The sequence below is a fragment of the Copadichromis virginalis genome, linkage group LG11 (assembly GCF_057382275.1).
Source record: "Copadichromis virginalis isolate Kocher_CV1m ecotype Utaka linkage group LG11, C_Virginalis_male_GT1.1, whole genome shotgun sequence".
Classification (NCBI taxonomy): domain Eukaryota; kingdom Metazoa; phylum Chordata; class Actinopteri; order Cichliformes; family Cichlidae; genus Copadichromis; species Copadichromis virginalis.
In genome coordinates, this window is record NC_140628.1 from 29,210,547 (window position 1) to 29,280,666 (window position 70,120).

The 70,120-nt window shown below is 38.9% G+C and overlaps 3 protein-coding genes across 6 annotated transcripts; 1 reads left to right on the forward strand and 2 right to left on the reverse strand.

The window, feature by feature from the left end:
* The first annotated feature begins 1,528 nt into the window (after window positions 1–1,528).
* Window positions 1,529–13,516, forward strand: eva1ba (eva-1 homolog Ba (C. elegans)). Of its 2 annotated transcripts, XM_085471899.1 has the most exons (5): window positions 1,529–1,775; window positions 1,887–1,964; window positions 11,290–11,443; window positions 12,568–12,660; window positions 12,744–13,516. In XM_085471899.1, the coding sequence occupies exons 4-5, from the start codon at window positions 12,594–12,596 to the stop codon at window positions 13,169–13,171; spliced, it is 495 nt and encodes a 164-aa protein (XP_085328025.1). In that variant the 5' UTR covers window positions 1,529–1,775; window positions 1,887–1,964; window positions 11,290–11,443; window positions 12,568–12,593; the 3' UTR covers window positions 13,172–13,516. The 2 variants fall into 2 exon arrangements, with proteins under 2 accessions (XP_085328025.1, XP_085328026.1); XM_085471900.1 differs by lacking the exons at window positions 1,529–1,775; window positions 1,887–1,964 and adding an exon at window positions 10,395–10,567.
* A 3,657-nt stretch (window positions 13,517–17,173) lies between these two features.
* On the reverse strand, window positions 17,174–30,227 carry mnmip1 (manchette microtubule inner protein 1). Of its 2 annotated transcripts, none has more exons than XM_085471890.1 (17): window positions 30,025–30,227; window positions 29,260–29,417; window positions 29,091–29,148; window positions 28,033–28,139; window positions 26,370–26,460; window positions 26,228–26,289; window positions 26,107–26,146; window positions 25,603–25,697; window positions 25,168–25,269; window positions 24,783–24,834; window positions 22,671–22,724; window positions 22,463–22,580; window positions 21,493–21,658; window positions 20,084–20,137; window positions 19,768–19,964; window positions 18,144–18,207; window positions 17,174–17,998 (listed from the first exon to the last, which is right to left on the reverse strand). In XM_085471890.1, the coding sequence occupies exons 1-17, from the start codon at window positions 30,026–30,028 to the stop codon at window positions 17,966–17,968; spliced, it is 1,455 nt and encodes a 484-aa protein (XP_085328016.1). In that variant the 5' UTR covers window positions 30,029–30,227; the 3' UTR covers window positions 17,174–17,965. The 2 variants fall into 2 exon arrangements, with proteins under 2 accessions (XP_085328016.1, XP_085328015.1); XM_085471889.1 differs by having other exon boundaries at window positions 20,084–20,152.
* Window positions 30,228–31,647: 1,420 nt separating this feature from the next.
* On the reverse strand, window positions 31,648–47,230 carry thrap3a (thyroid hormone receptor associated protein 3a). Of its 2 annotated transcripts, XM_085471881.1 has the most exons (11): window positions 47,080–47,230; window positions 42,017–42,161; window positions 38,666–39,577; window positions 37,375–38,046; window positions 37,104–37,276; window positions 36,801–36,912; window positions 36,434–36,518; window positions 35,076–35,257; window positions 34,778–34,967; window positions 34,503–34,646; window positions 31,648–33,087 (listed from the first exon to the last, which is right to left on the reverse strand). In XM_085471881.1, the coding sequence occupies exons 2-11, from the start codon at window positions 42,136–42,138 to the stop codon at window positions 32,848–32,850; spliced, it is 2,832 nt and encodes a 943-aa protein (XP_085328007.1). In that variant the 5' UTR covers window positions 42,139–42,161; window positions 47,080–47,230; the 3' UTR covers window positions 31,648–32,847. The 2 variants fall into 2 exon arrangements, with proteins under 2 accessions (XP_085328007.1, XP_085328008.1); XM_085471882.1 differs by lacking the exons at window positions 42,017–42,161; window positions 47,080–47,230 and adding an exon at window positions 40,608–40,684.
* Window positions 47,231–70,120: the final 22,890 nt, after the last annotated feature.

Consider the following 70,120-nt stretch of genomic DNA (forward strand, 5'->3'; position numbering starts at 1 on the left):
TTAAAAATGCTGGTAGTTAAACTGCTTGCAAAATATGACAAACAAAGGTCGGTGCATGCTGAGAATACAAAAATACTGTTCATGATATGCAGCAATCAAACATGAGAAAAACATTATTATTACCAGTGTTAACTCAGTGGTGCGGTCAATTCCTGATGCAAGATACTTTTTCATGTATCTTGCAGCTGTTCTCAATTAGTATGTCAACTCCTTCAGCGTAGCAGTTGACATATTATTGGGATTACATGTTTACTATGTTTTGTGTGAGGCTGCTTTTACCAGTGCTGTTACCAGTCGCACTATCTCGTAACACGACTCCTTTAAGTTACAAATACTCATCAAAAACACACATTTTGAATTATAAATCAACATTAAGCTTTGTCATTGCATCGTAAGTACACTGAGCCACATCAGTTTTTGTCAAAATAAAGCCAATGGAAGCTTTAGCTTACTTTACTTTTTTTTTTTTTTTTTTTTAAGTAAGCTGGTACATGCAGCTTACTTTACTTAAGCTGCATGTACCAGCCCTACAAGCCTGGGATAGAATTAATGTAAAGTTATTTAAAACTTTATTTTCAAAGTAGATTTTAACATTCTGAAAGATGCACTTACTTTCTATTTAGTATAGAAGATCAAGGGCATTCGCATATATGCATTAAATATAATTAAGCTACAGGTTATATGAGCATAAACAAGGGGAATTAGGAATCCTGGGTCTGTCTGCTAACATCTCTAAAGGTTACTAATTAACATGTTTTATTTAATATGTGCAAAAATTAGAGCACAAAAATTGCATGTTGTGTATTCTTGGTTATTCTCTTGAGATTGAGAGGCATACACTGAGAACTAGAATTCACCGCAACAAACAATTTCAGCATGTATTCTCTCCATAGCAATGCAACTTGACATTTTCAAATGTCAGTTATTAAGCAGATTACTCAGACGTGACAGATCCAGGTAGCTGCTGTTCCCTTACAGTCTTTAAACTACACAAAACAAACCGGCGGCCTGCACAAAGTTTTCTATCAACACACTTGAGAGCAGAACTGATCTCATTCCTCATAAAAGAAAATGTTCTTTTAAAGAAATAGCTTGGAGGGAAAGAAGACTAGGATTTGTAATCCAGCATTTTCCTGAAGCTATTCACAACACCCATTAAACGTTTAGATGCGTGGGTGAAAAAGTGCAAAGCCACAAAACAGCAGTTCTTACACCATGTAACATATTGTTTCGTTTCTTGTCAAACTGCATGGAAAAACTTGGGCTAATATTCCTGGAGTTGCGTTTTGCCTGTTTTCTCAACAACAGAGGGAACCCCCGCTCTCCAGTGCTCCTACACACCCTCACCACACTACACACACCACAGCTTTCCTCCCTCCCCTCTTCTTGGAGCTTGCCCTTTTTTGGCTGTTCCTCTTTCTTTCTTTCTTTCTTTTTTTCATCTTTTTTTTTTTTTTTTTTCTCTGAAAGAGGGATAGTGTGACAGCTTTTCCTGCTTGTAGATTGGAACCGGGAGAGAGAGAACTCTGTTACTCGCTCCGTCTCCAACTTTCAGAGGAAGTTACCACCTCTTCCCCAGACCCTGTACACATACTCAGGCAAACACACGCTCCCTTCAGGACTTGACCACAGCAGCAACAGAGCAACAGTCAAGGCTGCTTTTAATGCCGTGCTCTTTTTTTCCTTTTCTCTAATTCAAAATTTGGAGGGAAGGAAGATTAAGATTTGCAGTTTGCTTTCTGCGAGGACTGAACAGCTTCTCTCAAGAGTGACGGGTGAGTTTAACATTCATATCATAGAAACTCCTGTGAATCACGAACACTATTTTTTTTTTTAAATTAACTCTTTCCTGTATTAGAGAGAGTCTGAGATTTAATTTGTTTTAGTTTAGAGAGATGCTTGGTCTTGGGAAAACCTTCCTGTGCTACAAAGTCTGATATCTGGTCTTCATCACAGCGAGTCTGGTAAGTTTTTACAAGAAAAAGCAGCTTATCTGCAGTTGTTTCTGTTTTGATTAACTGTGTTCAAAGGTTTAGAGAAGCTTGAGTGAAGTGACTGAGTTTTAGTAACAGCAGTGTGAATACATTCTTCAAACCTTTTAAGCACCTGGCATCTTTTTTACATAAAAACACGTTGTTCTACTACAATCTACTGTCTCGAACTAAGCTGGATCCTCATCTGCCGTGTCAGTGCATCAGAGCTGAGTTAAAGTGTTTTTAGCTTGTAACAGATCTAAGAAGAGCTGGTGCAGCACCAGTTCAGACAGGACAGAAGAGCTGGATTTCCTGTGCCTCTGCACATCATTTCTAAACTTAAAGCCACTAGATAGTTGTCTAATAAAAGGTTCAATATAAGCAAACATCCTGTTGCTGTTTTGTTGTGTTTTTAAGGCCACAAAAGAGCAGATTCTTACAGTAAAATAAGAGAGGTGAGAGAATTTTAAAAGCAGGGCACACATGGTGCGTATGGCTCTATTCATCTGTCAGTTTTTCTTTTCCTTTTTTTTTTTTTGCATAAGCACTAAGAGAAGATCATGGTCAACAGCAGCTGACCATATGCCTCATTTCCATTAGTTCTAGCTTTCTGCTGGATGATTGTGGTTAGCACCTCTTATCAGAGAGAAGAGCGCTGATGGGTGGAGGCTGGAGCTGCTCTCCAGTGTCTTTTTATTCACACTATCTGAGTGGACTGCTTGCACTGTAGCCTCCCACATTCAATCAGATAATCTCCCATAGGAAGAGCATGTAACAGGGTTAAATGACCCCTTGGAGCCTGATTATCAAGACTTGACTTCTGCATGACCTCTCCAAGCTATTCATACTAGCAGACTTTTCTTTTTCCAAAACCCAGTTGACTCACTTGTCAGTTGGCCTGTCTTATCTGTCCTGAGGATGGTTGGTAACTCTCTCCATTTACTCAGAGGTGAAAGGTCAGATTCTGACTTGATTTGCTTGTCTAAAGTCCCATGGTACCAATCTGTTTGCAGAAAGTTTCAATCCACACAAAGCCAGGATAAGTCAAAAGAACTTAGCCCAATGGATAGCATTCATAAACAAACCCAGTGCAAGAGAAGGGCTAATATAGGCAGCTAGATATATTATCGTTACTCTTTGTAATTTATGTTTACACATGAACAAATAGCCTGTAATGATGTAATGCTATTGAAGCCCTGCAGAGGTATAGTGTGTACATACATTTGGCTGATTTAGCAGGACTCAAAATTGGGCAACAGTGCTGTTTTATCAAATGTGAACAATGCATTGTTATCACAAAAGCATCCCAGTAAACATTCTCAAAGTCCCATGTGTAGACCACCGCATCAAACTTCATGTTTCCAGTTCTTGGCTTTGGGAGAGAACAATTGTACTAAAAATTGAAGTAAGAGCAATGAGGTAATTTTCCATCAGTGCATGAATTAAGCGAATTAGATCTTAATGCATATGCATTTAGTGTGCCTCTTATGTCCCTTGGACATAACTTGGACAGATGGAAAAATGCTGAATCAGGAGTTCACTGTTGGTTGCTCAGTATTGCAAATTGTCCCAAACAAAAGTTACAAAAGATGGGAATGTCAAAGAAAGTAAATGAAAAAATGTCAGCCAACACCAATGAACCACTTTACCTACATTTATTCCTTGGAGTATTTTCAGCTTGTTCCAACTTTAACATTCCATGCAATGGAAATACGGTAGTTGTCTTGTGCATCACTTTTTAATTTCACATTGATTGTCGCTGACATCTTTTTAGGTGAGTTGGGTTTAAAGTTAAACTTGCAGTGGTTTGTTTCATATCTGGATGTATAGCATATGTTTGTCCTAAGGTCAGAGTGCCTTTGATAACCACTGCATGGGGAAAAAAATGCTTTGCCAAAAAATGGTTTATTTACAGTGAAGATGCTGTGATAATGGTTTCATGGGGCATATTTAAGCTAGGATATGAAGTCATGCAGGATCAGATGATCATCAGCAGATCTCTCTGAACAACACCCAGCCCCAAAACAAAGTGCTCCATTTAAACAGCAGGCCTTCTCCTTTTAACTGTTAGTGCTGGTGGTTTTATTATAGCCGCTAACTGTTGTTACCAGGGTTGAAAATGTGGGAAAAATGGTGAGTGTTTATCACTTGTCTAGTTTTTCATCAGGTAAAAACACAGCTCCAAAATCATGTCATTCATCAAGCAGCAGCTGGTTTCACCTTAACGCCCTTTTAACACACTCATATATGTATACAGATTTAATTACTGCACTTTTAACAGCGGTTTTGTTTAACAGTTATATGGCCTTGGTCAAAAGGTGATAGCTAACACATAAAAAATATATATATTTTAGGTCACTGACAAATATGAGTTTGATAAATGAGGTGTCTCCAAAACTATGTTTAGCAAAGCTTCAACTAGCCGGTGATGCCTTCCAGGACTCAGGGCTTATTGTCTTCTAGCGGGAGCCCCACTGGCCTAGACAGTCTGGTCTTTAGATTTCAGTGGATGGTTGACATGTTAAGTCCAGTGGGTTTACCTAAGCTTACACTCCTATCTTGGATACATGTATGCTGAGACATATTTGCAGCTGGACACACACATACTGGAAGAAGAGGGGCATGCAGGAAAAGACACACGTTGAAAAAATGTGCTTGAGCATGCATAAATGTGTGGTGGGCATATTTTTGCTTAGGCTGCAATATTTAGTACATTTGCTGTTTGAAACAATGACAAGAGCTGAATGAATGTTATTTAGGCCCAAACTCAAGGCATTATTCCGCAGATATAACAATCAACAATAACTTGGCTATTATGTTAAGTAATATTTGCACCCTACAAGAACACATAAAATTAGCTCAAGTGACAACAAAAGCACTGTCAGCAAAAGCCATGTCACATTTTTATTTTTGTCTTGCTGTAAATAAACCCAGAAAATTGAAAGGATTAGTTTTAGAGCACCATGCCATCTTATAAACTATCATTTTTAAGCTATGCTATGATCTGTGCTCTAAGCACCTCCTCACATCTCTATTGTAAAAATATGACACTATCATGATCTAAGAGTTAACCATAACAGATGACAGCGCTGTTTTTCTAATTGCTACTGGTTACTAAAAGAAGTCAGTAGGAGCCACTACCTCAACAGCCCCTAAAATAGTCATACAAGCAGCCTTCACTTTCACTACACAAACTCAGTCCTGCCAGAGCAACACTTCGAAACTCCCCAAATCTACTGGAACTGCAACATATTTGTGGATAGCCTACAGCGAGCTGTATGGGCCCAATCATGGAAAGGGCAAACACGTGTTTTGTGTCACAGAGTAATCCGTAGGGTCCATGTAATTGATACAGTATGTGGTGCTGGCTTGCTTGCTGGATGATGGCCAAGATCAATGAAAACGATGAGATCATGTCTCTATTTTTGGAGATTTCAATTTGTGCTGATCTAAAGCCCAAAGTAATTTAGGGAATTGTAGAGGAACGCTCAAATGAATCGATCTAAACATCCAGGAATTACTCAAACAACCTATAAGAAAAAACTGTACACACACGAATATATAAATAAACCTTTTCAGCACAACACACAATGGTTGTCATAAATTGGATTCCCTACTGCCATCAGCTATTTGACTTATACCTTGATGACGTCAGTATTAAGAAGGAGCATGGGAAATCTCTCCCTGATTTACATAGCAAAGCATTCTCTCTCTCCCTCATATCAGGAACACATCTGGGTGCTATTAACCACTTGCTCTAACCCCAAGCTCAGTCCTGCATCTCTATTACCCTCCCATTACCTGCCATAACCCACAAAACATATTCTCCACAGGGCGAGCAGTACACTGAGGTTCACTTCTTCATGACATGAAGATGGAAAGGAATTAATCAGGGCAAGAGATGCTTTGCCCTGAGTCTACCACTGCCATCACGTTGGACAGTGAATTCCTAACCTAACTGTTGTTGAAAGCTAAATATCTGTTGTAAAATAATTGGCTGACAATACTGCCGGGAGTTTGTGTTCACTCCTGGAAAAGGGTTTGTCCTTGAAAGAAAAGCTGTTGTTCATTAGGCTTATGTAAAATACAGTACCCAGTGCCCAGAGCCATCAACGCATAAAAACCAAAGGTCTTTTTCAGCATCATATCCAACACTAAAAGATATTCAAGACATTCAAGACTCTCTAAGAGTCTCAAGAGGAAACTTGATAAAAGCTGGGCATGTCCTGACTTTTAAATTTGCTATGCTGTTTGTCTTTGCAGCTGGCTGTAGCTAGGGTGAGTAGTTCAGAATGGGGTCAAATATGATTGAAATTCTGTTTGTTTTTACCAACCGTGAATGTTACATGGGTAATTTTTTTTTCTCGATGATTTAATCATGTTCTGTCAAACTACTGGGAGTGGTTGGGTTCTTGTAGTAGTTCTTGAAAACTGAAAGTCTTCATGTTCATATTGGCAAAACAATCTTCAGTCATCAGCAGACAAAGCTTTCACTGTGCTCATCAACCTTTTCTTGAGCTGAGGCTGGAAATAAATGCTGACCTTGGAAACTTGAGGTAATGAGACAACCTGCACTCGAGGACCTCTCATTCGCTTTGGACGATGCTCATACTCTTCACCTGCAAATGTGGTTTGAAGCCCCACAGGCACTTAAATTCATGGGAAGTTTGAAATCCTGCTGGTCTGTGATAACAGCGAAAACTTCATCTGCTTTTGTAATCAGTGTGATTCTAAATGGGCAAAAGAGCCAGGACAAGACAGCAGGTATACTTTATATTTTCAACTCTCATTTCCACTGTCAGCCCCAAAAAGCTTTTTTTTAAAATCTTATTTGCATGTTAAAGCTCTTCCTAAAACACATCTTTTTCTGAGAAGTTACGTTAACCACTCTCTGTTTAAATAAATGGTGGAAAGAAACATATCATTAATTTTAAAAAAAATACTTGATTTAGTTATTAACTGTTTGATCATTTTTCTAACCGTTTGGCTTTTAAGAAGCATTTTAAGAGCAGTGGTTCAGATCTGCTGGCCAGCTACACCCCTCTGTGTGGAGTGCACCTTCCCTCAGTATTCCAGCTTCCTTCTACAGTTCAAAGACAAGCTTGTTAAGTTAACTGGTTATACTAAATTGGTGTGACTGTGAGCATTACTGATTGTCCGTCTTTGGATGTTAGCCCCGTGATAGTTTGGCAGTTTGTACCTTGTCGCTTGCCCCATGACAGCTAGGCTAGGTTCCAGCCCTCCCACAACCCTCAGGTGGATTAATGGTTAAAGAATACCATATCTCTGTCCTTTCAATATTTTTCTAAAAGTTATCTAGCATAAAAATTTGGCTTTATTTGATTGTTTTTTGCTGATAAATACTACGCCTGATCAAACACTCTCAAACTCTCCAAGCTGTGTCTGCTCATGTTCAGCCTGGGTTTCTGCATCTTTCCTGATGTTACCCTTATGAATTTTTTGTTTCCAAATGGAACAACCTTCCTGTCAAGCTTTCACAACGGGGTAGCAGAACTGACAGAAATCATAGCTTGAAATCCAAGATGTTGGTGTCAAGAGTAACTTGGAAGAAATGTACTTTTACTTTCTCCAGAAATGCAGCTCTGTGCAACCCTCCGCCGTCTGAAGAAAACTTACAGGCACTTCCAGAAGAAATTACCCTTCACCCTGTGGACATCCATGAATGCTTTCACAGACACAGTTGACAGAGATCTTGGTTTGGACAATGTTTCTATTTACCAAGTGGAAAGTAATCTACTGCACTTCTGCTGTTTTGCGGAGAACTTGAAATTCCATTATGTTTGAGTGCTTGGAGACGGTTCACTGGCTTGATTACAGGTGTCTGATAAATGGTGTGCACATACATCCAGCAGATATTTTTGTGATACAGTTTCACATTCTTTGGCATGTGAGCCAAAACGAAGCTATGATTCAGTAAATCTTTTTTTTTCTTTTTACAGGAACTTGCACGGTTTCAGAATGAGATCTGAAAGCTGGAAATAATGCGTTTGTTTGATGTTGTGAATCATTTAGAGTTTTTTTTTTCTATCAGCAGCTACAGAATAAGAGCATAATTAAGACCAAAAAAAGATGCTATAAATCCTACACAGCAAAATCTCCAGTGTTAAATTAACACTGGAGAGTGTCTATATGGGTCCACACCTCTGAGTGTTAAATACAACACTGTTGAGTGTTAAATTAACACTTTTGACAGTGTTATATGTTTAAACGTAACCTGGTCAGTTTTGAAGATTAACAAAGACTAACACTGAGCAGTGCTGATTTTCTAACACTGGAATATTTCTAACATTTTGAGTTATTTTCCAGTGTTAGAAAATCAGCACTGCTCAGTGCTAGTCTTTGTTAATCTTCAAAACTGACTAGGTTACTTTTAAACATATAACACTGTCAAAAGTGTTAATTTAACACTGGAGACTTTGCTGTGTAACAGCACCTTTTGTGATCTTGGCTACTAGAGAGAGTCTGTGTGTGCATGTAGATCTGGGCATTTTCATTTTGTGAAGTTTCATCCCAGGCAAACCACAGACACACTGTCTGTTGTGCTAGGAATCATTGCAGCTGCAAAGAAATTGGAGGTATTAAAAATATTTATTTTCTTCTGTGGTTCAGTGTGTGTGTCATTACAATGCGGAAATAACACAGACAGGCTTCCTTGTGTAATCTGACCTTTTCATGTTCTGTGTATAAATCAAATGTGGCTTGACTCTTCGCGTAAATTCCACTGAAGAGTTACAACTTTGACTTTTTCATTGTGGAAAAGGAGCAATATGGTTGGATGGTTTATGAAACTACTGTAACTGGTGAACTATCCAAGGGGAAAAGTGCGTCTATTCTGTGACAGACCTTTGCCTTGGAAAGCTGCCCATCTAAGGAGCCACCTGATAAACTGCTCAGCTGACATCTGTGTACAGTAAACAGCCCAGTCTATTCTGTCTCAACCTACTTATCTAAGACAATGAAGCAGAGGAAAGGCTTTGCCCTGGATGTTGCCTCTGTGGAAAGGGATAAACCTTGTGGGAAGGAAGAGCAGTTGTGGTTATCACCACAACAGCAAAAATATCACACTGCATAACATTTTGTAGCTGGTCCTCCACTCAGCTATTTCTTCTAAACCAAAGCAAACAATGCCGGGTCAAAAATAGCGCCTGACCTCTTCTCAGGCCACAACGTCATGATGTGTTTATCTTGGCTTCTGCAGTGATCTGACACAAACAGCTCATTGCTGAGTGACACACACACACATGCACAGAGATGAATGGTAATTTAGTTGATGCCCTTTCCATTTGTTACTGGAATAATAGCTGTTTTGATATAACAGGACATAAAATATAGACTGTGTGTTTCGCACAGAAAAAAAAGAAAATAATGTCAGGATGATGATGATTTGAGTGATTATTTAATATTCAGAGACATGAAGAAGACCTCAGACGGGGTGAGCCTAAGTCTTTGACCTGAGGGTATGAGACCCTCAGAAATTCTGCCTTTTTTGGACCTTAACAGGGCCAAAAAAGGTAGAATTTCAAAAGAAATGCCTCTTTCTGCACCTCGAACCAGATGAGTAGGGTCACAATATTTTCCAGGCTGTTAAAAATTTAACAACTGTTTAAGTAAAACATGATGGAAATAAATGATACATCAAGTCCCCAAAGCATGACTGTTTTCTTATAATGAAGGTCTCCTTTTTAAAGCTTTCGGGTTGTGCAAAACCTGCAAAAGAAAAACAGATTGGGTCACTTTGAGAACATGACTGAGAACTGAGTCATGATACAGTGCATGCTGCTGCAGAGGAACAGGTCTGTTAATAATTTCCTTGTTTGACTAAAACAAACACACAACAAAACAACAAGCCAGGATAATTAGTGTTTAAATAGGTTTTAAACAGCTCTCCAGTTATCATTAGCCACCAGTAACAGATGCCAAGATCCTAAAGCTCAGTTTTGCTGCATAGCGGTGTGAGTAGAGGTCAGTTAATGTTCTGTAGGTACCCAATCATTAGCTTTGACCTTGGCTTAAAAAGACTGTAGTCATCCGAGCCGTTTACTTTATTACCCCTGGGACAAAAACAAAATATTTCATTTAAAGTCTGTGCTTTTCTGCTCAGCTTGGATAATGATGATAGATTCCATTATGTGGATTCTATCATCGAGTGGGATTCGCCTCAGCAGGAGATCGGAAATGAATCTGTTCATTATTTGCTTATCTACTTTTTATAAAGAGTGCACGGGTCTATCACTGCATCGTGGAGCAGCTGCCTCCTGTACGGCTCAAGGTGGTCAGCCTGGAAAGCATGCTCCCACAGCGGCCGCTCTGTCACTTGCCCCCCCCCCCCCCCCCCCGAGTGCTGTTTCAGTTAGGCACTGTGTAAAGTGCATAGGATCTGCCAAGAGTCAGCAAGATCAAAATCTGCCCTGGAAAGCTCAGAGGCTCTGCTAAACCAACTGCTGCTGGCAGAGGATCTTTTTTCCTAAACAGGGGTGCAAGTCAAAAAACTCCACAGCTCAGCATTTTCACAGCGCTCAGCTCTGCACCTGGCATGTAAACCGCAAAACCCCCAGGATGTTATAGGGCTTTTAGTAAGTATAGAAAATTGATTGTTATTGTTCAAGGTGCTAGAAACAAAAAGAAAAATCTCAAGTTCGTGTCACTTGTTCAAAGTTCAAAATGTTCTGTTTTGTCATCCTTGCACAATGCTGCAATGAGAGAGCAGCATTACAGGTCCCTGAGGCTGGAGAGTGGAAACACCTCACTTGTATTTTACTATTGATGACAGCTTTACATCTAATAGGTGTTTTTTCCCTACAGAGCCAGAAGGGGACCCTATGTTTTTGGGGATTTTTTAGCTGTCAGTACTCATTTTGCTAGTATCTTTGTAATTGGATCTGATGTTGTTCCCAGCTTTCTATGCATAAAAGTCTAAATGTGGAGTATCTTCAAGTCATAGAACAAAGTCCCACTAAGTTCATATCACAAAATAATTTAGTTCCCAAGATCTAATCAAATGTATTTAAAGACATCAAAAAAAAATTTACTTTTTCTTTTAGCAAAAAAAAAAAAATAAAGTTACTTTTCATGTTGCTTTTATGACACTAATATGCACAACTTGGCCATACCTGTGTTTTTTTTTTCTGTGTTGGAACAACTTAAGCACTAAAAAATGCAAAAAGTCTGCCTCTGGTCTCCTGCTGGACCACGTAACCTGCAATAGGTCTGTCTTTGTTTGCATTGCAGACGCCTCACTGAGTTTGGCTCTAACATAGCTTGACGTGTCTGTGTGTGTATTTGCTCTTTTTTTCAGGGTGGCCAAATCAACTATTTAGCCTGAAGACCAAAGATCACAAGCCGTGATCCAACAGCAGAGAGAAAAGAGGAGCGTGATAACTTTGCATCTGTTCTCCAACTTCTCAGAACAATATGAACTGGAACTGAAGCTCCATAGTTTCATTTTTGTGGTAAGTTTTATACTTTATCTGCACTCCCCTTTCTGTTTACTTCTACTTTTACAAGAGAATGTTTGCTGTGTTTTAAAGTTCATTAGTGGGCCATATTACATATGGTTTACACATGTGTGGTTTCATGCTTGAATTTTACTAAAAGTTCCATCAACAAGTAAGCACACATGCTAAATAAATTATTGAGGTAGTCACATCATGATAGAGATCAGACATTGAGATTATCACTGGGTGCAATTTAGAGGTAAATGGAAACATAAACATGTGGTTTGTGCAATATGAACGAGTCCATATGATCTCTATAGGCACAGTGACATGTGGTTTAACTTAGAGAAGAGCGCACACAGGTTAGAGTGAGATGGTTGCAGCGCTCGTCATCATATCTCGTGAACAGAATGGTTTTTTTTCCACAGTCAGCCACAACACAAAGCACATGCTAAAGAGGGATGGTGCTAACGTGTGTATGTGTGTTATTCTGAACTGGTCTTTTTTCTGTTGTCACCAGCACTCTTTTATGTAACTTGGTGCAGCTCTATGATGCCATCCTTGGGTAGTGACAGAAGTTATGGCTGCACATAGCAGCGGAAGAAGCACAACAAAGTTCATTTGACTGACAGGATATGGGAGGATAAGGCAGCTTAAATGTCAAGGAAACAATGGCTAAACATTAGAAAAATGTCAACCGTGCACTGGCTGCTTCCTCTGAGCTTTACAAATCGATCTGACAGTCCCATCTGACACGAAGGAGCCCGTTGCGGCTACTTGGGAAATTGACTCTTGACCTCATTTATATAGGGTTGTCATGGTTCAGAGAGAATGGCTGAGGCAAAGTGCCATGTGCCAAATGCATTATGATGATCCCACATCAAGCTAGTAGTTAATAGTGACACAAAGGAGCTTTTGTTGGGGACTCGAAGGCCTCATCCCACCCACCAGGCATATGAAGAATGTTGTAGTCAGTGGGTTTGACATCCCGGCGCTGCACAGAATATAAACCTGGAGGAAAAGAAGTCTGGCAGATATTTCAAAAGCGACTTTTAGCACCTGGAAGAGAACTGATTGATTAAGTGTCTTGTATCTTATAGCAGTCAGATTAAATATTGTGTGTCAAATGTCTGCTACAGGTGTAAAAGAAGAAAACCGAGTCACCATGGATGTGAAGAAAAAGGAAATGGACCTCCTAAGTAACAGCATTGCTGCCTATGCACACATCAAAGGTAAGCCACAGTGTGAATTTGCCTCTCATTTTTTAACAACATTTAACTGTATCTAATGCAGTTTGTTTTTGTCCCTTCTTTAGCAAATCCAGAGAGTTTTGGCCTTTACTTTGTGCTTGGAGTGTGTTTTGGCTTGATACTCACACTCTGCCTACTGGTGATTCGGATCTCCTGCAAGCCACGCACTACCATTACCCCCTCCACTCCTGAGAAAAAAAACTTAAAGGACATCAACGAGGAGGATGAGGACAGTGATGACGATGATGAAGATGAAGAAGTGGACGATGTAGAGGCGACTGTTCCGTTGCCCACCACAGAAATCTCTGTTGGCAATCACACCAGCCAGTCGGATGGGACACTGAGCGTGAATGTGTTTACTTCAGCCGAAGAGCTGGAGCGTGCACAGCGACTGGAGGAGAGGGAACGCATCATCCGAGAGATCTGGAGGAACGGCCAGCCAGATATCCTGGGGACAGGAACGGGAACTATTGGAAGAGTGCATTACTACTAAGAAACATGAGGCTAAGGAAAGTGAGCCCTGAGGAAATGAGACATAGACTTTTGGGTGGGCCTGGTGTCCCTCAAGCCCGAAAGCCTGCGTTAGATACAAAGTGACTGGATATTAGTCATATTTGACATACTTAGCTCTGACAGAGCAGACTGAGATATTGCACTTCTTATGTAGCATTGATAAATCTGACTGATTAACCAAACCAATGGAGGTCTCAAGGACTGAATAATTCATATGGAAGAGATGTGGAGTGAATGTGGGGAATGATGGGACACTTGAAGTAATCAGTCTATTAAACTTGGTGCTTAATTACAGAAATGAAAAGTAGATTTGTGTATGTAATAAATGAAAGTGTCAATAAGTAAAAAAGAACTGTTTGTTTAAACAAAGACTATTTCCACTAACAATTCTCACATTATAGGATAATGAATTTGCAGGATAAATCAAAGCACTTCATGAGCATATATACGTGTATTCAACAACATCAGATACTGAAGTCCAAAGGTATATACTGATCAGCTTCAAAATGAAACTCTATCTAATTGTTGATGTTCTTCCTGCACTGCTAAAACAGCTCTGAAATGTGGAAGAATAAATACCACGTTTGTAAGGCTTACTGGGATGGGAGGAACAGGTACTGAATTTTAAAATAAAATCCAGACCTCAAAGTTTTTCAGGAAGAACATTAGTATTGCAACATGATATCCAGTGCTATTGATATATTAATGCTGTGGCTGATCAGTGTGTACAAATCTAATAGATCTAATCATGTAAAAAATAAATAAATAAATAAAATAAGCAAACATGTCAAAATGTCAGAAAAACACAACAAGAATCACTACACCTTTGGGCCATAAATATATTTTCAATAATAATAATAATAAAGATGGAGAAAGATCACTTTTGCCACTTTTATTTCTCAATATCTCCTATGTGACTTAAAAAGTTAAACAAATACAGTGTGAAAATAAAAGAATTCTGTCACAAACGATCTTGTGATGTTTGCTGCTTTTTACAGCCTGTTTTAATCTGATCTGTAAAGGGAGTGACTCAGAAAGAAAGAAAGAAAGAGCAAAGTATAATTTATAACAGGAGAAAGGTTTCTCACATTTGTGCTTGATGCACATTTGTTCTTGATACAACTATTCAGTTTGGCTCTTGGCCACTTTAACACAGTTTTCTTTCATCCGCTGACATCCGGAAACTACAAAAGCTAATGTTTCCCTCCATAAAGCTAAGTAGCCTGCTAGCTTTTTAGTCTAATACATGCTAACTCTGCTACCTGTTGCCACTGCCTTTGCAGTCGAAGCTGAAGCAGGGTTGGAGTAAGGCTCTTGGCCAGGTTCCATGAACTCTGTGGTCTACACCACAGACCTCTAGTGCTAAGATTTGTCTGACATGTTCAGCGTCTCTGGAACATGAATCTTTTCGACTTATGTGACCTGTTGGTTTTACACGTTTAACTTCAAATTATTCCATATATGTAAGATGGGCATTAGGATGTTGCGTGAACATGCTAGCTTGTTAGTGCAGCACTGAGCTGTTAGGCTGTTCACCTGCATTTTTTTTTGTTTTGTTTTTGATTGCTTATCTGTTTTTTCAGAGCTGCCTGATAATATCTGCTAAAACTGCTCCTTTTTTGGTTGATAACCTTTTATATGCTCGTGGCTAATTTCTTCTCCTGCAACCCAATCCTAATTTACTTTCTACTACAATGCTAACCTGCTAACCTCTTCTCTTATTCTGTTGACCTCATGGTTGAATTGTCTTTCTTGGTGCTTTTACTGTTTCATATGTCCATTATGATTTTTTTTTCGTGCTTTTGATTCAGATTTAGAGAAAAATAATGGCAGCGTTAATGGATGAATTAGTTTTGGATGCCTCCTGTGGTGGAGAGGGTCTCCCATAGCTCCCTCCAAGTCTGGGTCACTGCTGTAAACTTGGATGTAGTTATTAGCCAGTTATTAGTGAAAATGAAATTGAATTTAATCCAACGATGACGCTTGCAACCTTCTGCTGCACTCATTGCCCAGTTTCTCTGGACTAGGTTGTATGTTGAAGGTGTTTTGTTTAGAGCTGACCACAGAGGCCATTAGCATGGCTCATGCACACAAGGTGCTTACTTGGCAGCCTAATTCCATCTGTGGTCTCGTGCAGGGTAATGGCCCCAAACGCTTCACATAATGACTAAAGTCAGACTCTGTTTCTAATGTGGTCTTCAGAGACGTGCTATCATCACTCCCACAGCTCAGCTGCTCTGAATTTCAGAGCTTAGATGTCCAATATCAACTCTGTGTATTAGTGTAATAAATCTGTTCCATGTGAGTTTATAGCTTGGAACAATGTTTGGTTGCCAGTAAAGACTTACAGAACATTGATGAATTGTCCACACTGGTGGTGTGTTTGTGTTGAATATTATCACAAGTCACCCTTCAGCGGTTTGGTGATTTACAATAAATGTTAGCATGAATTCTTGACACATCTGTAAATCCATAGAGAGGGTTAGTATGCACTAAAATACACATCATTGTAAGGCAATAATATTCCTTTTTTTGGGCACCCTGAAGCCGGTCTGGTCCTTGTGCTGCAGGACCAGATAGGGCTCAGGTTTGCCTTCGGGTCTCCGATTTCTGATAGCATCTTCTGTGTTGAGGTCTTGGAAAAGGTTCTCCTGTGGTCAGTGGCTTAGAGAAATTAGTAGCTTTGATTGTGTGCAGTCCTTTTAAGAGTCCAAAAAATATATTTTACTAGAGTCACGACTAAATATTGTGAACAGTGTCATTTTCATTTTGCTTAGGGCAATTAGTTCCAACATATATATGTGTATTTTTTACATAGGTAAAGTTAAGTCAACATCAACATGATTGAAATCTAGTAACCAAAGCCATAACTGAACTTATTTGACTTCAAAGTTTAAACAATAAGAAAATATATCTGTATGGATACCTCATTAAAGGTGACGTCTTTAATTTACGATTAAACAATGAGGAAAAATATGATAATAGGTTTACAGTTTGGTCTTCGAGAGGGGGAGGTGGTGCTCATAAGCACTGACCTGCCCTTTACTTGGCTTCTGGAAGCTGGACACTCAGTAGGAAGTGGGCTTCTAGGGAGGACGGGATGTTTAAAGACACTTACTGGAGCTAATGTTACTGCTGTTTCAGGCGATGGCTCAACTAAGGGGCTATAGAGCAGGCATTATGAAATGACGTGCTTTTTAATTGTGCAAAGCTTCACGGTTCCAAAGTAAAAAATAGCTGAGCCGAGAATCAGAATACAATGTTCCTTTTAAGCTTAGATCACAAATCTGTACAAGCTGTACAAATCCAGATTTGTTTCAGCATCTGTCTCGCTTTCTTTGTCAACATCTTTCATTATTTCTAAATTTAACTTGGGAATTTTTTTTTGTGTGTGTGTGTGTGACCTTTGGGCTCTGATAACTTTTTCACTACTCCATTTTCAGTGCTCTCTACAGAGTTTAAATTCCACCAGTGTTACTGTACACTGTACAGAGTTCACCATCTAAGACGAAGGAATAAAGTATCTGTGCAGATATTCCACTTTATTTGTGTATCTCTGGTGTAAGAAGAACTTACCTTCTATAAACATTTAAATCACATGCAGTTCTTCACAGAGAGGACATTATTGTTTTTAGATATCCTATGAAAGGTTTCTGCACTGTCAGCAGACTCTTTGTTTTACTGTTTGTCCATAAAGGAACACATCAATAATGGGCATGATTAACAATATTTTTTTGTTTCCACGAGAGTTTCAGAGCTTGATTCCTAAATAGCTCCAGGTATTGTTCATATATGCTCTTCACAGAGACACTACCATTAGCATGTTGTGAAGACTGCATTGTCCAAAGCTGTTCCTGCGATGGGTGTAATAATTTCTCAATAATTTTCCTCCCATGTGTTCTGCATCCACTGATGAGTCACCTTTTGGTGTTTTATGAGTGAGTCAGTGTTTCTCCGACACAAACTGACCACAAACTCCTGGTGCATTAAATCACAGTTTTATTTCTTTTCTTTTCCTTTTTTCCCCCTCTTAAGGCACTACCCATTAACATGAGCCACTCGCTTAAATCTTAAATGTTAACACAGTTACTGTTTGGATGAAGAATGTATTTCTTTCTTCTATTTTTCCTTCTCCAATGTGAGGTTATTTTGCCAGGGCATTTCCATAAATCCCAGCAATCACAGAAAAACTTAACACCTTATGTAAAAAAAAAAAAAAAGTCAAAGAGGGCCCCCTAGTGGATCTTTGCAACATTACATTACATTGCATAAATTCACTAACATGGCATAGTTTGGACAGTAGTATCTCACTTGACATTCAGGTAACAAAGCCCATTATGATGATGTAAATTATCCTTTAGCTCTTTGTAAAAGACTTAACAATATTTCCTCCTATGTACAGCTGCATATATTACAAATTCTGATATTAAAAATAGCCTAACCTGTAATCCACAATAAAAGTAATAAAAAAGAAAACATGTAAAACAGTAATTTGCTTCCAGGCGTACCCAACTGAGGACCTGTATGAGATTTCTGGCATTCCAATATCAAACAGCATGTTACTTAAAAGTCTTCTGGAGGATCTGGTTCTTTTGCTCCATTATAGGAGTAGCTTGATATTAACTCCAGCTATACTGTTTAGGGAGGGTTTTTTTTGTTGTTTTTTTTTACTTTCTCAATGTCAGAAAAAAATGTTCATTTTCTGAAATTTGCAGTCCAAGAGCTCGCATGGCACAGTGTCAGACAAGCAGCTTAGTCACAGTCTGTGTTGGGATTATTGCTTCATTCTCAAACTCTGCACTTCCTCCTGTAAGAAACAACAACAAAAAGAACCCTTTTAAACAACTGATTATACTGCGCTCGTGATCTTGGAACCACAACTGCTGCTTATTTTTTCACCCATTATGCAGCAGGCAGTAAGTAATAACACTCACAGAAGTCAAGACACTGACCTGCAATGCTAGTCTTTTGTTTCTTTCATCCCTCACTTCTTCTTTCACTTCCTGCATGTCTCGCCTTATAAAAAGAGACAAAGAGAACAAAATGAGGAGGTTGGAGATGCTGGTAAGTCTAAATAGGTCAACAACACTGTGCAGTGCCAGTCAAGATAATAATACATTTAGAAAGTTACTTCTGTAGCTCTAACAGGAAAGACATTTATTTTAATAGTTTAATTTTATTGAACTATTATGGTAATATAGGTTTTTGCAGATATGCTAGGGTATTGGTGTGGGTGCAATTTATTTTTAAAAAAACAACAACACACAAACCTCAAAATCTGGTACTCAGATATGCAAATGTTTTAAAATGTTTGTTTTTGTAGATGCAGCTGTCTAAGTGAAAGTCTCTTTTTTGTCTCCCTTGGGAGAAATTGGGGTTACACTACACGAACCCATTGCAATCTTCCATACGCCACAAAAATAATGAATACATACAGGGATTGTTTAAAATGGGTAAATAAATAAATAAATAAAAACATTTATTCGCTAAAAAAACCCGCCTGTTTGATGATCCAAACTGCACAGGTTAATGACTAACTCGAGTTTTTACACACATACGTCTCAGCAATAAAGGACTTCTGTTATATTTTTACAAACTATCACTCGCTATACTTTCTGAAAACACACGGAGGTGTTAAACCTAAATCAGTTTAAGATTTCATTATAGTCAAGCTTGCAACTGCAGCCACAGCCATTCAGCAGTTTCATACTTGAAATCACCAGGTGTTATAGTCGGTGGTATGTTTGAGCTTGTGAGTCTGAGCTCAGAGCAGACAACACCTCAGATTTACAGACAGATCGCCACATGCCTTTGTAGGTCTACCATAGCAGCCAAGCAGGAAGCTGCTGGATCAAAATGTTTAGCTGCATCTATTAATAACTGTGTAGGCATTTACAGACCTATGCATGCATTATGCACACACTGAATACACAATCACAAATATCAGTTGCATTTAGAAAATCTTTTTATACGTTTAGAAAACTGATTACACAAACACGGCTTGAGATACAGTTACAGAAGTCTTCACACACATCCCATTAGGATTTGTGTATTTGCCTGTAATTAACATATACTGTCAAAGGTTTTACTGGTATAATGCAAAACGTTCAGCTACTGAGTGACTAGGGAACAACAGTAATTTGAGTTTCAAACTGATGGTTGGTGAGTTCAAAAGGCTTAAGAAGATCACTGATCAGGAAATGAAATGTCTACAGCGCTGCAGAGTGTGGCACATGTTTATCACTCAGGCTGCTATAACGTTTCAGATCAAGAGATACGAAAGAGCTGTTGAGTCAGGCTTTTTTTGTTTGGAAGGGAGGGGGGGTTTCCTATGATGGAACATGCACAGTTACATTCATTTGTATTTCTCTGCTAGGTTTGAATTACTCACTTCCTGTGTATGTTTGTGCTACAAGGCATCTTTCTTTTTTTATTGTAGAAGAGGGTTAGCTGAAATGTAATGAAGATCTTTTTTTACAAAATTGTCTTAATTTTGTAAAGTAACTTTAGGCCTGTCATAAACCTGTCATGTCTCAGGTTTCAAACATGGCTACAAAACAAGTGAGTTGTACTCACTCCTGTCGTTTCTCAAGCAGCTCCAAAGTCATCCTGAGCTCTTTGATCTCAGCCTGCAGACTTTCCACAGTTGGCTCGTCTTTAAAGGTCACAGTTTTGTTATCTACGAGAACTTTGGGTGGTGCTGGTCGAACTGGAGGTGGTGTCTTGGGTCGAAGATCGGGCTTTGGAGGGGTGGGCAGAAGATTTTCTGTTGTCTGAAATTATTTTAATTGTCAAAAATATTACTGCACATTTTCCTACATAGAACAACTTTTTGAACTCAAACTTATGTGATTTCATTCATATTTCACCCAGAACACAGAGTGTTACAAACCTTTTGCAAGCCAGCCAGTATCTCCGTTTCAAACTTTTTTGGTTCTGCATCTGTCTGGTCCGTGGCGCTCTAGCAGTACAAAGGAAGAACAGTCAAGTTTAAATGTCAATCATTGCTAATAGTCATTCTTCACAGCATGCCTTAGGATTTCTGGTTTTTCAGCTTTGCAGGATTAACAGCTAGGTGGGTTTTTTGGGCGGTCAAGTACAAGCTCGCTTTCTCTTTCTTCTAATTCTTTCATTTTTTCCAGATGAATTGTTATGACCAAGAAGTCATTACAAGTGTTCTTGGTCAGTGAGCAAGAGGGCTGTCCATAAAAACTGGTCACTTTTCTGTAAAATTGTCTTCTGACAGCGTCGGGAGAATCTGATTGGGACCATGTGTAGCATACATTAGGAGATGGTCCCTTTCAGAAACTCTCAATATGCAGAGCATGAACCAAAATACATGAATGGAATAACAGTTAGCTGCCCTAAAGTCACAACTGCACAAATCAGTGCAACCGGACACAGCATGGACTTTAAACCAGGGAGGTGGCAGAGTAAAGACTGTTTATTGTACTCTCAAATGATATCAGATATCGTTAGCATTCCCATGTACACCTCCATGGGGTACTGTCTATAAAGGTTCAGGGCTTCATGAGTGAAGATGGTCTCAAAACATAACAACAACACAAGTGTGAACTGCAGAGGCACAAAGTTAATAACATTATTATTATTATTAGTAGTAGTAGTATTATGGGCTTATGGTATATTATTGCTAAAAATGGTTCTAATCCCAACATGGACACAATATTTATAAGAATCACTAAAACTATTAAGGACTGTTTCAAACAACTGTGCTTTAACTGACTGCACAAAATTAAACAGAAAACTGATAAACCTTTGATTCATCTGCAGAAATATTGGTTAACACTGTATCAATACCCAGAAAAATACTTGATACCCAATACTATTTTTGATGCCACAGGAGCAAAAAAACCCCTCAAACCCCCAAAACAAGAATGAAGATTAGAACAAGAGCAACAATAATATCCATGTTCGGGTTGTTAAAATGGAAGCTTTTTTGACTTCTCAAAATTCCTCCAGGTGTTTATTCTTGTAGTCTTGTAAATGTCAACTGCTTCAGCTGCTGGTAAGGGGAGGGCCTGTGTGGACGCCTGCATGCAGGTACTGTGTAAAAGTTGTGTGTCGGCAGAAGGAAGCAAAGACGACGCTGTCCGCATCAATACTGTTGCAAATGAGTATCTTATCTGACAGTCGTTTTTAGTATTGAGAATGACTTGTTTTGACAACCCTATTCATGTGGGTATGCAGGTTATAATTTGAGTGTTTCTTGTGAAGCTCTTCACATCTGTGTTATACACACTGCCACACATCGATCGGTATTGGTCGCTAATGCGGACATACTTGTGCTGCTATGGGGAGTCCTGACGGTGGTCTCCTCTGTGGAGGTTTGGCTCTGTTTGCTGTGGGATGGCTCAGCTTTTCAGTCGGCAGTTCCAATCCATCAAACTCGTCAGTCTCCTTCTCCTCCGGTTGTTTCGGTGGAACAGTAGCCGCATCACCATTGGTTCTACAGAAAACAACAATATACCTTCGAATGAACACTTTTTTTAAAATTACAGACAAATAAAAAAAGAAATCTATTGATGTGAAGAAATACTGACGCAGAGGGTTGGAGAGTTTGTATGTGGTTTCTGGTTTCCTGAATAGAGTGGGCGCTGGTGCTAGTGCAGGTGCAGGTGCAGAGCATGGCAAATGAAGTCTTGAAAAATCACTATAATATTCTCTGTATTCAGAGTTACTACTTAAGTTTTATAACATTTTAAATGCTGGTTATAACTGATGTGTTTGTTGAAAAATCAGCCTGGCTGTAAAAGCCTTGTGGGATAAGCTTAGATAAACATGAAGGAGGAGTCTTAAAAACGCTGAAAAAGGCAAATTTGCACGGAAACGCTTTTCAAAAGTGTGTTCTTCTTCTCAAGACGGGCCTGTTTTTGTTTTCTCAATTTTGTGTGTGTAAGGCTGTTTGTGAGCGATTGCTCAGGAAACAGGAAATGGGCTGCTCTCGTCTGTTTCGGCCTGATCTGACTCATCCCACAATTTCCACTGAGCCACTAAATGTCAGGCATCCTGGCATTCTTCTTTAAGGAAACCATAGCAACTGGTGGTTGCAACCAAAAACCTTTAACATCTAAATGCTCCACTGTTGGTGCCAGACCAGAGAGGAGAAAGTGTTCCTGACATTTTCTGAGGGCCTATTTGCTTTAGAAAGGCTGCATATGAATAACTATTCTGGTCAGGTCTCCAGAAAGTGGTTTCACATGGAGTTACAAGTAGTGAGAAAGAACATCACAGACGCTTCTGTAAAACTCACTTTGGTAAAACCTTGTTCGGCTTGTCTTTGACTGGAGGTGGGCTCGGTTTGATGATGGGTGGAAGTTTAACTTTGGTTGGAGGATTGCTTCTTAGGTCTTTAGGCTCTGGTTTATCATCTGCAAAACAAAATCATCACATTAGTCCACAGCAGGATTTTTTTAAGATGAATTAGTACAAAAATAAAAGCATCTACCATCTCTACCTACTCGTCTTTGTTGTTGTTGGACCGACTTTCTCCATTGCTGATTCCTCTGTCTTTACTGCAAAAAAAAAAACCCATTAAATTAAATTTTACCGCTGATCACTAGTTGCATTTGTCACACAAATATAACAAGTCCTCATTTAAAATGCTCAAGGCACTTTATTTAGTATGGCCATAACAATGGCAGCACAGACAAAAGCAGTGATGTCCTACATTGTGCTTTTGTCAGGAAAAAAAGGTCTTATCAGACATTTGCAGTTTCGCTGAAAGTTCTCTTGATCAGCAGAGCATTTCCCAGATGTTTTTCTCTGTAGCAGAATGAGTGAATGAGCATGCTGTCGCTGTGCTGTGCAGGGCATGCATGCTGAGCAAACATGCCATTGTTTAAATAATACTGTATTTGCAAGTGTGGCTTCTCCTGATTTTGATTCTGATTATTCAGCCCTCAGTTCGTGATAAAAAGTGCATGACTGTTTTGCAAAGAACTATAAGACTGTCCAAAAAGCATTATGGTGTAGAAAAATGCTAATGGTGTTCAAACGTAAGGTTTACGAGTGGTGTGTTATGGAAAAGATATGCACGTAATTAGAGCAAATCAGGTAACAGCTAGATTTAGTAGCGATGCAGTTACAGTTCCCAGGTCTTAACTGGCACTCTGGGTCATCTCATATGAAACAAATACAGCCCGTAAGAGGACTTACCTTGGAGAGAGGTTAAATCATTAAAGTTATGTGACAGATCTCTGTTTGTCATGCAAGTGAAGTGATTACTCTCAAACAGATAAGATGAGCTGTGTGGTTACAGGCCTGCTGAATGAATGCAATCTAAGAAGTAAAACTGCTCCAATGCAAAGACCTCAAGAAATAGGACAAAAAAAATGTTGCTTTAGTCTTAACATCAAACTCAGACATCTATAACGGATCGGATGAAAACACAGGAAGCCTACCTTGAGTGTTATGCAACGCATTGTGCAACATTCCCCTCGTAAATAAACCATCCACAGAGCAGAAGAAGCTCAAGTGCTGCTTGTTGCTGGTAGTGGAAATCTGTGACAGAGCTCTCATCTGTCCCCCACCCCCTTGTTTCCTCCAAGACTCCTAAACTATGTCACATGACCAGTTTAACCATCCCCCATCTTACTACGGTCTGAGACTTCCTGTGAAAATCTTTCAAGTGATACTGTGTGGAAATGATGAGTACAATTTGGTACGAGGCTGCACTGTAATTCTCATAGTACTGGTGCCACTTCCTTTGGCCTTATTTTCACCTGCCTATTTAAGTTTCAGTGAGGGTGCATATTTTGAATCCTTCTAAAAAGCTGTCTGGGCAGACACTTTTGATGCTACAAAACAATTTCCACGAACCACATCCTGCTGTGTGATTCATAGATTAAATTTCTACCTCTTCGAAATTCAAAGGGTGCATTACTGGGCAGTCTCTTCAGAAAATATTAGATTTCAGACTAAACTAAAAAAGTTAAAAAGTCAATAACTGCTGTGATTGATCGCTAACGTTATCTTCTAAGGAAAAATCACACCCCCCCCCCCCCCCCCCCCCCAAAAAAAAAAAAAAATCAGGATCCAGGTTGCCAGAATTTGCTGCTCTTTTGCATTTCTTTGTGATGAGTTTTCCCTGCGTGGCCCCATTTGTGGGTTAGAGAGTTTATGCTGTGTGCTACAGGGCAGAGTGTTTAAATCTGTTTAACCTCCTTTACATGGTCACAAGATGAAAACGTTTCATATCTACTGTAAATGTTACTAGGGCGTCTGATAAATCGCTATGTGGAATGCATGTAATCTCAAGAAATGTTCAAATAGTTCCTCTGACTTCAGGGTATTTTTTTCCCGCTACGTCTTTATTTTCTCATAGATAATAATTAAAAAAAAACAAAAACTTTTATATTTTATTGAATTATTATGTAACTGTGTAAATGTTGACCTGCCAAACCCATCACAGGCCAAACAGTCAGCACACTGCCAAGCAAAACACTGCTGCAGTCAGAAATTCCGACTTGGTCGTGAACCTCTAAATGTCAAGCTCCACATCATACTTTCAAAGAGCTTCAATCACTGTGCTTCTTTATTTGATCAGGGAAACATTCATGCTGTTCTCTTACCTGAGAGTTTCTTGGAGTTGTTACGTGCAGGTGGTTGGCTTATGGTCCCCGTCTACAGGAGGAAAAAGAAATGAAAAAGTAAGTTTTCTGGTACTCCATGTGCCTTGTACTCTGCCCCATATTCTACACACTGTTTCCACAAATGGGAAATTTCAGTGAGTAACTCCAAAGCAGACGGTATTTAAAGACAGTACTGAGTCACTGAATACTGGTTGCAGACATGCTAAAATAGACATAATGTATTTTATTTTTAAAGGACATTTTAAAATGACAAAAAAGTATGCATAGCATCAATTACTCCGAAGCATGCCCATGGTTTCATTGCAGTGCAGTTAAACTCCAGTCCAACAGGGTTATGTTTGAGATTGTGTTTTTGTCCACTCACTTGCAAGCTGTTTATCGGTGAAATCACCATGACAAAGTTATCAGGAAAGAAGCCGCACCGGCCGTTTAGCTCTCCCTCCCACCAGCCTTCATCTGCTGTTTCCTTTAGATGGTGATTAAAGAGTCATTTGAGAGAGGTTAAAACAAGCTTCTGTCCTTAGGGATCTGAAATCTCTGAACCTAAGGTCATCAAAAAGTCAAGCAGATCACGACGTGTCAACACGAAGTAGCTATCTCGAATATTTTTTCCTTAGCATGTCTGGAGTGCCACATTTCTGTCCTTAAGCCTAGTCAGTCTTGAAAGTGACACAACTGGTTTCTCTGGAAGAACCATATGGTACATTTTAAGAAAGCAAATTATCCAGGAATTTATTAGTCTGTCATAAGTGTGACAGCATAGAACAGCTGATAAAAAAATAAAGAAGTGTGCTCAAACCTTGTTCAGTATCTTAACAACATCTCCTTTTTTCAGCTCCAGCTCATCCTCTGTTTTGGCCTTGTAGTCAAACATGACTTTGCAACACTCTATAGCTGAGGAGATACGGTGTTAAGAGATAACATGATTATTAACTTTGCAGAAACCGTCGTACGTGTGAGGAGGTTTCACTAGTGATGACTAATTCTATCCACCCTGAAACAACACTAAATCAAAGAACAGCAAAGATTACAAAAGACTGTAATACTTGAGGTAAGTTATAAACCTTTAACCCTGGAAGATCGCTCACTTTGATGTCTTTGTGAAGTAGTAAATCAAGGAATATTGCTGTTAAGTATTTTGGTTTGACCCCACCCATAAAGGTAAAAGTACAAGAATTTACCACTTGTCCTACTGACGTTGTATACTAGTCTAGCAGCTTTTAAAATGCTGTTCAGAAATAGAACCAGTGTCTCATGTGAGAAAGCTAGCATGTGATGTAAATGTATAAAACTCTGAACTTACATTTTTTTGCTTTGTTCCTAACACTTGCCCTCTGAGTTATCTGAATGGGAACAAAGACAGCATTAAGTAAAAGGAACACAGCTCATACATATTTAAGAAAAGTTTTTCCACTGTTACAAACCTCCTTATTGAACACAGCGTCAGTGAGTTTTGGTCTTGCCTTGCCCTCATTGTATTTTACATCTGTTCAGATGAAAAATGTTAAAAGTTATATATGAAAAATGAAACTATAAAAAACTCTGTTAATTGACTTTGCCACCAACCTTTGGGAGAAATGAAAATTTCTTTGACAAAGTTTGATGGAAATGCTCCTAGTTTGCCATTTTTCACCCCCATCCACCATCCATCTTCAATCTGTCATGCAAAGTAGGTCATGAGCCATCAAAATTCACAGGTTATTATATATTGTACAGAAAAACAAGTTCTACAATCTCTATTGTCATTGGTTGGTGCTATTAAACAAATTAATGAGAAAATTAAAATCTACTGAGAAGTCAAGGAGACTTGCTAACAGCCATAACCCAGAAAAATTAATATTATTTTACTGAAATCGGTACAATACTCTTAGATTTCTTGTAAATTGTGGATACAGTCAGCCATCAGACCCACAACCATCTTATCTGTTTTAATTCATTTTTATTTGATTATATTATCTGTCTGTTCAGCACTTTGGCTGACACTTGATGTCTTTTAAATGTGCTATTTAAATAAAGATGACTTGACTACTACTCAACATCGCTTAAGCTAAAAATATGTAAAATTACAAGTAAATAGCTGCACTACCACCTTAGGTTTACATGAAATATCATCTTGTAGTGCATTCCAGACACTTGATCGGCCTGTTTAAGGTGTCTGACGAATGATCCTCAGAACTGCCAGGACTAGTCTGATCAGTTCACATGGGATTTGCTATCTTTTATGGTGTGGTCTGCTGGGGCGGCAGCATCTCTGCTGGGGACAGGAAGAGACTGAACAGGGTGATCCGAAGGGCCAGCTCTGTTCTAGGATGCCCTCTGGACCCAGTGGAGGTGGTGAGTGACAGGAGAATGGCGGCTAAGCTGTCATCCCTGTTGGACAACGTCTCCCACCCCATGCAGCAGACTGTGACAGCACTGAGCAGCTCCTTCAGTGGGAGACTGCGGCACCCACGGTGTGGGACGGAGAGATTTCGCAGGTCTTTCCTCCCCACTGCTGTCAGACTCCACAACAAAGACTTTAACTGAACAAACACACACATCCACACATGTGCAATAACACTAAGTGCAATAATCTTTTCTGGCATCGTTGTATTTTTACTCAGTTGTATATAGCATTCGTATTCTATTTTTATCTTATTGTATATTTTTATTCTATTTTATTCTACTGTATATAGTATATTATTTTATTCTATTCTGTACAGCTGTGTACTGTATTTATTCTTATTGTATTCTAATTTTTGCGTCATAACTTTTGCACTGTCCACTTCCTGCTGTGACAAAACAAATTTCCCACGTGTGGGACTAATAAAGGTTATCTTATCTTATCTTATCTTATCTTATCTTATTTCAGAAAACGTATGCTTGCTGTGAACTATGAGTTTAATTATAAATAAAAAGAAATCGATCAAATAAAGCCATATTCAAATCTTTGTTTATTTACCCAAAGAAGTTCAGGCTGAGCAAACACATCGACAACACCCTGATTTACATATCATCGCTATAGTGCAGGGTTCTGTCTACAGGGCAGCTTCAGGAAGTGACAGGAAAATGCCTCACTTCTCAGCAGCTGCTATCAGGTATTCACTATCATGTCATCGCAGAGATTTCTTTTCACCAGCCACAACCTAGTTATTTTAAGCCCATAATCTACTGCTAACATTTGACTCACAGTTTGGTATTTAGAGGCCAGATATAAGTGTGAAAACCATAAGGGTGATAAGAACTGTACCTCCCTGACGATCTCTATAGTCTCGCCAGCAACCAGCTCCATTTCGTCTTCATTCATGGGACTGTAGGGAAACAGTACCTCACATTTTCTTGTCGGTTTCTTCTTTGCTAAAAAAAGAAAGAATTGTCAGACAAAGTAAAGTTCATAACGTTCTTCTAATCAAAAAAAAATGGAGCTCTTTAACAGTGTCTTTGGGCTAGAAAGCATTGTTATCAAGTTTCAACAGGAAAGTGCTAAGATTGCATAGCTTGGAGCAATTATTCACGTTCTGAGCATGTCTGTTCCCACAAAGTCCAATTTTTTTTCTCTGAATTAGATATACTTTGCATTGCAAGGATGTGGTAAATGTCAAGAGCAACCTGTTTTGAATATTATTGTAATAAGTATTTTTACTGTATTGCTGTGATGGCTCGTTTTGTACCAAGAGTCTTTTTTTTTAGCAGGAACTTTACTTAGAGTAGTTTTAAATGACGCTGCATTACCAGCGTGGTTAATTTGGATCTTTTGCACACAATTGGACTATTCTAAGTTAGTGATCGCAGTGTTTTAGAAATTCCTTTTATTTTACAACAAAGCAGTTGCTCATATTTTAATTGTAATGTGCATCCTTCTCTAACCCAACTGGTCGCGGCAGATGGCCGCCCCTCCCTGAGCCTGGTTCTGCCGGAAGTTTCTTCCTGTTAAAGGGGAGTTTTTCCTTCCCACTGTTGACAAAGTGCTTGCTCATAGAGGGTCATATGGTTGTTGGGTTTTTTGTCTGTATGTATTATTGTACGATCTGCCTTGCAATATAAAGCACCTTGAGGCAACTGTTGATGCTGTACAGCTGAATTAATATTGAAGTGAATATTGCATTTATTCATTAGTTTTCTATCATTTTTTTTTCCTTTTTTGGAAAGCAAAGTCATTTCATAATTGCGTTGGGTTTCAATTTTAAATCATCTTTAAAAACTGCTTTAAATGCTTTCTGATTAAAGCGTCTGCCACTCCTGTCCTGCTTTTTAAGGTTATGACGCTAAAGAACAGAAAGTGCTGATAATTCAAACTCTGCATTTTACTTGTTCTAATGCTTCGTGGTTCCATCTTGCTCTCTCCTCTCAAATAGACTGGGACCTCCTGTTAAAACCAAGTAAGTCATATTTTAAACATGTTGCACGCAATGTAGATGAACACAAATATATCCATAGCAAATAGTACAGTACTGTGGACAGTAAAGCCTTGGCAGACCTGGACAAAGTTGGCAGGAAAGATGCCTTTCTTCCCTCTCAGCTCCCCATGCAGCCATCCTTCCTCACTGGCCTTGGTGACATTTTTGACCACATCCCCCTCCTTCACTGTGAGCTCGTCGTCGGAGTTGCTCTCAAAGTCGATTAGCACCAGCACCTCTACAGCGCATCCGTAAATGGGGCAGATAATTAGATTCTTTGCACAAAGGCTGGTGTAACTTGTCTCACAAGTGATGTGTCCTGATATCTTAAAAAACCAAGACAAACCCCTAAGCAGTGGAGGCTAGAAACAAATATGAGCTTGAATGTGGATTATTACAGTTAAAATGCTTAGTTTTCATTTATCACAGAGAAGTGAAACAACTATTCGTGTTGTCACTATTTTCCTGAATATAAAGAGAACTTTAGAGATTCTTAAAAGAACTGAAAGTGTGGCATTGTTATCTTGGATGTATGTAAAAACAGGTTTTCTCTAATTGTTTAGCAAACACAAATCTCGTAGATACAGTCTGTGCAAGAGCTAGAACGTACACACTCTAGTATCTGTAGAGTAAGGTTTCGTATTTTTGCATGCCTGTACATGTCAGGTACAATACATAAATTCTTGGAGGAGCATTTCAAGCAGATACAAATCCATTAACTTTTGTCAGCACTTTGCAGCTTTTCTTTACCACTGCCACGAATTCCCAGCAAAAAGGCAACTGTTAGTCAAAATACTCAGACATGACGTTGGTTTATTAAGAAAAAACTGATAATGCTGACTCACCCATAGTTGTCCTTCATTCGATCTCCCTTTGATTTGAATATGTAATCCCTCTACGAAGCAGCAAACAAACTCTTTGAGTAGAAGGAGAACTGAAAGAGTGTGGCTGTGTGTGTAACGCTGCTCGATATGGCAACGAAGGACCTTCTTCCTACTTGTCAAACATTAACATTGAGCAACTTTTCCTGCGGCTAGTCATGCTAAATCAACAGCAAAAAGTAGGAGTGGGTCAGTCAAGAGAGAGAGAAGGAGGAGAGAGAAAATAAGGCAGAAGAACAGGTAAGACAGGTTTCTAGTGAAAGAGTAACTCTGATAAGTGAGACTTATGAGAATGACAGCATAATTAATGTGCAGCAAGCAAAACATTTGCCTATGTAAGTTAGACTTTATGAGCCACACAAGTGCATTTTACTTCCAGTCAGCTGTACTGTCATTTGTACTGCCCCACCCAATAATCTCAGGCTTTCCCAGAAGTTGAACCAACTCAACTAAACCATAACCGTAAATGTGTTTGTAGTAATAATTTTGTAGTAATAATAACGTTTTTACCCCATAATGTTAAGTGGCAGGAGATTTACAGCAAACAAGGGTTACAGCCAAAATATACTGTGATTGCTTTTTATATAATGTAAGTTAGTTGCATTAACAATGACCCTTATCTTTTCCTTTAACTCAGTTAATAGGTCACTGGCTTTAGTCAACAGACAAGATGAGCTCCATTACTTCCTTAGTTTCCATTTTGAATGTTGCCAAACAAGTCAAGTTATCATTATTTCCAACTTTTAAGATTTCACTTAGACCAGTTACAATAGGGAGTATGAGATGCACACTATCCAAATGTTTAGGGAACGTTTTGGACGAATATCCCACTCTAGCCAAGCCTGGGAGGTATCTGATCGGTCACTATTTAGCAGTGTGACAAAGAGCTCCAATATGCAACCAAATAATACAAAAACACCATGAGCAATAGAAAGAAACTGGGCAGATGGAGTTAGGCTTTGTTTGTAAAGAATGTTGTATTAACCTAATCATTGAATGACAAATATCCAGAGTATTTAAAACATCCTTACTTTATATTTAGTGCCTTAATATTTTTTATTTCACTGTAGTGGTGAAAAATGAATCAATTAGTACAAACTGACAATTTTTACTTGGTGAATCCAGTCACTTTTGACTTCAACCTGCTCTGATACAGTGATTGGTTGATAGGTGTTTGGTTGAATGGGATGTGCACAGGCACACTGTAGCTTTAGGCTGGGTTGTTTATTCAACTCCCAGTGACTTACAGGGATTTGATTGCTTTGATTGAAGCAGGTGATTTTGGCCTTTAGTCAAAAAAAACAAAACCATGGGTTGTAACCAAATCGGCTCCACCCTGATACACTCTTACCAATATTATGAAAGTAAAGTGCAAAGTGTGGTTCACTCATAGCACACAAACATAATATTTTTAGGCCACACCGACATAGGTACTTCTTATTGAATCATGAGCCAGCCTAAGTATGTTTAAGAGCCCCATGGTGTGTGGACCCTGGGAGCACCATCATTTCCATACACAGAGGTAAATAAAGATAACCTAAAAGACTGTAAAGATTCTTTTTAATTAAAGACACATACAGACAAATGTCAAAGTAATCAGTGTTTCTTTAATTTACAGTCTCTAAGAAAACAAAAACAAAAACAGTGACCACAACTATTTAAAATATGCAATATTCCCTAAGAAGTCAACCTTAAAATTTTAATCTGTAGGCCTATAACATACGCAAGTAAGACCAGTGCACCCACAGCAAGGTATACTTGTACTTGCATAAATGAGCCTAGAAACAAATAACATTGATATGCACAGAATAAACATTCCTGTTCTGTTTTACAAACTTGGATAGACTCTATACTAAAATTTTTAACTACTTCTCTCATTGCGTTAACAGTTGCACACAGTTAGCATCACTGCTAAAATCTGTTTGGTTAAATAAAAGCTTGCAAACATAAAAATGACAATACAATCTATAGCAGTGAAAACAAATTCTCTGTTACAATCGAAGTCAGAATCCTGCGTGGCCAAGTACAAATACCAAAATTAAAGTCTTTGCAGAAAGAAAATCACTATCAATATTATACACTAAAGTGGTATCCAAAAACAAGCTAAAGCTACTATTCGGATAGTAAAATGTTTCACAAGCTTGTTAAAAGGCTTTTAGCTAGTGCTGTAAAATGGTTGTATGCTTTATAATGACAGACTGCAGGGCACAATCTATGACCCTGTGCAGTTTGGTCCCATTGTCAGATCAGTGTTATTTCTGCCAAATTGGCTGGACTGTGGTGTTTTATGTCATCACCAACAACATACTTATTGCTGAGACATAGCTCAGAAAAACATAACATATAGTCACTGTTTGCAAATTAAATTAGATTTTAATATATTTGCAGTACAATAATTTATCTTGTTGCCTAACTGATTTGATCAAAAATGTGCAGTTCTTTTTTGTGTTAATTCAAAATTGCAAGTTATTTTCTAACCATCCTAACCAAAAAAGTGTAAATATTAATATAATGCTGCGTGAAAGAGATTTTAATTTACCAAAATAAAGCAAAAGCATAAAACTTTAAACTTGACAAGAAACTGCATTTCACTCTTAAACAGCGCTTTTACTAGTCTTGATGTAGGAAATGGTTGTGTCAAGTCTGAAGAAATGAAAACAAAGTAATATGTTTCATAGGAATATCTTAAAACATTTAATCTGCATTTATTGATCCATTGGATAAAATCACTCAGTCAGATCTTGTGAGAACACAGAAGATACGATTTTCTGCAGATTCCTTTGCTACTCAGATGTTCTCTCCATCAACTTCTGCCCTTTTATGGTCCTGTTCTGTCTCTTCTCTCTGCATGCCACCTTGCTCGTCATTGACCTGGAATTTATCGAGGCCCCATTTTGGATAGATGATATTGGGACCTCCAGTGGCTTTGCGGATAAGGAACCTCGCTCTTCCGCGAGTTAAACTTCCCCTCCCTCGACCTCGATTGTCTGTCCACTTGGATTCTGACTCTTCATCTCTGTCGTCGTGCTAAAAATGTGGGAGAATGTGAGAGACAATTGTCAAGGCTCAAATTCAACACATTAAATGCTGAAGCTGAAAAACAATTTTTTGAAAAATCTATGTTAGCCCTATGATCAGCTAAATACCATTCAAAGGAGAGAGTAGTCAGTTTATTCACTAACCAGGCTGCTAGCTGTCGCTAGGTAAAATCAGCCACAAAGAGGGTGCTACACCAGAAATCTCCCTGTGACCCTTATGGTTACTAGCAGACTATAGCAATTTCTCATAGTTGCATTGAAGACTGAACATTCGTTACTACTTGCTGAGTGTTAGTGAAAAAGAGCAATGCAAACCTGAAGAACAAGAACAACTTTCCTTTTAAGGGTCAGATGTTTCTGGATTTTTGTTGCACTTTTAACAATTTCACTACTTCTCAGCTAGCAGTCGCTTTGTGGTTTGGCAAGCAAATTACAGGTCACCGTGGCAACTTCATAATATCAAATCAAATCACTTTTTATTCTCACATCACATGTGCAGGTACACTGGTACAGCACATGCGAGTGAAATTCTTGTGTGCAAGCTTCACAAGCAACAGAGGTGTGCAAAATGCAATACAATAACATAAGAACAATGCTAAAGCTGTTTGGTAGGGCACCATGCCTTCTTTGAAAGCACCTTTACTTTCATTGAGTGACTGCATGCAACCACTCACCAACTAGCTAGAGAAGATACATTTTCTTCCCTGGTGAGTTAAGGGGTTGACGACTCTGCTCTAGGCCTGCATGATTGGGTCGTTAGCAACTGATTTCACAATGACACCAGCAACCACTTGTTAACTTGTTGGGGAATGCACATTTTTCCACAATGACCAGTGGTTGCCAGGAAGTTACTGGCAGGTCTATAACCCAGTGTAACTGAGGTATAAGTGGTTAAGCTGATGGATGGCTGAATGGACAGATTTTCACATTTTGAATTTGATGCCAACAATGTAGTAAAATCATGACAGGGACATGTTTACCACCATTTGCATCACCTCTTCTTTTAACAACCATTCTAAGCATTTGGCAGCTGCTTGATATATAATTCCAGCTGGTCAACAGTTTAGTCCTCCTTAGTCATATTCATGGCTTCATAATGCTCCACATGTCGGACGAATAGATGTGGAATGCAGCCAGGCCGCTTTAGCACCGGGACTCATTTACTGTGGAGCCATGCTGCTATTAATAAACAGAATGGTGCCTGGGTGGTACCATACATTGCTTCAAAACCTGTATGTATTGTTCAGCATTTTTTCAGACCCTCAGTTTTCACTAGATGTGCAGTTTAAATGTTTGGCAAATAATTATATGCTTCTATTGTTTACATTTAACACAGCCTCTAAATATTTTCAGAAATCAAGGTTGACAAAATAAGGAAAGAGATAAGGAATGAGAAAACCTTACCAAGTAATATTTTTTGCTCTTGGGAGTATATTCTGGGTTCCAGTCTTCACTTTTTTGGTGTACAACCATGCTTACAGGATTACTGTGTGAAATGTTACCCTGATAGTTCCCTTTGCTCCAGTTCCTTCCACGTATTCTTACTTGCTATAATTGGAGAAAAAGAAAAAAATGCTCAAAATATGCAATACATAGCGATACATAGCAAACTGTCTATGATGGGAATTTTACATTATATTGTAGATATTACAACAAATCAAGCTTTTTATTGGCCTTACAAATCCTCCATGTGGATGTCCACTTTCAGCTGAACCTGATGATTCCCTTTGGCCCAGTCGGTTTTTATTAAAGTCTCCATTTTTTGAATCAGGTTTCTCTTGGGGTAAACCTTCATCTTTGTTAGATTTGGAGGATGAGGAAGATGAGGATGAAGTGGAGCGAGAACGTTTCTTCTTCTTCTTGCTTTTCCTGCACAAGGATTATCATGCAAGCAAATTCTTTACATGCAGCTGTTTATAGTGCAAGATGATTATGTCATCATAATGGTAGATACAAGTACAGAACAATTGTGCATACTTTGATTTCTTGTGGTATTTATGGAAGTTTTCCACAGATCTCTCTCTGCTAGAATCTGGGGAATCTCCCGCATCTCTTCCCTGATCCTCGTTATAATATCTTTCATGGGTCGAATATTTTTTACGGCGTTCAATATCCAAGCGAAGGTCCATTGGGTCACCCTTGATTTTTTCCCCTCCATCCTGAGCAAAATTAAAACAGAACACAATGTCGTGGATAGACTTTGGATTAGCATGTGGAGGGCTGTCAGTCTTCTCTGAGCTAAGCGGATTTGTAAACTAAATAGTGAACTGCAGGGAAAAAGGGCAAAAACCCAGGTGACAACCAGCTGGCATGAATAAAACCAAGCTATTTTTGAGGGAATTTTGAGTGCATTTAATAGGCCAAGCCAGTAGTTTTGCATGTTTTTAGTGTTTCCTAAACATCTACTTTTCCAAATCTTATGTTTTGATGATCAAATTTTACATGACTTCCTGGTCACAAAAGTCTTCATAATTTCTTTAGATAGGTGGTTCAGCACAGTTAACATGTAGCTAGCCTTATCCATCCAATCTATTCAACAGCAATAAAATATCCAGCAACAGATTCACATATTTAAATTCCTAAACTTCAGCAACATCACATACTCGTGTTTTTCAAAACACAAAGGTTTGTTAAACTTTCAGGCCATAACAAGTTGAAATCATGTCATATCTTATCATATAGTATCATGAACCAACACCAATGGATGGCAGGAAGAAATCAGAAATCGGGTTTGGAAAACATGTGGGAAAAATGCCGAAGTGTAAACATGGATAAAACATGCAAAACCACCAGTTTGGCTCTTTCACAACAGTGACAGACAAGGCATGTGATTGTTCATGCTAATTTCAGTTTACTCAGTACTTAGTATTTCCTCTGCATGTTTGAGAGCTGACCAGATGTATCCATGCGCATCAATAAAGAAATACTATGATGGTTTACTCAGAATGTTAAGCAAGTAAACGTAAGCACAGGCACATGAAGTGCCTGCTGTTGGTTATTTCCGTTCCTTATTTTTTTAAAAGAATACTTACGAAGACGATTGCTTAGAGTCCCTTGAACAGCTTTGGCACTGAGGCTTCCATTTTTGACCTTATTTGATTCATTAGCCTTGGTCAGGCTTGTGCCCACAATACAACCCATTCACCATGTGAGGCGATATAACAAACAGCAAAGTCAAAGTGCCTTATTTTGCATTTGCTTTTCTTAGACTTGAGCATCTCCCTTCAAGGAAAGCCATGGGCTTTCAGAGAGTGCAGTCTAAAGGCATGTGGCTTTCTCACTTGTTTGAAGTTGTCTTATTCCAATATACTTCATACGTCAAAATGTTCAGTCACCTTGTAAGTGCCATCCTCTGAGCTTTTCATCGCCTCAAAAAGTTGAGGGTGTTTCTTAAAAGCACTTGGTGAAACATCGATTCGCCTGCAAGAAAGAAATCAAGATGGGATAAAAGAAATGCAAGACACGTGCCATAACAAACAAACGGTCAGCAACACTGAACTGGAAAGACAACACGAAACAGAAAAAAAGAAAACTGCTGGGAAAGTAAAACTGACCTCCACCAAGCATGAGAACAAATAAGCCAAGATAGTCTGTAGATTATCAGGGAGGAAAGGTGAGAAAAAATACCTGAAAGCTGTTAAAAGAGGAGGTGAAGCCACAGCACACTGAAGGTGAGAGGGGTCACTCAATAGGCGACTCTACCTGTGTATCTCTGGACTTTTTCTTGGCTTCATCATTTCCTTCTCTGCAGCTTGTCTTTGGTACAAGGTGAATCGCTCATTTAGAGTCATGCCAGAAGATGGAAAGTGCTGAGCTGATTTGGTAACAAAGTAAGAAGCAAAAGCTATGGTTACGTCACATTTTATTCAAGAGGCCATTGTGAATAATAATGCTGAAAATCAGTCAAGACAAAATATTTGATTGTTCTATGAATTTTGCATCATAGAGGGTATCGAGGGTAATGATTTGCAATCGCTCGATATGGTTTAGACACAGAAGACTCACCTTTGATGTGGTGAACAATGGTGACAATGTGCTGAGCAAACAGCTCAGAGGGACTTCTTTGTAACTGTGCAGCCTTTACATGCTGGAAGATGGAGCGAAATTCCTGATCCTTTTTAGAGGACTGCACAAGGTCCTGAGACAACTGTCGCTCTTCAGCTAAAAGATCTGACGAACTGAAATGATAAGTTCTTTAGTCTCTTGAATTTCTTTTGAATGAATAATGACATAACATTAAAAAAAAGAATTATTGAACCTATTGAACAAGGCTTACCTTATCAGGCTATCTCCAAGGAAATCCATTCTAACATTAAATTTTGCTTCCTGTTTTCTTGAGGACATGACAGGCGGGTCCTCTACTCTGACCTCAAACGTGTCTCTGTCAGAGTTCCTCCGCAATGGTGGTGTAGGAGATGGGATAGATAGAGATTCTGCCGTCTTCCTGGCTTTACAAATCAAGTCTGGGGACAGTTCTTTGAATTTTCCCGTTAACTCCCTTTTGGCAGCGGCAGTGGCTGCTGTTTTATCCTGCTTTCCACTGAGATAAAGCTCCTCTGCCGTGGCATCTTTGTCACTATTAGCAAACTTCTGCCATTTCGCAAAGCACTCTTCAAACTGTTCTCGGGCTGATGGAGCGACCTTGGTCTTTGGCTTATAGGACACTTCTCCATTATTCCAATTTTTTGGAAGTGATTTAAATTGAGGCTTAATGATCATCTCATCCTCTTCTTCCCCATCAGCAGACAGAAATGGTGAGGCTTTGAAAAAGCTGTTCAGAGACACTCCAGCATCATTATCCTCTTTGTATTTTCTTGATACAGAATCAGAGACAACTACAGAAGCTTTGCCATTTACTTTCTCTTGTTCCATTTCCATACAGTTTGCTTCTGCGTTCCTGGCATTTTCTGAAGCAGATTTAGCTTTAGCTTTAGCTTCCTCCCAAAACCTAAAGAAGGAAAAAGAGATAAAAAGCTCTGTCTAACTCGAAAACCTGATTGTGAGACAGCTGCAAAAATGAAAATAACAGTGAAATATAAGCATTTTTTATCAGGGAAGCACTTTAGTAATGAAAATAAAGAAGAAGAAGGATGTTGTTTTCACTTGGAAAACCTTTAGAATTCCTGTAAATGGATACAGTAGCTGAAGCTTGCAAAGTTTATAAAATGCAAATATGAAATGGTTGTGTAGTTTACCCAAAGTAAAGCTCAAATGAACCTGCTGTCCATTATTGGACTACCAAAAGTATATTAGTAATGGCTTCTGGTACATTTGCCTGATGTTGACTTTTTTTCATTGTTTATTGTCGCACCACTGTCTGCTCAGCTCTGATGCATACTCTGTTACATGTCCTGCACACACAGCCGAGCCAGGCTACTTATTTGTAATAGATTTCTAACTAATTTGTAACTATATTGCTGGAAAACCTAATCTATCCATTAATATGGAATCAAACCCAAAAATCCACAATCTGCATTATGTGAGGCTCCAAACAGAAGAACCAAACAACAATTTGTGTTTCAAGTTACTAAAAATTGTCATGAGTGTAAACATAAAACTGGTCTTACTTCCTGAATGCAATGGAGATTGCTGTTTTATCTCTATCCAGGTAGTCTTCTTTGGAGATGTCAAAGCTGGAAAGGATTTGATTTAGACCTTCATTTGAAGGTTTTTTAGCCGAGGATGAACCACACATCATCTGCCAGGTGGGGATGCCATTGGGTGTGATGCCTGTGTTTTTAGTGGGGCTAGACTGGTTAGCCGTTTGGCTGCTCTGACCAACAGTAGCAGCAGAGCCTGCCAGCGGACTGTTTTTCTTTGGACTGCTGCTGTAGTTTGTCAGGCCTTTCCAGTTCCCCTCAGTTCTCCCACCGCCAGCACCTTCTATATCATCTCCTGCCAATAACTCAACACGCTCCCCTGACTCATCCTCTCCCTCTCCTCCCTTTTGAACGTCCTTGGAAGCCAGCTGCTCATCTTTCACATCTTTTGAGGTTTGGTTAGCGAGCAGGGAGGCCGGCCTGCATTTAGGAGAGGAGGAGTGTGATGAGGCAGAAGAATGCTGCGAGTGTCTGGATAAAGGAGAACAGGATTTGTCGGACTGGTGAGATTGACCATGAGGGGAGGTCCCACAGTGTTTCTGAGAGCGTCCTTGTGAATGGTTTTGATGTTGTTTCTGTTGCCAATGCTGTTGCTGTTGTTGTTTCTGATGATTTTGTTGCTGTTTTTGAGGATGCTGCCTGAAATTCTTCCAGTTCTGATGATAGTTGTTGTTATTGTAGCCACGTCCACCTCGTTGGTAGCGTCCACGTGGGAAGTAGCCCCGTCCTCGACCCCTGAAGTTATATGGCCTACGGAAGCCGCGGTGATAGCCCCGGAAGTCCCGGTTGTTCTGGTAACCTCGCGGATATTTCTTCTCCCGGTTATAGGATGGAGAATAAGATCTTGATCTTGACCTTGACCGAGACCGAGATCTAGAGCTGTGAATGAATAAAGAAGACAACGAAAACATTACGTTTATTTCTACAGAGTTTGATATAGATACATTTTCTCAATAATGTATTGCCTCCAAAATAGAAACAGTAGATCTTATGTGAAACAACACTACCAGAAACTATAAACCACCTACAATTAACAGTTTAGAGCTGAGACAGACAGATGCTTGGTTAATATAAAAGGGAAAAAGGTGGAGCATATTTGCTTTGGCTCAATGACATACAAAACTAGGAGTACTTGGATGATTGCTTACAACTGTTTAAAAAAAAAACAACGTTTATTGCTGGTCTGAAAAATTGAAATGACATATCTATTCATAACTATTCAAATTCTAGGGAAGTTTACAGAAGAAAAACACACAGCTCCTATTATTCAGGATCATTTTGAAAATAATAACAATCCTTAATATTTTGAAACAAATGTTTTGAAAATAATCCTTAAATTCTGTGACGATGTATAACACTTGAATATATGTTATTATGATAACACATGGAGAACACAACATGTTGCGGAGCATACTGCAAGGTCAGATTAGACCACAGGGTGGCGCTGCTGCACTTCCAATAAAAAGCCTTCCACAGCGTGCTAGCCTTGACTTTTTACCAGGGCTTCAGATTATAACAGTCTGTTCTTCAGTTTTCTCAAATCAGCAATTTAATCAGAACACCATGCTTTTAAAAGTACATTTCAACACTGTGTCCACAGCTGTCCACTGTCATATTTGAGAGTATAACTGTTTCAGACTTCAAAGTAGTAGTGCAAAGTATCTACTGCTACTTGTATTTAACTGCATCTTCAGCAGCTTTTATAAAGGATGCATTTCTCACCACCACCCTCCTAAAATGTTAAGAGTATGAAGTGATTTACAAATAATTTGAAATCTAAAAAATGCTGCAGAGCAAAAGTCTAGATTAATGAATTAAAGCTGTGCCAAAGTACATGCAAACATAATACTAAACTAGATAAATGAACTTAAATTTAAAAAAAAAGAAATAAGAGAAGCATGTAACTCACCTAGTGTGCTTTCTCATTGGAATACAGAGGCAGTGCAATGAGCAGCACTGCAGAGTGCGAGCTACAAATACTGCATCTCCTCTGCCCAGCTCTGGTGGAACAGGGAGTCACATGGACCGTATAAGGGTGGGAAATCTACTACTGCCTGAATTCTTTGACTCTATGCCTGCCAGTTAAAAGGGCTTTTCAGCACGTTTGGAGAGGATTAATGACAGAATATTGTGTCACACATGGCAAATCTGTTCCACCAAATTGTTGTGGATATTATTTTCTTTCAGCTTCCTGCTATGACTTGTCAGTGAGTAAAAAATCGGCCAAGCGAGAGCTCAGACCATGTACTTCTGTAAACTGTGGCTCTAATTACTAAGTGTGTTATAGCAAGATCAGGTAATGTTGGAAAGAAAGAGTTTAAGCTTCGCACTGGCAACATTTGACAACATGTTTCCACCCAGCACACTGTCAAACCTGCACCTTTAAATGCTCTTTAACCTGACAACTGTTTCTTGTTCTAACATGCTGCCCATGTAAAACATGCAGGAAATTAACTATTTATTTGTGCGTGCGTGCGTGCGTGCGTGTGTGTGTGCGCAGAGGGTGGGCGGGGATATGCTTTTTTCTGTTTTTGTATTTACATTTTTGTTGTTTTCAAACTTGTACAAAGGTGTGCATTCACACTTTTCCAGTCCTGTTTTGCCTTCCCACAAAGCCATTTGCACACGTGCAAGGTAGCTTCAGGAAGAGTAGACCATTAAATTCCTTCCATAACTCTTATTTATGCTAATTTTAATACAAGCTGTAACACTGCCAGGAAATGAGCTAGCCTGTCATTTTATTGCCATCCGGGCGTCACTCTACCAGTAGCGGCAAAGGCATCAGACTGAAGCCTTACTGTTTCTTACGAAAGCACATCAAAGTCAGCAGAAAACCCTTCAGTCAAAGCTTCACGAAATAAAAGCACATCAACAAAATGCCTTTCAAAATACTGTGAAATGTGGTACAAAACATTCCCATATGCCACTGTGCAATATTATATTAGACTACCTTAACTAAATTCACTAACCGGGAGCTGAACTCTCAAATATTAATTTCCTGTGGATACAGAGCCTGACTCAAGAGTTTGGGTAGGACTCAAAGGCTCTAATATGCTCCACCAGCTCTGTCTATTCATGTGAAAACCAAACTCTTTAAATCCTACAGATGGCAATCAAAGATACACAAAAATACACAGTGTGTTTCCAGTCAGCCACAATAAGATTTGCTACACAAAACAGATGAAAATGGATCTCAAGAATGAGTTTTTAAATTTTACTTTAACAACACAGATCTGGCAACTAGGGTGGAACTTTAGCAATCAAGGCAAATGCATGTTATCCGCTAACAAGCTGTTGCAAACGGAAGATCGCTCGTACCTATAGCGGTGCTTCCTGGACCGAGACCTGGAGCGACTCCTGGAGCGGGAGGTGGAACGGGATCTTGACCTGGACCTCGAGCGGCTCCGAGATCTCGAGGCTGATTTTGTGGATCTGGACATCACTGCACTCAGCCTACCTCTAGCTGTGACACAAAAATGTTTTACAGTCAAGTTAGGATTGCTGAATATGTATACGGTGCGCCTGTTTAAAAAAGAATTATGACATCACCTGTTCATTTGCAGGAACAATTGGATGAACAATAAAAGAAAGGATAAACAAATTTCAGGAAAGCTGGGTCAAAAATCCCTTAAATGAAAATGTCCAACAGAGATAAACCTTCCAAAATGAGCTTCAAAAACAGTCTTAAAGAAAAAGCTGCATGAAGAAAAACAACAGCTGTGAAAAAGGAAGAGGCCAATCTGTAATAGTGTAAGGTTTAAACAGAAGGAGTTTTATTTATCTCACTCATCATTTGCATAGAGGGCTGTCTTCTATCAGTCACCTGACTAGTTTTTTTTTCAGCTAACCAAAAATATTATAAAACAATTATTCAGAAATAATAATATAATGATAATATAATATTATTATGATAAATAATAATATAATATACAGTTATTAGTATGATAGATTGTTTTTCAATTTCCTTATCACAGAAGACCTGCAGAGCAACATAAAATAACTTAAAACTGGTGACAGAAATGTTGTGTCTCAGTTGACTGTGCAGAAGAAAAAGTTGCCAGTTTTTTAATAAGGCAAAATAATCGAGAAGACAAACCACCAAATTCAGTACTATTTGTATTCCTTTGGGTGTTTGACACTAACATACCTCTAAATATACCTACATACAACATATATATATATATATATATACATATATATATATATATATATATATATATATATATATATATATATATATAGGGAGAGAGAGATATGTTGTATATGTTGACCAGACTCACTGAGTGTATGACATATGAGAATCTGAATCAGAGAGACTTTATTAATCCCAGAGGGAAATTGAGTTGTCATAGCAGCAAATATACAACAAACATCAAGCACTCATATAAAATGAGTGTAGAAACAGAGATATTCATAAATATTAAGATAAATAGATAAATATAAATATAGGTATAAATATACATATACATATAAAATATAGAAATATAGAGACATTTATATATTAAGATGTGCTAGAGATGCTGCGTACAAGGGCTTATTTTGAGGAAGTCATAAAAGCCGTGCTAACCATGTTAAATGCAAAAGCTGCTACTTGCATTTTTACACCACAGCATCGTATGTAATCAAGTGTAAATCTATTCACATAAAATGCATGGTAACACAAGCCTCGTTTAGTGGTTTTTTTTGTTTTTCCCCTTTTCATAACTTATTAAGAGCTTTCATTACTGTTACACTTGCCCCTTGCCCGATCCTTTGTTAAATATTTAACCTACACCATGCCCAGCTAAAACCAGTTGATTTCCTCTGCAGCTACATAGAAATTTGCTTGTGGTTAATGCTCTGCTGTGAATCCGACACCACAGAGATGTTCTCATTGGATGTTCTCACTACATGGTCTGCACACACCGACCTCAATGTACATTAAACTTCAAAGGATGACTCTTCTGAAATCAGGGCTATGCTTGCAAACTTCCCGAATTGCACTTTCATAGTGAGAGGAGGAGTTTAGTAAGAGTCTAGTTTATTCCCTTCCAAGGCCCACAGGGCAATATCTGTGCCATATGATCCACAGAGTACAGTAAAAGCTAGGGATCAAATAATTGATCTTTCATTATGAGAATCATCTTCAGAGATTTAGGAAGGAGGAAATTGCAAGCTACACATGGCATGGATTACAAAAGCACTGAATGCTATCACATGGTAGTCCCAGCGTGCATCCCCGCTACTATTTTGGAGAGTATCGAAATAGATCCAATCCCTCCCACCCCCACCCAACTCTTTCACGTGCTCTATGAACTTCCCACTTCCCTCATTTCTGGCAGCTTGTTTTTTGGCTTTCAGACAATAATTTCCTGAACGTCCAACCTAAATAAAGAGTTAACGCTGAGTTTAGCCTAATGTACACATTTCAGCAAAGGCAGACAGATGTGGTTCTTTGCAGCATCTGGTGGCTAAACAGTAAAATCAATTACTTTTTCATATTAGCTTTTGAATGAGTTTCAGCAGAAACTATGCACAAAAGATCTCTACAAAGCTGTGGTTACTCATTGCATTAAGACTGCATTATTAACACACCACAACCTCATTTCAGCATCACGTATGCATAAAATTAGATGTGTGACCATAACATTGTTTTTCCCTGTAGCTGGTAGAATAAGACAACGAGATCTGTTTTGATAGCGTCACCCTGAAAGTTCAATTGATAACCAGCTGCAGCTGTCTGTGCTCCACAATGTGTGGTCGACAGTCTAATCACTGAGATTGCACCCTCTTGGAAAGGCAGGAGGCAGTAGGCCTTTAATCACTAACTACTAGATTTCTGAACACCATTACTCTTACTGACACACATGCATGCAAATCCACACAAATGTTATTACCAGTATGTTTTTGTCTGCTTCCTCATCCATATCCTAATAATGAATCTATCTATTTGACATAGCCACTACATTTGTGTCAACAACTTAGATTATTTTCATTATTTGTTTGCTCATAAGCAAATTCAAGGTTAAGGTCTAACCTGAGTCTTACTGGTTTCAATCCAGAGTTTTGAAGGGGGTTTTCATAGCAAGGTTTCTGTAACAAACACAACAGGAACAGCATGCAAAACTAGAAAAGCAGGTCTGCAGTCCAACTGCTAGAGAAGCAATGATGGTGAAGCGCGTGTAGAACGATGTGCTAAATAGACGTGCTCGAAAAACATTAAAATGTCTGTTTAACACTGTCTGGTATTCATGTGGATACACACACACACAAACACACATGCTATTAAGGCTCCCCTTGGAGCAGTGAATGACAGCTGTGTAATCCTCATCAGCTGTTTATTTCATATAACAGCAAAAGTAGCTCTGATAAACAATGGTACAGCAACATGATACATAGCTCAAAGCATATGAGAAGAAACGCTCACTCATCTGCCCTATCATTAAGACTACCATGCCACAGTGGCAGCTGGAATCACATTTGCTATCTATATATGCCCCCAAGACACTCTTCTCTCTATTTCTGAAAAAGCCACAGCAACTGTCACTGGTACAGTGTTTGGTTATTGACGTGTGGCAGTCCCTCTTAGTATTCCCTCCAGGCGCTTCACAGAGCAGTTGATGGATAACAAAGTCACTGGCAGCACAATTTAAGTTTGGGATTAATAGTTGCGCTTTCTTAGGAGGTTAATATCTTAAAAAAAAAGAGAAAGACTGTTTCTCTAACAGTTGTCTGACATTTGTTTGTCATTAAGGAGCTACTGTTGCTGCTCGAAAGACAAATGAGATTTCCTGCAGCATTATTCTCTAGTAATGATCAACAACGATAGATCAGGACGCTGTTCGACTTGGCACTGAGCTTTACCACAAGCAGCTTCAGCTAGCTTTCTGCAAAGCACTAAACACACGTCACACGAGGGGGAAATTTTGTTTTAAAGTATTTTTTTCGTGCAGTTATACTGTCATGACAACAATCGGTAGTTTAGAGACTAACAAATGCCACTGAATAGCGTTTTTGGCACATATACTCCTGCCTGTAAAAAAATGGCAGACGGCAGAGTGTCACAGTGGCATCCTTACAATCACATGCTTGCAGTTGTCTGTCATCACCACAGTAATGGACCTCTCCCGCATACAAGGGGGAGCTCATCAGCAAAAGGTCCTCTCTATTTTGGTAAGTTGGGACCAGCCTGGAAAATCATGAGTTATACATTTACCTTATATTTCCAAAATACACTCAGCTGTTGTTTATGTTCTTGTGGGCTGGAATCTCCATACAAACCCAGCGGCACTGCGTTTGTTTTTGTTGTTAATTAAGTGGTAGAATGTTTTCATTTCTAATTTATTTGAGCAAAGGTTATTACAGCAATCTGTAAAAAGTAGTAGTTTCTATGCTCATTAAATACAACATAAAAGAAGCCACCACAGTGATGGCAATCACAGAGATAGAGTTCACACAATATCGAAAAGGAAACTAAATTATTTGTTATGTCATGTTATTCCCGGACAGCATATTTGGACACGGCACACCTTTGTGTTGTCAGTGTCTGTGTGTGTATGTGTGCTTTGTTTGCTAAGAAGGCTCAACCTCATAGAGGATGCCACAGTACAGCAGGATACAGGCTTGGTAGTATTTTCAAACCTTTTTTTTTTTTGCCTCTGTGGTCCATAGAAATAGATTCAAGCTGGATCTCAAACCCCAAACAGACAACTACAGATGCAGTTCTTTCTGCTATATATGACTTGGCAGGCTTGATTCCAGTTTGGAGCTGTTTACTGTAGGTGGAGGGACAGCTTAGAGAAACGTGTAATCACAAAAGTCATTCTTTCATTGGGCTAACCACCAAAGACAACAGTCAGTCATCTGGTGAAATTAAATGGCTCACTTTACTTTAAGTCCCCATTAAATCTATGGTGGTCTGAGGACGCACGTTGGGAACCTAAAAAAGGCTTCAGGGCTCTAACAGTGACAATCACTATATGCATCTTCAGATCATTTAGTGACAGGGGTGAGAGGCATATCCTCAACGAGACAGTCAATGCATTTCTGTGGCCTAGAAAACATTCATATACGCAGAAAAATTGGTCATTTAAACCAAGAGAAAGACAATACATCGTGATAAGGAATAGACTTCTGATGTTTTATTTGCTTAATTAATATTTACAGCCTTGTTTGAAATGGCGGTTTATTCGCCGAGAAGGAACTTCACTTCGCGGCAAAGAAATTCATAGTTTTTTTCTTTTTTTGTTGCGACAGATGATTCATGTGCTGCTCAACTTCCCCTTCACTTACTGTATTGTATCGTATTACACTTCACTGCCTCTGAAAATTATAATATTTCTATTACCTCTATTCGCTCTTCAAAAAACTGTTGCTAAAAAATAGGAAAGACTAAGACTTACCGGGTCGGCGTTATATTTCAGTGTTGTCGCGTCACATTCAGGAACCCTGGTAAAATATAGTAGAAATGAGTGCAGGCTTTTACTCCTTGGCGAACTCGTCTCTTCTATTGTACCCGACGGTGTGTATGTGTGTATGAGTGTGTGTGTGTGTGTGTGTGTGTCTGCGGTGTTTAGAGGGAGGGTGTGTGACAGCTCCGTGCTGCTCAGAGGTTCATATTTCCTTCCGCCTTCTCGCCACGATTTGTCAAAACACCTTCGCTACCTTGCAGTGAATGAGATTGGAGTTCTGTAGTCAGTGGGTTAGGATTAGGCTAATATGTCTGCTGTCCTTTTAATACGATCGTTTTTGTCACTAAAGCCTAATCCACGACTACAATTCACTGCGCTAAACTTGTGTTCCTACACGGAGTTGTCCCTGCTGCAGCTTCTGTCTTACACAGTGGTGCTTTGTGCAGTTTATTATAACTCCACTGTGCAGGTCTTATATTTGACCGGGGGGGCTTCATTTAGGGACTTATCACTCGTTTTGAACGCTAACCAGCTAGTTAACAGCATGAGTACTGAAATCTGTTTTCTACTGCTTGTATTTTCAAGCGAGCCTGAACAGGTAATACTATGAAGTGATGTGTGCTGCCTGTGTCTTTATCATTCCGGTACCGTATAATTCTCCGCTAATATCAGTCTGGTTTTAAAAAACTCCTTTAAAAAAAGTTGCCCTTTTCGCAGCAATAACTGATGATTTAAAAGATGGATGTGGTGGATCATAAAGTCGACCACTTGGATACATATTCCAACTTTAGCTGTCTTTTGTAGAGCGCCTCAAGTGGACACTGTAGGAATAGCAGGCTTTGGCCTTATCTTTCAGCTCTCGTGGTTGGCGCATAGTTTAAGCACTGAATGTTAGGTGCATGGCCAGTTTGACTGACAAGTGGATGCGGAAGCAGGCACCTGTAGCTAATTTTGGTCATGAAACTAGCCCTTGATTGTGGTTGTGGTGCTCTTCAGAGCATTTTGAATGCAATTCCAGGGCAAATAAAATGGGATTCTTCGCGGTTAATCGCACTAACTACACACACAAGGGTCAGTGCTCGAGCTTTTGTAAGAAAAACTTTGAATTATATTTTTATGCTACTTAGCACTAAACCGCAAACATTTGCACCTGTGTTGCACTCTTAGAATCTATTGATGCACTTTGCTATACACGTTTGCTACCATCAACTGATATGATGCTCAATTAAGTGTCCACTTATGTTTAAAAATAAAGTCTCCTGTCCTTTCCAGATAATTCAAAAGCAATTGAGCGACTGAAGATTAAAATTTTGTATGTGAAACACACATAAGGTCCATTTCACTCCATATTTGATGAACTTGTTCAGTAAATTGAACCAGTAATTCCTGCAAATGCATTTGTAGTTGGCATAAAGCAACCACTGAAGAAACTAAGGGTGAGCCAACAATAAAAATAAAAGTGTGACGTATTATTTTCAGGGGACAAATTCAGTATTACTAAATAACCTGGCTTGTAATCGATTATTGTGAAATCAGCCCGGCTGTGAGAAATGCTGTTTTGAGTCAGCCCAACATAGTGAGTTTCATAACAACGGAGGAAAAAAAGGAGGACTGGCATTGGAAACAAAGTCTAATGGATTGCAGTTGTATGTATGACTAAGTCACTGGGAACAGAGGATCCATTCAGCTCCCTGAATGTTAATGAGATTCAGGTCATCTGTGCAATATTAAATAGAAGAAGTGTTTCTGACTTTATTGATATTAATTTAAAATAAAGACAATCTATGGTTTAAATATAAAATTAATGGTATGACTGATATGATATGTAGGACTGGATCTCTCAGGTTTTCCTTTTTAACCACTGATGATTTCCGACATCCACAAGCATTTATGTTTCATTTTTCCCATTAGCATTATAAAATATATACTAATATTAACACTTTTAAAATCTTACATTAACCTCTTTATCTATAACATTTTGCTTTTGATGTTATTTCTTGAATCTTTAGCACATAATGTAATATGCTGTATAGTACTAACTGTCAGCTGTTTTAAGGGAGTATCTTGGATGCATTTATTTATTTTTTATTACAGACTAATTATTCACACAACCCATCAATTCTGAGCTGAGGAGCATCCAAAAAGTCAAATAAAATAAAAGTCTAATTTCAACAGGTCATCGATAGCACACACTGCCTGTTTGAAGACCTGCTTCCGTACCAGTAATTGTGTGAATGCCTCATAGCATTCACACAATTGAGATCCTGTTTCTCTTTATTCTTTATCTTTTATTATTCTATTTGCTCCGTTTCTTTGCCGCTTAACTACTCCCTCAGTTTTCAGTCGATTTTCCAGCACAATTTAGCTTCTACTGCACAGTGCACGTTTTTTTTCTCTCATCATATCTTTGTTTGAGATTCTAATTGGTTTGGCGCAGTGGCGTGAGATCTGGTAGCAAGGGTTTGAGTACTACATGTGACAGATGCTGCACATCTTCCCTGCTTAGATGTAATCTGCTTTCTTGACACTCTTCAGTGTAGTCTTTCAAATAAAGCAGTTTTCAGCAGAGTTCAGCTTCTACACAGTGTTTTCAACAGATAGCTCTCCTTCTGCTGTTTTCAGATTCCGCTACACAGCATTCACACTGCATTTTCGCAGGAAATGCAGCATTTTCTAGTTTTATTTTATTTTATTTTATATTATTATTAGTCCTTTATTTATCCAGGTAAAAAATCTCATTGAGTTTAAAAATCTAATTTCCAAGAGAGGCTTGGCATCATGGCAACAAAATCAAAATACATGTACTACATAAGCATACAACACTTAAAACAAATACAATATCCTGTGCAGATGTCGAAGAAGTATATCTTTCATACTCATCTGATCTATCCAGGTTAGCTATTTAATAGGAATTCATGAGAAGGTGTATTTGCAATGGAAATTCTTTCAACCATTAATGCGCCACTGTGTGCACATATTGCCTTGCACATCCTGCTCATTTGACTGATTCAAAATACGACTACCAGGAAAATAACACAGCAGAATAGTTGTGGTAGGTCGAGTAAAGTTGGGATCATTAAACATCAGTGTGACTGGATGATGCGAGCAAGATAATACAGGAAGTGGTGTGTTTGCTTGTTTTTGGTTGGTGATGTAAAAGTGACTACTGAGTTTGTCAAAGCCCAGTGCTTATCTTGCAGATAAGACTATCTGTATTTATCTAAAAATGTATCTAAAGGAGGGGGGAACAACTAAGCTGTAGTGCCTCTTCACCTCACTGTGCAATACCTTTTGTGCAATACTTTTGTAAATAGTCAACGGTGCAATAGACTCAATACTTGAAATGTGCAATTCACTTGTATTTTTATTTTTATTCCTATTTATTCTATTTATCCCCTTCGTATATTTTATTTATATTGTCTCTGTATTTATATATATATATGTGTGTGTGTGTGTGTATTATATATATATATATATATAATATTCTGTAACTCTGTAACTTCTGTCGGTGCTGTGCTTTTTTGGAAATCGAATTTCCCAGAGGAACCCACCCGAGGGATTAATAAAGTTCTATCTAATCTAATCTAATCTAATCTAATCTAATCTAATCTAAAAAAGCTAAGCAAATGACTCAGAGGAGCTAACATTTGTTCAGCAGTGTGTACTCAAAAAAGATGTGCACGTATTTGTTAGAAAGTATTTTCCTGTTTTCCAAACACAATATCGGGACTTATTTACACCCAAACTTAGGACAGTTATCCTGCCGTTTAGAATAGAATATAATTCAACTTTATTGTCATTGCACATGTCACAAGTACAAGGCAACGAAATGCAGTTTGCATCCATCCAGAAGGGCTTTAGCCATGATATAGATATATTACAGAAATGGGTCTGTTATACGTATGAGGGTGCAAAAATGGGTTTACTATGGGTATGTTATAATGTACATGGTATGAAGGTATGTTATGAATATGCTATAAGTATGTACAGGCTGTAGTGGGTATACAAGCTATGTACAGGCTATGAACAGAACAGGATATAAATATGAAACTATACAGGAATATGGAAGTTATAAACAGTTGTAAACAGTTGTAGAATTATAATTATTGTATTGTACAGGATGATTGTTTATACAGAAGTGCAGTTAAGATAAGTGAAATATGTGGCTACTTTCTACAGAGGCTATATAAAGTGCTAGTGGTTGTGGGTGTGTGTATGTTCAGTCCATTATTTTAACGTGGGTCAGATGTCGGCAGAGTTCAGGAGTCTGACAGCTGTGGGGAAGAAGCTGTTCCGGTACCTGGTGGTCTTAGTCCGGAGGCTCCTGTAGCGCCTCCCAGAGGGCAGGAGGGTGAAGAGTCCATGTGATGGGTGACTAGGGTCTTTGATGATTTTCCCAGCACTTTTCAGACAACGCTTCCTGTAGATGTCAATTATGGCTGGAAGTGGTGCTCCAGCGATGCGCTAGGTAGTTTTCACGACCCTCTGCAACGCCTTCCAGTCCGAGACAGAGCAGTTCCCGTACCAGACTGTTATACAGTTGGTCAGGATGCTCTCGATGGTGCAGCAATACAAGTTCACCAGGATGTCTGAGGACAGGTGGTTCTTCTTCAGAGTCCTCTGGAAGAAGAGGTGCTGGTGAGCCTTCTTGACCAGCTTGGAGCAGTTGGTCGTCCAGATGAGATCCTCGGAGATGTGGACTCCCAGGAACTTGAAGCTGCTCACACGCTCCACAGCCGTCCCTTTAATGTAGATGGGTGGATGTGGGTCAGCATTCCTCCTGTAGTCCACGATGAGCTCCTTGGTCTTCTCTGTGTTGAGCAGCAAGTTGTTTACGTCGCACCACTCAGCCAGACGATCCACCTCCTCCCTGTAGGCGGCCTCATCGTTGTCATTGATGAGGCCAATCACCGTGGTGTCATCTGCAAACTTAATGATGGTGTTGGAACCATCGGTAGGTCTGCAGTCGTGGGTGAAGAGGGAGGAGAAGAAAGGGCTCATCACACAGCCTTGTGGTACACCGGTGTTCATTGTGATTGTAGATGAGCAGTGGTTATCGACATGTTGGGGCCAGTTGGTTATCAGTCTCTGGGGAAAACTACACATTTTCCTAATTGCAACAGCGAGATCAAAATTAACATATCACTTAACAGCAAATTACACTTTTTATTATACAATAATTTTTGGAAGTTAACTGCTGCACAATTAAAATATTCAGTATGAAATGGTGTCATGGGTATTTCTGCAGTTGGAAAAAGCAACGCACCAACATTCATGATTTAGTATGAACAAGAGATTTGTTTGACTTTGTAGCCAGCAGTATTCATCAGAAACTTTACACAGATGTTTCCCCAAGGATGAAATCATATTTACTTTGGTGGTCTTCTTACTTTTCCTCTAGCACCATAATCAAGATTGCATTTGTGGCTTTGAGTGACAGGATTTCGAGGAACCATTTCGACAACCACTGGAAGGCCTGCCATGAACTATGGACCAAATATTTCCACTTCCACATGCATTTCCGTGAATATAACCAACTGAAAAAACCTCCCAGCTAACCTAAAGCAGGAAACAATATGTTAAAATATGTAAATAAGTACATAGATAATAACCATGAAAATGTATTCCCTGACAGCGTATAACCTCGACAACCCGCTGAGATGGCCTTCCTTTAGCACCTACTCAGTGTGCCCTGTGGCCCCTTCTCATCCATCTCTCTCAGCAGCTCTGCATCATATCACCACTGTCCAGACACCAGGCAGGTTATTTTGGGCAATCCCTCTGACACCACCTTCTCGCTCTGCGCCTGGATAAAAGCATTCATACTCCTCCCACTTTAAATCCTTCCCACCTGTTGGAGCTGTCCGTCTCCTTGCTGACATGCCTGAACACATAGAGCTTTAACATTACTCCTAATAACTGCACTTAAAATCCCCCGGAGGTGTACTGTGAACGCTTGCGAAGTCATATGTTACACACAGATGGCACATGTAAAATGACCTGATCTCTCTGTCTATTTGAGCTGCGCTGGAGTGTGTTTGTTTTTTAAAAATACACCAGCTGTTCCACAGTTCAAATATTAATGGGATATAGCATAGATATTTCTTTTTCAAGGTAAATCATGGCGATCGTGGCTCAAGAGTTGGGAGTTTGCCTTGTAATCGGAAGGTTGCTGGTTCGAGCCCCAGCTTGGACAGTCTCGGTCGTTGTGTCCTTGGGCAAGACACTTCCCCCGTTGCCTACTGGTGGTGGTCAGAGGGCCCGGTGGCGCCAGTGTCCGGCAGCCTCGCCTCTGTCAGTGCGCCCCAGGGTGGCTGTAGCTACAATGTAGCTTGCCATCACCAGTGTGTGAATGGGTGGATGACTGGATATGTAAAGCGCTTTGGGGTCCTTAGGGACTAGTAAAGCGCTATATAAATACAGGCCATTTACCATTTTACCATTTAAGGTCTTTAAATCTAACAAAGTAGTTCCAGGTAAACAAATATATTGCCAAGGGACAAAAAAATTGTTAGATGATTCCTTGCTGGCCTTTTTGCATAACGGTATTTTGATATGACCCATCTGGTTGTGGTTACTTCTTGTAAAGAGCCAAACTCCTCTAATAATTCTCTTTCTGGCTGAATCACCACCTAATTCATCTTTAGGGCACCGTGGTAGCAATTTCGTTAAAATAAAGCCTCAATTGTTCGAAAGAGAAAAAAAAACTATTTTGGTCTTTCGCAATACCCATATTCAAATAACCAAATCGTTTACTCCCTGTGCTGATTAAAAAAAATTGCAGCTTGTGAAAAGTCAGAAAAAGTGTCAGTATGACACAGTCTGTGCCAGTTCACATATTACTTCCAGGCTCTGAGTCAGCTCAGTTTCTCACAATCCACAACCTGAGCAATTCTGAGATGCAACTGTCAGCTTTTAAAAACAGGGAGAAATGCTTGCTAAGCTTGATGATTTGAGGAAGATTTTTTTTAGCATATAAAAGGAAATTGCATAACATTTAGTCTGTTTTTATGGTTATGAAAGTGTTCAGTTGTAAGAAAAAATACTTAAAATGTTCTACATTTAAGATCCAACATAACTAAAATACAAGTACTCATTTATACCATTAGACTGTTAGTGTAGCTGTATCATTGTTTAAGGCAATAGCTGGTTAAGGTAGGCTGAATTATAACAAGTGAATGTGCTGTTGTTTGGTAGCATGATCTACATATGCTCATCATATGAAATCTAAACCTGAAATGTATCTGCAGCTAAAAAATTAATACGCTTGAGTAAAGATATTATAATTGCATCTGTTATACAGTAAAATCACAACACGCTGAAAATTGTGTTGTACATACTGTAAAGCTACTAATATAGTAATTACATTACAATACTTTTTCATAAAAAATATCTTGTGTTAAAAGATTTTATGGACTATAAGGCTGGTTTTCAATAGCTGCAAATCCTTCAACACAAATATGTGTGTTTACAATCTTGTTATTTTTGTGTTTAATGCCCACTTCGGTCCATCGTTTCACGTCCAGCTTTCCCACCCTATAAATGATTACATTTGGCCAGAAAGTGAAAACGCACACACTATGACACCACTATCAGTGCTTACCTTTACCGTCACTGTTAACATCAGGCCATCTGACACCTCTCCTAGATGAATATGTCTCTTGTCCTCTTTGTTGTGAACACAGCCAACCCAACTGAGTCTGAGATGATGAGCACGTAGGCAAGACAGCTGCCCGTGCCACCAGAGGGTTCCATGACCCCCATCCAGAGCCTATTATCACCTTCTAGCCATTTCTGCGGGGCTCGATTCCACACCATTAAACCCTGTGTCAGCATTAGGCAGGCAAGAAATGTAGGAACCCAAGATGGGTATTTGGCATGAGGAGTTTAATAGAAACTCTGATTATGAACAAATCAGACGTTTAAAATGAGCCAAAAAGTCATAAAACATTGCACAGCTTTACAAGAGTGAACCAAATGGCAAGATCAGTTTGTTCATAACATTGCTAAGCATGTCAGCTGGGTCGTTTTTTTCTTCTTTCATGGAGAAGAATTGTAATTATTTGAAACCACTATATCATGGGGGCCAAATAACAGATTAGCATGGTGGTTGTGACTGACAAAGAAAAATAGTGTAGAATTTCCCTTTATTTGTTCTTTCTATGGCATTAGATTTGGAAATATATTAGAGAAGATTTGGCAAGTTTTCCATGGGCACAACCCACAATCTCAACTTTGCTTATATTTGTGGCACCAAGTAAGGGGAAATTAACAGGTTTTCCAACAGTATCAGATTTTTTGCCAAAAAATTGTTACAAAGAAATAATCGGCCAAAAACAAATTTTCTTATTTTTTGTGCTAAGTTTGGATATTTTCACAAAGCTGTTCAACATTTAAAGCTTGTGTACCCACTGGCCATTTCATTAGGCACACCTGTTCAGTTGTTTGTGTAAGCAAATATCTAACTGAGCGTTAAATTGAAGAAGAAAGGTGACTTAAGTGATTTTGAATGCAGCATGGCTGTTGTTTGCCAGACAGGCAGTCGTTAAATAAAGCTTCTTATAGCTGAGGCAGTTGGCTAAAATTAAGCCAGTTCTTTCACTGCAGCACTTTGAGACAGTTATCCATGCCTGCCTTTGTTACCACTTGGCTGGATTACTGTAATGCACTTTATTTAGGGGTCAGTGCTTCATCCATTACTCATCTCCAGGGTGCAAAATGCTGCAGCTCATCTTTTAACTGGCACTCGAAATTTTGAGCACAATTTCCCTGTTTAACCTTCATTTCACTGGCTGCCCATTCCTTTTAGGACTCATTTTAAAATTCTTTGAATTGCTTTAATAAAAGCCCTCCATGACCGAGCCTCATCTTATCTCTCTGAGCTGCTCCAGCCTTATACACCCACCCGCTCTCTCGGGTCAGCTGATTAGCTGAATGTACTCAGCATAAACTTAGAGGAGACCGTGCTTTTTCTGTAGCAGCTCCCAAACTGTAGAAGGATCTGCCTCTAGAGATTAGGCAGGACTCTTTTCTGCCTGTTTTTAAATCACTTCACCTTCACCCTAGCCTGTTTTTTTTTTTTAGTTTATTTTTATTTTAGTTGTTTTTTAGTTGAATGTATGTTGTTTTATATATTTTTCTTAATATATGGCTGTTTTAATATTTATTTTATTTTTGATTTTATTTTTGCCAATTTGTTTTATCTATTGTTCTTAACTTATTTATTGTACAGCACTTTTGGTCTCGTGTTGGCTGTTGGACTTACTAAAATTGGAGAACAGAATAATTTTTAAAAAATGGTCTGGTTTGCTCAGTCTCAATTTCTGCTGTGATATCGTGATGGCATGAACAGAATTTAATGTAAACAATATATAAATAGCAAAGATATGTTGATTATTTGGAAACATCACATACTAATCAAATCCTGGAAAATGCACTTTAACTGTAGTAGAATCTAAATATTAGGAGTCAGGGGTTAGCTACTAGCTTGAAATGAAAACCAGAACAAAAAAAAGTATGAGTCAGAACAAACTGTGTTTTATAACTTGACATGTCAGGCACAGTATGCAATTTCAAGCTACAAGCACAAGGATTTATTCTTAATATTTTTTAGGTACTGAATATCAATTAAGTATCGTCATTAGCGCCAAATGATGCAATTACAATATCAGCTACAGATGAGATTTATAGGTTTTTGTTCCAAGAGATAGTTCATTTGGTTTCTGGAACCAAAAACCCTTCTGGTCTCAGATCAGAAGAAGAAACCAAAACATTCTTTCCTTCCTTCTCTGTCTCTGCCCTGCATTCCCAATGTGCAAGAATAATAAAAAGAAGAAGAAGAAAAATAACAATATAAACATGAGTCTAATGTATATATTTTTAGTGTTCAGTTTCCCCAGCGGGGTGGCTTCTTCTACTAAGTTTGGTTCTTAAGCCCCTCTTTACAGGGGCCCTGCCAGTAGCCCAGACCTAAATAGACTACCCATATGATGCAGCAGGGCCTTCTCATAAAAGATGAACTCTCTCCATGCATGTTGCCCGCACCCACAACCCAGCAGCTGGGTCATTTGGAGTTACAACTATGAATGGTCTGCGTCAAGTGGGGGGTTGTTGGTGGGCTCTGGGTTTCCATGTATGAAGTTTTGATGACTCTGCACCTGGGAGATTTGGAAAATCCAGTTCTAAAAATGTAGGCCATCGTGTGAAGTGCCAAAAGTGTTACAGCAAGCGACCAGGCTGGCAAAGCAATTTTACTCCCTAATACAATTCAATCTATCATGGACAACAAGTGGTAAGACCACGAAACAGCCAGTGATGACTAATAAATGATAAGAAAGTGAACTGCATTGGGATCTAATGCCACATGACATCAAATACTTCAGACTTAGTTTCCTCTTTGATGATTCATCTCTTTCTGTTTTGCATCCTAAGAAGTAATATCCTATTCGAGCACAAAAGGTACAGCACAGAGCACAGCTGTCTGAGACTGAGGCGCTTATTATGCTCTTGTGAACTATGGTAACACGTTGGCAAGTCTGAGAACATTTTGCCCCAGCGATACTATAAAGCAGATGTTGTGCTGTGATTCAGCCCTTTCAGAAACTGACACGTGAAATTTCCATCCCTTCTACTGTGAGAAAAAATGTTTCAGCACAGCATCAAAGACTTTTTTTCCACTTTCATATCATCTAATTAAAGACATACAAATGATCAGACTGAAAGAGGAAGTGTCTTCATCATTTTCATTCGTTTACTTCTGGTAAAGATACGGGGCTTAAAGCTATGACTGTCATACTGTTCATCTGGGGAGGAAACTATTCTCTCCTGCATTTGTTTATCTGAAATGCACCTGGAGCTTTATGGTGGATAAGAGAAAAACACTCCAACTTCCATCACACCTGCACCTTCTCAAACCCAAAGGAAACATCCCTCAGGGCAGCTAGATGCCCAAAGGATGATCTTTATTTAGGAGAGCAGCTGAGGCCGCCGCTCTCCATCCACAGCTTGGCACAGTCCCTGAGAGCCAGAGTTTGTGATGTTGTTAACTCAATAAAAAATATTACAAGCTCTCAAATCCCCAGCTGCAATCAACAGGACTGTTTGTGTTGAGGTAGGAGGACAAAGACTTGACCTGCTTTGACACTCATGCACGCACCGGGTAAAATTAGTACTTGTGCAAAGCCACCCAACCTTTACTGGCTCATCCTCCTGAACTGTCACTCAGTGTTACAGGCTGTCAACGGTTTCAATTACAGTTAGCGTTCCAGTGGATCACTGGTAACCTGAGAACATAACCGGGAGACAGGCAGCGTAGAGAGCGGCTACATATTCCATCATAAAACGTGCATATATCACATAAATACACCTGAGAAGTTGTTCCGCTTTTTTCCCTCATTGCTTTTCACCCTCCGGTGGTTTAAGAGATATACACAAAACCCATTGGAGATTAGAAACTGCAATATTAAGCAAGAGCTAATGCAACCATGCGTATAACTGAAGTTCAGTGTATCAGTTTTAGTATAGTGCTTTATTTAAAGGCCATTTCTAGAGAAACAAATGCTATCTATGGGTGTATAAGGGCAATTGGCATGATCTGAATTATTTTTATTTGTTGATCTTTTCCTGATGGCATTTAAGGTCATCTTAGTAGCTGTAACTTAATCATAGCAATGAATGTGTGGCGTATTTTATCTTCTGGAGGTAGAACCCTAGGGCTCATGGCCAGACCCTTAAGGTCACTGTGGCAAATGAGTAACATAGAGAGCTGAGGCATCAGAGTTCAAGTGAATGTTTTAGCTATAACAGCTGTCATTTCCTTTAATAATTCTTCAGTATACATCTACTAATGCTTGTTAGTTTCTCTAAACATGAGAAAGACTTAAGATCATATAATTCAAGGCAGGAGTACCTAAAACCTTCTGCTTTTAATATTGCACAATGTTTTGTTTGAAAGCAACAGCCCCACTTGGAGTAAATAAAATTGAATCTGATTCATTAAGTAAAGGCAGATGCCTGCTGCAGGGTTCCCATCAACTTGCACTACTATGAAGAAGCAATAGCAATAGTGCAAGTTGATATGAAACTGTTTGTTCCTGGTTTCCTAAAGGAACAAACTGTGAAAATAAAACAAAAACAACGTTTCCCATAATGAAATAATTTAGGCCAAAAAATAGGATTCAGCTGCTTTTAACTGCTCCAAAACTCTTCGAAAAAAGGAATTCAGGAAATGGAGGGCAACAGAGGAATGCTTTTGGAAGACCACAATGACTCACTTTTGGTGAAAAAAAAAGAAAGAGAGAAAGAAAGAAAAGGAAAAAAAAAACAGAAAAAAAAACTTTGCCATGTCTGCTCTCTTTGAGACAGGGAGAGTCAGTGTGACCGTGTGGCATACATTTCTTTTGGAAGAATTTTATTTTACACTATAAAAATATTTTCAACTTCTGCATCTTTGCTGTGTGTTTTTTATAGTGTTCTGCATGAACAAACCAGGCTCATGCACACTTTATGTTGTTCTAATTTGCTGTTTTCCAGCCTTTTTGATGTATTTTATCTTTTAAAAATTTTCCAGGATGAATATATGTGTTTATTCTACACTGCCCAGCTTCTCACTGCCTGCTCAGTTATAGAAGTGGTAACCTGGGAAAAGTAAAATGGGACTTTTCACACTCAGTAGAAAATGGACCGATGTAGTAAGGTCAAAGTAAAACCCACAGCATGAACTCTAACAACTGTGTCAACCTCTGTTTTGCCAGTAGACACTGTGTTTATGGACAACACTGCTTACTCTTAAGTAATACATATGTTCTGTTTGTTGTCATTTTTAAAATTTTGTCTTGGGTTTTTGGGCAAATTCATTATGCGGAAATATTAACGGGAGGATTTAACCTTAAACAAAAGTATATTTTCTCACTCATGTTGCATGTCGGCAGCACGGTGGCACGGTGCAACGGTGCAGTACAAAGACATGCAATTAGTGGGGATAGGTTAATTGGAAACTCTAAATTGGCCATAGGTGTGAATGCGGGAGTGACTGTGAGCGCGAATGGTTGTCTATGTCTATGCGTTAGCCCTGTGATGGACTGGCGACCTGTCCAGGGTGTACCCCATCTCTCGCACTAAGACAGCTGGGATAGGCTCCAGCGCCCCCCGCGACCCTGAAAAGGATAAGTGGAAGCGAATGGATGGATGCATGTCACATGTCAACAAGCCATGAAGACAAGGTTTCATGTTCTAAGATTTTAGAACTTTGTTTGGGGCATGGAGTGGAAATGTTCAGTTAAAATTATAAAACTCTTTCACAGTTAAAAGGTGAAAATCTTTCAGCATGGCATTTAAAAACATACCATTACATAAAGCAGGGGAAGTACAATGCTCTTTGGTACAGTCCATAAAACAGCACTCATATGTTGGCTGTGAGATGGGACCATGTGTTATTGTACACAGTTGTCAGGCTTCATGGATGACACTGAATGTAAACATAATTGTTGTTCGTTTAGAAAAGAAAAAGCAGTTTCTTTTTCTTTTTCACAAAAATGTGATCGACACAAAAAGTGTTAAAGAAACCATTTCAGTGAAAACTGTTTACAGTGTGTTCTTTGACTCAGTAGGAAAAACCTCACATGCAACACATTGGGCAGATTTTTTTTCTGCCGTGAGCAACACAGCAAACATTTCTATTCCCTCTTCCTTAACGGTAGAGCTGCAGAAATTCTCACAACTTGTGCAGAAAAGTCCAAAACCACCTGCACAGTTCAGTGCCATGTTTTTTCAATTTACATCCAGCAACCGTTCCAACTCTTCTGCTGTCTTCAGACATCCAACTTAAACCTTCTGCACAGTGTGTGCCGAACATTTAAACTCAAGCTCATTTAGATACTTTCCACTCTCATTAGTAGTCTCTGCTGTTGTTGTTCCATTTACTTTGGCTACATTAATGTGTCATGTAGCTGCTGCAGATTATTAGCTGGAGAAATAACTGAGGTTTCTTTCAACGGTGAAAACTCCGACAGCAACTAAAATAAAATAAACATGAAATTCTGCATCAACTGAAGCTTTACGCAGTATACTCTAATGCAAATATCTGTGCCACAAATTTGAATCATGTGTACCCCCCTTCCGCTTCACATGTTTTACATACATCTGCTACATCCTTTTATGTCCTGTCCTCTTAAAACATCCAGAGCACATTGTCAGTTGACGAGTGTTTAACAGCTACAGACTGTGTGGTTTCTCCTGTCCAGATTAACCAGCGGAGCAAACCTCTCTTCTTAAAGGCATGTCAAGACATTGCACCAGTTGCTGGTGAAGAAACGGAAAATTGCGTTTATTCACTTTGCTTCCAGGACATTTGCAGACTGTTTAAAGATTGAATGCAGCCACCAGCTGGTCACAAGCCCTCGTTTCTGCTTCTGAGGGACGCTGAGTGATTTGCAGGGTAACTTGCAAATTCAGCAACAGAGTTAAGCTACCTTTACACAACGCTGCTGAAAGATCACCATTACTCACCATATAAAGTAATTCTCTGGAGTCACTGAAAGAAACATGCATAATTCAATAAGTCCTTCTAACAGCTAATTTTAAATCTCTGCAGTTGAAATGAATTGAGCAATGTAGTAGAAATTGCTGACTGTACAAGTCAAATGCTTCTGTTGCTGAAAGCATAGCAACCAAATGTAGATGAAGACTGACACAAGGTAAATAGAGACGAAGAGTGATCCACAAAGAATCCTTTTAGTCAGCAAAGAAAAGAAAATCTGGCCTAAATAATCACCTTGGAGGATGTACACATACAGCAGCGCCTGCTTAAACCTCTATGTTGATATTTGTCAATCAGCTGATATTCAAGTTGATAATTTTCCGTGTTATGCTGGGATTTATTTGTTTCCGCTCCCCTCCAACTCCTGTCCTCATATGACTTTGTATTGGCTGTTGATGAGAGACATTACTAACAAGGGACTGACTGTGGTTTGTTAGGACAGAAGGACACCAGTGACTTTAATTAATGTCACATGTCTCAGTATGATAAACTGAATGAAAAAGAACTGGCAGTGTTGAACTACTGGATGTCTTTCATATGGAGCAAAAAGACTCCCAGATAATGCTAAAAAGCCCAGAGACGCGCTCTTCAGGTGGGCTGGGAGAGTTTAAATGCTGAAAACAGTTTGGTCAGTTAATTTCTGTTATTGGTGTCAAAATCATTTTCAGAGTAGCAACATTTATTAACCACAGCTGTTCCCAAACATCAGATAAGGGGAGTTTCTGAGTGTCAGGGGTGTCGCTGTAATAAGATCAGTCATGTAATTGTTTTTCAGTGTTTTAAAGCCCCTGAGAGGAGACTCACAATGCTCTGGATAAACAGCTAATGAGTAAGCTCTGTGGGGAAATCATTATACTGTATCTTCCATGTGTCTTACACTATCACATGGAGATGCACCAACTTAATGCAAGAGGGCTGAAAGGAGTCCCTTTTAATGATTTTTATCACCATGGTGACCTGTGCAAACCTGAGTTGATGTTATTTTATGTTTAAATATATTTTAGTAGATAACTTGGACCAGTCTTTTAGTTATGTTAATAAACTGTAATTATTATCTCTGTGGTAAATAATTAGGAGAGATATGATTTGTGTTTTACCGACAGTACTGTGCTTTATCAAATTTATTATGCGCAAAGAAATTACATTAAATGAACGATGTAGTTCCCTGGTAAAGCTTACCGAACAAATCATTATCCAAGCATATATCAGTATCAGTAAGATGTGTTTTCCAAAGCGTGCTTTTAAAACATGCCCAGATTCCTTTAACATTACTAAACTTAACCAAAAAGCCAAGAAATGTTCAAATATGGACTTGGAACTTGAAGAGAAGAAAGGGAATATTTAAAAGTAGAGGAGAGGGAGCGCTTTGTAGCGTAACAGGACCTCATGGCCTCAAGTCTGCATTCTACATGTTCAGACGAGTCATTTAACCTGTTCAACAGCACTGATTGGAACTAGTTTTTAATGGGCGCAGGGAAAAAGGCGTCTGGGTGGTGCACAGAAAGAAATCTTCAGTTTGGTCAGGAGTACTTTTCCTGGTTTGTTCCCAAATAGTGTAACGTGCCAAAATCCCATCTGGGTTTGATTCTCTCTCACCCACTGTTACTTAACAGAAGATAATTGTCTCCAGGAGACCTATACCCTTCATGCAAAGTGCATAGGGATGGCAAAAAAGTAGTAATTTGCTTCAGATGTATGATAATTACAAAGCTTTTTGTAATAAATGTCATTTATGGGATGTAATTAAATGTTTTAAGTATTATTAACACCAAATTTGGCATTTGGAGTTACAGTTTTGGAAAATTTCTTGGTTGTTAGGACCAAATAAATAGTTAACATCCATGAAGAATTGTTATATAAATGCTGCTGGTGGTTCTTGTTGTTGTGTGAATATAGGTGTTTTGGCATTTTAAGATGGACGGTGGTGTTTTTAAAAGGGACCTCGGTATATTTGTATACTGCTTTAAAGTGTTTCCTGAGCTTCTCTCCAACTACTCATTCAGTTGTTATATTTAAATAGTTGAATGATTTCTAAAGGAACGACAAACAGTACAATTTGTGTGTTTCGGGTGAGTGCAATCTGGGAACTGAGCAGTTAGTCTCTGGAGGAAATGAAAATTTTTTTCAGGTCTTCTCGTTCTAACTGACTCATGTTCAAGCCAAGGCATTCTAAGTCACTGTCAGAAAATAGATAAGCTTATCTCATGCAATTTGGTGAATGCACTTCCTTTTTTGCACGGACTTGTAGGCTGCTGATTGGTCTGTCACACTTGAAGGACAGATAGAAACCAGAACACTCAAGTAGTGAAGATATATGTGCCTCAAAACTATTTAAATTTACACTCAACTGAATGAGTGCTCTAACTTAGAGTTTTACTTTTTTCTCCTAGTGGTCATTGATAGTATTGCATCCATTATATTCATGCACTTGCAACACTAGTTCACCATGGACAGGTAAGTCTCTCCACTGTATAAATCTGCTGTTTGCCACTGAAGAGAGGAGCAGCCAACCTAGAGGCAAAACAAGGATTGCAGTGTAAAAAAGAAAGCGACTGAGAGTGAGGATAAAGAATAATCACCTCTGCAGGTGAAAGAAATCCATCTAGGATTGGCCATGACTCGATGACTATAGTTTTTTATTGAGAAAGGTCACTTCAAAAAAGGGGGGAAAATGTTCTTTCAAGAACTCTAACCAAATTGTTTTTGCTTAAACTCAATTATACTCCGCAGACGTCCCACCCATAGTTTTCCCTCAAACACGTCATTATCTTCACTCATCTCCTTTTTTTTAAGAAGTCATGCAAAAGTAATTATTTTGCAAGAGCAAATTTATATTAAGTTAGATTTTTATGTGTGATCTTGTGCCTTGTAATGTGTTTTTAGCTGCCTAGAGACTTTGAAAATAGCCCATAATGAAAATGTATTCCATCAATAGAGGATTGCAGTGGAGCTGGACCCTATCCCAACAGTAGGGTATACCCTGAACAGGCTGCAAGTCTGCTGCAGGGCTAACAAATAGAAACAGACAGCCATTCACACTCACATTCACACCTACAATCAGTTTATAACTTCCACTTACCGGTAACCTAACCACATGCATAGACTGCTGCAACACACCCAGACACCTGAATTTGCAAACTCCAAGCAGATTAGAATGTACCAGTAATCGTAAAAAAAACCAAACTTGCAGCAGAAAAATAAATACTAATTAAGGGAAGACACTTAAATTGAGCAGTGCTCATTTTATGAAGAATATAAGCAATAGTGTCTTTCATTTGTCAATAAGTTTATATAGGTTGGAGCCATGCACTTAACATTATAACATGCTTTGATAGACCTCAGATATCTACTGTACAGCACGACGGAATGTGCAGTATGCGCTGTAGATGTGTTTATAGCTCTAATTATATATTTGTATGTGTTCTATGCCATCCCGTCCTCCATGCACTTATCTACGTTTGTTGTTTATTGCAGGCAATAAACAAAATAATTGAAATATAAGGATGTGATGAGTCAGAACCCCTGCTTTGTTTTGGTGCTTATTTTTCTTCATGGGGTCAGTTTAATCAGGAAAATGTGCTTTTTTTGGCTCCCTCTGTGGTTGTTTTTTTTGGGGGGGGTCTGATGGGATATATGACTTCAAGATAATATTCTCAGGTAGTCAGTAGTTTTAACTGACAGTCCTCTGTTTGTAGAAGAATGTAAGAGAAGGAGTGACAGAAGACAGGCAGAGTAAAAAGGGTGAATTGATTCTTCCAGTTGAGGGAAATATTTCCAGTCCTCTTGACTTCCGAAAAGAAAACAATCCCACCAGGAAAAAGTGAGGCTCTATCATCTTTAACCCAAACACTTTTTTGTAGCTGTAGAGTAAAATGAAATCTTGTTGCATTCGACTCTAAGACACATATGGTCCGAGGCTACTGTTATAGAAGGAAGAAAAATGCTTTCCTCTCTGTTTTCACATTAATATTTTTTTCTCTGCAAAATCTATGATTGTAAAAAAGAAAAAAAAAAGTGGTCTCATTTTATACCCATTCAAACTGGTGCCAGGGAAAAAATGGTTTGGTTTGAATAGAACCACTGTTCTGTTCAGCTCTGTGCTGTCCTGCTAGACATCTCTGCACGGCTCAGAGATGCTGGATTCAGAGCTACTTTTGTGGCTTTTGGTTGCGCTCCAAGGTTCGGTTAAGCGGTATTTCCCCCTTCTCTGTCTGACTTGTGCTGCAGACACATGCACAGCCTGTCGCTACACACTCTCTTACACACAATGCAAAGAGCAGCCACGTTGTCACACATGTTCCATCACTCTGCGTCTCTCATGTTGACACACACAACATCTTCCAGCTCACAAACATTTTTTTTTTTAACACGACAGTGACGTTCAGAGCTTACTTCCTATTTCTGCGTAGAGAGGAATGACTGTTGAGGGGCAGAGGGAGAGAGCAAGCTGTCTGTCAGCGTTACATCCAAGGCTGTAGAGCTTAGAAAGCTTGTGGCGTTTAAGAATAGCAATGGTGACATACTGCACTTTTGTAAACTCGCAAGGCACTCTGAAATTGTTCCTCTCATAAACAGCTTAAAACTCTGAGTGATGAAATCAACAGGTTCATTTGGAAGGACACAAACTTTACCTCCTCTTAAATTGTCTAACCTCTGCACCTATTAAATATTTCTTGCATACGCTGTGCTGCTTTGACTGTTGCTCAGAGTGTTATTGGCACTGCAATAAAACACTTTTGCGCCACTGTATCAAATACATGAAGTCTTGAGCTGTTATATTATAACTGTTAGATTATAGATAGTGTCTGAGAAATAACTTGTAAACAAGAGCAGCCAAATTATGCAATAGCTGTGTGCTGTCCGCAACCTGACCATCAATCCATCACTCAGAGGCTTTGTGGAGCGATCTGGCTTTGCTTAACATTCAGATCAACATGATTCTTATTTTCATCCCGTTGTTAAACTTGTGTATTTTCCCCTGGTCCTTTTGAAATCTAAGATGCTGCATAAGTTTTACATCTTCCGTGTCCACATAAGCAGAAATAGAACTCAGTCTTTGGGAAATATTTGTTTATGATCATTGTGTGCAGAGATAGTTGGCTTTACAGGGCAGGGGGGACTTGGACACTGGACAAGTCCTGGATGCTGGACCTCGAGATTTCCCTTTTTCTCCAGCTTTTTTGCATCCCCTGCAGCTTACTGAGATCATCTTTTTCTTTTTTTTCAGTTTTTACTGAAGGTTGATTTAGGGCCTTTTTCACACCAGATGAAGAACACATGTAGAGTACTTTCAGTTCTGGTGTTCCCCTTTCCATTGCTTTTTCTTTTTTTCTTTTTTGTGGAAAAGGAAAGACAGGACAGTTCTCTTTTGTGCAAAAGGGTGGATTTGTCATGCAGGTTTTTACAGGATACAAATAAACATCAGTTTACTGAGTAACACAGCAGGGGGCGAATAGTATTGACTTGACAAAGAAGTGAATTTGAGTCATGATGACATGCAATTATGTCACTTAGTAGTGGTTGGCCTAGTTCAGAATAAGCAATGTTACTAACACTACACTCTTATAATTTCACTAAATCCAATCTAGAAAAATTCAATGCTTGAAGTCATGCATATGTAAGTTTGTGAACTAAACTGAGTCCAGTGCCCTTTTCTTCCAAAGTAACCCACAGCTTTGTTTATGCCAATCATCAGTATTTATTTCCTTGTTTGGAAATATCACAGCAAGGACAAAAATTTTGAAAGACTCTTTAAACCCAAGCAGTATCAAACTACTTGAAATAATTACGCAGCGTGCAACCTGACACTATTTTACAACAAACACTGATGTCTTGGGGTCTTTCTTTTAGGCCCCATAGTCTCAGAAACAAATCCTGTGTCCTTGTTTGAATACTGTATGCAGCTCTTTTAATTATTCCTGATTTGCATAGAGTGAGGAGAAAAAAAAATCAAGAAGTTTTTCCTTAATTTGAGATGAATTCGTCTTTTATTATTTTAAGCACGATAACAGCCAAGGTCAGCCAAGGCACTGTCAGTCTGTCAGTTGGTCTACCTGCTCAATCAGCGGCCATGAAATTCATGGTTCCCAGCTGAATACTGCTAAATTTGGCGATCCATACACCATTTTTTAAGTAAGTCCTAGCATAAGGTTCACATTTGTGCTCTTAAAGTAAAATGTCAATTGAAGGATTTCCAGGAAGCATTAATGCTAAGAATGTAATACCGCTGTTGATTCCTTGACCTTTTATGTACTGCCAGTATCACAGTTAAATGTCAGTTTGTTTAATTTTGTCATACATTTTTATACCAGTGGTCTAAGTGGACAGCAAATGTAGGCAAGATACTGGAAAAATACATCAAGAGAAAATGTTTCTGGTTTGTCAGCACCATGTGGTTATAGTAACTTTATAGATTATATCCATCTGCACTGTATGTTCACAGTGTGTTTAAGACATCAACAGTTTAATATTCAGCCAACAACCAGTATATCTATATACTATATCTGGATTTCCTCTTTTATTTCCTTCACTTGTTTCTAAACCATGTGTGCACTTATTTCTGTCACATTTGAACTCTATTTCTTTTTATCTTAGTGTATGCTTGAAGTCCAAGATCCTAATGCTAATTAATAAACTAAATATCATGTTCTGTCCAGGTGGGAGGAGCCCCTGACAATTTCAAGATAAAGTAAGTCAGTGGATGACACCTCCAAAAGGCAAATTTTCAGCCACGTCACACCCAGCAGCAACAAACTGAAGAACCAGACAGTCAACTATTTTGGCAAAGTGGTTTTCTCTCATGTGTGAAGGAAAGAGCAAGAAACTGAAAAAATAGATGAGTACAAAGATGCACAAAGGGGGACTTTCCAACTCAAAGCGAGAACCAGCTGGGCCTCAAGTCCCCGCAGGGAAAATGGACAGAAAATATTCAATAAATTGGGACTTTGGTTGGTTTCTTCAAGATCAGCAGAATTTAAAAAGATTCTTGTGTTTTGTGGTTTAAGTTAGTCACCATACATGATTAAAATGATCATTCATTCTTACAATGTGGACTTGTTGTGTTATGCAAAAGTCTTGAACACCCTCATAATCTTTATATTTTGCTTACAAGGAGTCTGATTTAGTTTTTTAAAGTGGTTTTGAGCAACAGTTTCCTTTCTGATGGTCTTTTTTCTTTGGACACTGGCACATTTTTAGGCAACCTGACTGTTTACAGAGGATGTTTTTATTGTTTGTTAAACCACTTAATACTGGCCTACAAATCATTTGAGAACAAAAAAGGGATGAACAGTGTTTTGTCTACACATAATAGACAAATTAGCATTTTAAATTGTATCTTTGGCACCTTGTTACTACCATTCTATTATAAAAAACACATAACTTGTTCCCACTTAGTTTAGCTGAATCTGGGAAAATTGCCAACTATAACACAGTCTCACAACATAAAATAAATTTTGCCATTCCCATAGAGCTGTTAGCCAAAAACTTGGCATATCTCAGAATCATTTGCAGTGTGTCCTGAAAGAAGTCGAGGAAACTGGACAAGCAGAGAAGAAAATAATAAGTGGCAGGCATAAAAGCAATCTACAGTGCACAGACAGTATCTGAAAGTCGTGTTCTCAGGAAACAGGGGGAAAAACAGCAAAGTCTCCTTTTGTTAAAGTTCCTTCTGAAATGGTCCCAGTGGAAGGCTGGCTATCAAGAAGCCACAATTGGGAAATTGAAAGAAAAGGCAGCCAAATTAAGACACGTAGTGGAGACTATCAGTCATGGACTAGCTATGGATTGAGCAGTGTCGAATATCAGAACAAAGGGCAGCCAACATACATAGAAGCGCTTTTTCAAGCAAGCTCTGTTTCCCATATATACATTAATTCCATGTATGTTTGCACAGTTCATAAAGTCCCTGCACTTTTTTCCATTTTCCCAGCAAAGTATAAAGAAACGAGGGGTGATTCAAGACCTTTGCACGGCATTATATTACCAGGAAGTATAAGGACTACAGCAAATATACTATACATGTAGGCACACACACTCTTTTTTTTATTATTAGTTTTGCAGTATAACAGCTGGTAAAAATGTCCTGTGTTTAGCTTAAAACTTTGCTTGGAGAACAAAGGAAATAAAGCCACCTTTCATTATTCTAAGGTACTTCATCTTCTTTCCTCTCATAGCTAAAGAACAATACATAATCTTTGAAACTAGCTCACTGCAATTTGGTTTCTTTTTGCAGCCTGTTCAAATTTTCCTTATATTACATGTGGTTTGTGAATTCAAGTCAAATGAAAGCTACTATTAAGCTATTGTTATACTAATAATGACCAAGCCAAAAATCTTCAGAAAGCATCCACAGACAAATATCTGTAAAGAAAAGTCAGGAAACTTTTTTAAAAACAGGAATGTTATTAACTCCTTTAAGAATAATTGTATTTATTTCTTTTTAACAGCAAGAGTTGCACCAATGCTGCGAATGACACATCTGTCATTTTCCACATA

What these genes read in the sequence shown, in the direction of transcription:
- eva1ba (XM_085471899.1), top strand. Translation starts at nt 12,594, where the DNA reads ATGGATGTGAAGAAAAAGGAAATGGACCTCCTAAGTAACAGCATTGCT. An exon ending in TGCCTATGCACACATCAAAG is followed by an intron (nt 12,661 to 12,743) that starts GTAAGCCACAGT and finishes TCCCTTCTTTAG; the next exon opens with CAAATCCAGAGAGTTTTGGC.
- mnmip1 (XM_085471889.1), bottom strand. An exon ending in CTATAGAGATCGTCAGGGAG is followed by an intron (nt 26,461 to 28,032) that starts GTACAGTTCTTA and finishes TTTGCATGACAG; the next exon opens with ATTGAAGATGGATGGTGGAT. An exon ending in TAGGAACAAAGCAAAAAAAT is followed by an intron (nt 25,698 to 26,106) that starts GTAAGTTCAGAG and finishes GTATCTCCTCAG; the next exon opens with CTATAGAGTGTTGCAAAGTC.
- thrap3a (XM_085471881.1), bottom strand. Translation starts at nt 42,138, where the DNA reads ATGTCCAGATCCACAAAATCAGCCTCGAGATCTCGGAGCCGCTCGAGG. An exon ending in ATCTCCATTGCATTCAGGAA is followed by an intron (nt 38,047 to 38,665) that starts GTAAGACCAGTT and finishes TTCCTTCTTTAG; the next exon opens with GTTTTGGGAGGAAGCTAAAG. An exon ending in CATTGTTCACCACATCAAAG is followed by an intron (nt 36,913 to 37,103) that starts GTGAGTCTTCTG and finishes TTACCAAATCAG; the next exon opens with CTCAGCACTTTCCATCTTCT.